We start from the raw sequence: 70,405 nt of genomic DNA on the forward strand, positions 1-70,405 counted from the left end.
CTGTGTGGTCCTTGAACCACTCCCCCTGGTGGCCCAGAGACCCTCCCTCACGCTGCTCCCACTGTTTTGTGTCTCTAAAATTGGGTAAATCCGTTATCTGTGGTCCCAAACTCATTTTCACATGCAGTACAGAGCTGCATGGTGTATTTATTTATTTTTTTAAATGCCCTTTTAAAAGCACGAGAAAACCTTTGACAGCTCTGGGGGGCCAGTGGGTAAGAAGATGCACTCGAGAAAGAGGGGCAGTTTGCTGTGTGATTTACAGCCTCTGAAAACGCACTGGATGGTCAGTTAGGAGTCAGTTCTATATAGACAGCAATGAGTTGTTTGAGATGTAAGTTTTGAGTCCCTTAAGTTACATTTTAAACTTTTCCTTCTTTCTGTAAAAATTGAAGATTAGTTGTAACCACCATAATTTGGACCCTGCCAATTAACTTTTTGTAACTTTTTTATTGTGATTTGGGTTATCCACTTAACATTCATATATACTGTGTCAGACTACAATCCTCACAGATGTAACAGCACTCTCCCCATTTCCTCCCAGTGTTTCCCACTTCCATTCATCCTTCCCTCCATCCCTACCTGCCTTTTAGGCAGTGCTGGTCTTTTGCTTTTGTGTGGTTGATTGTTATAAAAGTGAGCACCTCCCTGGTGGTCCTGTTCACTCAGGTTGTAGGTTTTGTTAGGTGCTGTGGGGTCAAGTATGACTCACAGCGACCCTATGAACAACAGATCTGGAACCCTGTCCTAGCCTGTGCCATCCTCCTCATCTCTGACAGGAATGGGCCCACGGCTGCAGTCACTGTGTCAATCCATCTCTTTGACGGTCTTTGTCTCTTTCACCAACCCTCCATCTTTCCAAGCATGATATCCCTTTCCTAACAGTATGTCCAAAGTACGTGAGACAAAGTTTCATCATCTTTGCCTCCAAGGAACACTCTGACTGCACTTTCTCCACAACTCAAAGGCACTGATTCTTCTGTCATCCTTATTCATTGTCCAGCGCTCAGAAAAGACCATGGTCTGGATCAGTGCAGCTTAGTCTTTAAACTAACATTACTGTTCTGTCGCATTTTGGAGAGGTCCTTGATGGCAGACTTTCCTGCCTATTGTTTGGCTACAGGTCGAGCCAAAGGATTGAGCTCAGTTCCAGACTTGAAGGGTGACTAAAGGACATAGTCTCAAGGGTTCCACCAGTCTCTATCAGATCTGGAAGGCTGCTGTTTATTGTTAATTCTGTCCCATGTTTTCTTCCCACTCTAACAGGGGCTTTCTATTGTGATCCTGGTGAGAGCTGTCAGCAGTGACAGCCAGGCACTATCTAGTTCCTCTGATCTCATGGAGGCTGGGCTATTAGTTCTTTGTTCTTTCATGTATCTTTGCTTTTTTCATTCGTCTTTGCCTTGGAATTAGTGTGTGATTTAAAGAAAGCTTTCCAGAGGCCTTGGGAATGCCAAACACTTCCATGAAAGGACTTGATGTGTCCCTGGAAGTCTTTCTATAAATCCAGGTTGTTACACAAAGCCTTCTGTGCTGGGCAAGACAGAGGCGCTAATCAAGCAGGGTCCTATTACCGTGACCACTCAAAAGCCTGTTGACTTTCTATTCATCTGCTGGGCCCGCCTGTCTGTCAGCCCTCCCACACACTTAGGCACTGATGCGTCTGTCTGTCTGTCCACCTACCTGACTATCTGCTTTCCTTCAGGATGCCTTCCATGCCTTCCACTCAGACCTCAATTTTGTGCGCAAGTTCCTGCAGCCTCTGCTGATTGGTGAGCTGGCCCCGGATGAGCCCAGCCTGGATGGACTTCAGAATGTGAGTAGGGCCCTGCTGGGGCCAGGCCCCAAGGGGTTGGGAGTGTAGGCGCCCCAAGGAGCCGCTCTGTGGAATCTGCTGGTGTAGGTAGCTCTGGAACCACACCCTCCAGGGAACTAGATCTGGTGTGGCAGACACTTGGGGGGGGGTCCCCTTGGTATACACCTCTCTATTCTGAGCCCAGCCCGGGGTCCCCTCCACAAGGAGAATTTGATGAGCTTGTCTCCATGTTCTTGCTGCTCTGGGCTCTCTGCTTCTCTCGTCCTTGGCATGCTTTAGGGCAGATGACCCAGCTCCACATCCAAGTCCTCATTTCACACCAGGGCCCTGACCCCTGTCCTGCTCTGGTTCTTTAGACCAGGCACTGGGAGAGGCAACCAAACTGTGGGGATCAGTGGGGACAGCTTGCACAACTGACCGCCACTCTGCCCACACAGGCACAGCTGGTGGAGGACTTCCGAGCCCTGCGCCAGACCGCTGAGGACATGAAGCTGTTCGAGGCCAATCCTACCTTCTTCCTGCTTCTGCTGGGCCACATTCTCACCATGGAGGTGCTAGCCTGGCTTCTGGTCTACCTCCTGGGCCCCGGCTGGGTGTCCAGCACCCTTGCCGCCCTCATCCTGGCCCTATCGCAGGTGACCCCACCATGGCGCTGCAGCCTACCTCTTACACACTGCCCAACAGCCATGGGGTGCCCTACATACTGAATGGGTGGATGGCAGCCTGAAGGATGAGCGAGCTTATGTGCCAACTGTTAGATCTGCCCCGTGAATGAATGAATGAATGAATGAGCAAGGCTACAACCGGGGGTCCCCATGAATGAATGCTTGAACTAACAAGGCAGCAGCCGGAGGGCCCATCAGGCCCAGCTGGTGTCACCACACTTTGCTTTATCCCACTCTGTAGACACGGAGCATCCTGCAGATTGAAGGCCTGTGCAACGCGACGGCCAGCAAGTCTGCTGGTGTCATTTTCCCAGCGGCCTGTGCTCCCTCTGTGTCTGTGTTACATTCTGGTCATTCTCAACTTTTCCCTCATGTTAGTGGACACTGTTGTTGTTGTTGTTTTTATTGTTACTGTTATTGCTTGGTGCCGCTGGGTCAAATATGACCCACAATGACCCTGTGGACAACAGATCAGAACCCTGTCGCATCCTGTGCTGTCCTCATCAATTCTGACACACTCAGGCCCATTGCGGCAGTCACTGTGTCTGTCCACCCATGTGGTCGAGGCGTTCTCTCTCTCTTTTGCTGACTCTCCACCTTTCCAAGCACAGTGTCCTTCAAGGAGCAGCCTCTCCGAACAATATGCCTGAATGAAGTATGTGAGGCGATGCTTTATCGTCTCTGCCTCCAAGGAGCACTCGGGCTGCACCTTCTCCAAGACACATTGTTCTTTCAGCAGTCTGTGGGGTATTCAGTGCTCTGCTCCTGATGCAGTAGTCTACCAAGTAAACAAAACCAAACAAAACCACAATAATAACAAAACCTGCTGCCTTTGCCTCAGTTCCTCCTCACGGCCACTCCTCCCGGGGTTCCCAAGGCTGTGAATCTTTAGGGAGGAGATTGTCTGTCTTTCCCCTGGTGGATCTGAACCATCAGCCTTTTGGTTAACAGCCCAGCATGTAATTAACTACCCCACCAGGGCTCTTCCATAAAGCACTGTCTGGTGTTCACATAACTTTGCTAGGCACTGGGAGACTGACAGCTTGGTGTGACTGGCTTTATCGCAACACTGGCTTTGCTGTGGTGGTTGGAACCCAGCCCCAGTCGTTATGTCTGAGGCAGCCTGTGTCCGTGGGTCAGGATGCGTGTTCCGTGAGCCTGAAGAACACGGCTGGCCTCAGGCTCCTCCATGGGCTCCAGCCCCGTCCAGCCATGCTGGCTGGGAGCTGTCCCGCTGCTGACCCTGCCTCCCTCCCCAGGCTCAGAGCTGGTGCCTGCAGCACGACCTGGGCCACGCCTCCGTCTTCCAGAAGTCCCGCTGGAACCACCTGGCCCAGCAGTTTGTGATGGGGCAACTGAAGGTGAGGGGGAGGCGGGCAAAAGGCCGGGGGTGGGGCCTACACCCTAATTGTTGGGGAGTCAATGAGGACCCTCCCACGGAACCTCCCACCTCCACAGGGTTTCTCTGCCCACTGGTGGAACTTCCGCCACTTCCAGCACCACGCCAAGCCCAACATCTTCCACAAAGACCCAGATGTGACCGTGGCGCCCATCTTTCTCCTGGGAGAGTCGTCCATTGAGGTGATGGGACCTACAGTTGAGAGGGGACCACAGTGACCAAGGCCCCTCCCGTCACAATCCTTGCTCCAGTTCTTCCCCCACTCCACCTGCTGGGGAAGACGGACCTGTCTACTAGGGTCTAGAGTGGCCTCTTACAGGGATGCTTGCTGGTAGTGCATTCTGGTGGTGCGCCACTAACAGGAAGGTCAGCAGTTAGAATCCACCAGGCGCCTTGAGAAGAACGGGCAGTCTCTTCCCTTAAAGAATTACAGGAGGGTCGTTATGAGTCAGAATTGACTTGACACCAGTGGATTTTGGTTGTAGAGTTGCCTTTTAAAGCACTTGACTGCTGACGAAAAGGTGGCTGGTTCAAGCCCACCAGCCCTCTTCAGGAGAAAGCCGAGGCAGGCTGCGCATGCGCAAAGTCTAGGAAGCCCTCCAGGCAGCTGTACCCCATCCTGCAGGGCTGCCGGGAGCTGGGACAAACAAGACAGTAACGGGTTTTAGAGTCGTCTGCTGACCTCTGGCCCCAGGAAGCGGGTGACCTTGCCTGGGAGGGGTAGGGTATGGAGAGCCGCCCTCCCCAGCTGTCCCTGTCTCCACAGTACGGCAGGAAGAAACGCAGATACCTGCCCTACAACCTGCAGCACCTGTACTTCTTCCTGAGTGAGTGTCCACGTGTTCTGCTGGCCAGGACGCAGACCCTGTCGGGCACTCTGCTCTGGCCGCCCAGCCTGTTGTTTCAATATCCTGTCCCTTTGCCCTGCTACCCACTGCCTGGCGTTCCTGCCAGGTGCAACCACAGCCTTGCCCAGACAGTCCCCAGACACACCCACGATCCCTGCCCACCTTCCCAGCGGGGCGATCCAAAGACCTAGAAGGTTCCAAGGAGGAGTTATGGTGGGAACCCCAACCGATCACCCTGGGCTGCTGCAGAAGGCACGTGGGAAGTGATAGGGTAGGGGCGTTTCTGGAGGCCTGAAACAGCGAGGTGAAGAGTGAGACCAGATCTCCCTGTTGGCCAAGCCCAACACCAAAGTCCGGGGAGGGACAGAACCCCACTCCTCGCAGCCCACCGCCCACCGGCCGGGTGCTGAGCCTAACTCCTGAGTGCTCTGGTGTCCGTCCCTAGTTGGCCCGCCGCTGCTCACCCTGGTGAACTTCGAGGTGGAAAACCTGGCGTACATGCTGGTGTGCCTGCGCTGGACGGTGAGTGCACTGCCCAGCCTGGCTGCCGCTGTGCAGAGGAGGGGCTTCGAGGAGGCCGCGCCTGTTGGGGACGCAGAGGGTTGTGCGTGGGTGGGTGCTGGTGTGTGCGCATGCGCATGTTCGGATGCAGAAGGGGGGCGAGTGTGCATGTGTGACAGTGGTGTGTGCAAGCGTGTGCAGGAGGCGAATAGGTGCACACAGCCGTAAGATCCATGTGCAAGTGCCGTGGGAGGGTGCACACAGTGGTGACATGTGCGTGTTCACGCGGGTGGTGGGCGAGTGTGCATGTGTACAAGTGAGTGTGCGTGTATGACAGTGGTGTGTGCAAGTCGTGTATGTGCAGTGGGAGAGTGCACACAATAGAAATGAGTGTGTGACGTCGTGGTATGTGTGTGTTTGCAGGGAGAGTAGGATTTGCACGTGTGTGCAGTGGGAGAGTATGAGCACATGATGTGGTCTGTCTGGGTTTGGGGGTGGGGTGGGGGGCGGCGTGCTTATGTGTAACAGTGTGTACGTGAATTTGTGTGTGCAGTGGAAGAGTGTGCACACATGACGCTGGGTGTGTGTGTGCGTATGTGTAGGGGGTGGGACAGTATACATGCAAAAGGTGAGGCTGGGCTTTATCCCCATGGGCAAGGCCGTGCTTGCAAAGGAATCAGTGGTATAGGATTCCTTGGATAGGAATCTGCTGGACTGGCTCTACTAGGCATTTATTATGCCCCCCTCAACTGGGCTCGGGATCCTGGGAGACCAGTGACCTCTTCACATGGTCAGCTCTGTGCCCACCTCCAGGGCTCACAGACCCTGGCCGCCTCCAGGCCACAGAGTAATGCCTCCACCCTCCCCGGCAGGACTTGCTCTGGGCTGCCAGCTTCTACTTGCGCTTCTTCTTGTCCTACACCCCCTTCTACGGTGTCCCTGGAGTGCTGTTCTTCTTTGCTGCTGTCAGGTAGGGGCCAGCTAGGGGGTAGCAAGGAGCTGGAGGTCGCACACTGCCAGCATCATCACCCTGACCATACCCTCCCTCGGAGCCCCCATTTCCCCGTCTGCAGAATGAGCACAGCAGTACTGGGCTGTGGAGGAAGAGAATGGACACAAGAGTGACTGGAGCCCAGGGTCAGCGGGTCTGGGGAGGCAACCAGGCTCGCAGGAAGCCCTGCCATGTCCACTCTCGTGAGCAGGACCAGTGTGCCCTCAGCTTCACGGTGCCCACACTCCTTCAGCGGCTTTAAATCCTTGCGAGGGAGGGGTTAGTGCTGTCCCATTGTACAGATGAGGAAACTGAGGCCCAGGTCCGGGTGACAGCCTGCTCTCCGGCTCCTGCTCACGGTGCCTAAGTGGTGAGCCGGCTGCAGGGCAGTGTCACGCCTCCCCCCACAGGGTCCTGGAGAGTCACTGGTTCGTGTGGATCACACAGATGAACCACATCCCCAAGGAGATCGGCGGGGAGAAGCACCGCGACTGGGCCAGCTCCCAGGTGGGTGGTGGGGGCTTGGCCCGAGTCCACACTGGACGTGGACTGGGGGTCCCAGGCAGAAAGGAGGGAGGGGGGCACGTCCTCCAGGTGTGTGAGGGTGCTCGGGAAGCCAGCCTTCATCACCCGCACCCTGCCCACTCCCGGCAGCTGGCAGCCACCTGCAACGTGGAGCAGTCCTTCTTCAACGACTGGTTCACCGGACACCTCAACTTCCAGATCGAGCATCAGTGAGTGAAGGGGTGAAGGCTGACCCAGAGGGTGAATCAGGAGCCCCACCTTGGCCCTGGGAGGCCAAGATACAAGCCCTGGGCTCCCCAGGGACTCAGGGAGGGGGCGGTGCTGAGTGGGAGGAGCTCCCTCTACAGCCCCCACCTCAGATGTTCGTGTGCACCCCCCAGCCTCTTCCCCACGATGCCGCGGCACAACTACCGCAGGGTGGCCCCGCTGGTCAAGGTCCTGTGCAGGAAGCACGGCCTCACCTATGAGGTGAAACCCATCCTCACCGCCCTGGTGGACATTATCAGGTACGGCGCCTCGGCTCCCTCACCGCCGCATCTGGCCAGCCCCACTCACCTGGCTCTCTGCACCCACACGGGTCCCTCCCGAGGAGTCCTTCCTGAGCAGTCCACGCCGCTGTCCCCAGCCTGCATCTTGCTGTGTCCCCAATGCTATTCCTACAGTGACATTTGGGTGGAGCAGGCAGAGGCCTCAGCCTCCCCGAACTGACACCTGGCCTTGACAACAGTCATAAATGCAGGACAGGAGAGTGAGCGGGGCTGGGCACTGTGGCAAAACCAGAAAGGAGAGGGATCCAGAGAGTCAAGACAGGGGTGCAGTGTTTATTCGGGGGTGGTGGGCAGCATTGAGAAGGAGACCAAGACTTGGAGAAGGAGATTGGCCGTGGAAGGTCAAGGGAGAAGGCAGAGGGAACAACCAGTGCAAAGGCCCTGGGGCAGACCTGTCCTGGCGTAACACTAAGGGCGAGGTGAGGCAAGGCGGCTGGTCTCCATGAAGACTTTGGTTTTGGCTCTGAATAAGATGGGGAGTCACTTTAGGCTCTGAGTGGGAAGAGGGCCCAGCCTGGCTGAGACTCTGGAAAGATCTCTGGCTATGATGATACGCTGGCCGAGGCAAGAGACACCACAGAACGCAGAGCGGAGGCTCCTGCAGTGACCCAACAAGGCCAGGTGGTGGCCTCGGATGTGGGCAGCTGAGGTGGGACCCCGAGTATCCTGGCTGGTCCCCACATTTGGGCTGTCTGCACCTCGGTGCCTTTGCATCAGCTGTCCTGTTTACTCGGATGCCCTTCCTTCTGGGCATCCACTGCTCCGTCTACGGGATCCTTCCCAGCCCGGCCACATGGGCCCCACCACTCTGCCAGCCCCATGGCGTGCCTGGTGCAGGGTTTGAGCCCAGTTCCCGAGGGGCACGGTTCCCCCTTAGGGGTCTGTAGTTGCAGCACCCGGCCAGAGCTTGTGTTGTGGAAAGGAAGGTGTCAGGTAGAGTCAGGTGAAGGAGAGACCGGCCGTGTCTGACCCCCCACTCTCCCCTACCTCCTCAGCCCCCTCTGGTCTAAATTCCACCTCACCTGCCACTGTTCGAGTCCTGATCCTCCTCTCCTAGCCCAGCCCCCTGTCCCATCCAGCTGCCTGCCCTAGGAGAAAGGAGATTCATGAGGGAATGAGCGTACTTCCACACCCCCACTATCTGGGGAGTCCCTGACCTCACTGCCTCCTGCTTTCCAGGTCCCTGAAGAAGTCTGGTGACATATGGTTGGAAGCCTATCTCCACCAGTGACAGCAGCTCCTGGGCAGACGCAGTGAGGGCTCAGGGCACCAGTGACCACCGAGCTGGCTCCAAGCAGGACTGACCCCCAGTCTGGGCCTGCCTGTCCTCAAGGGCCTCCACTCCCACTTGACCTGCTGCTGCCGTGCACCCGGGCCCAGGGCTGCAAACACCTCAAGACTGTTTGTGACCCTCCCACAGTGGAGTTTGGGCTCAAGGGTGACACAGGAAGCGACCACAGCAGGCTTTCCTAGATAGAACAGGGACTTGGACAAAACCATTATTTTTATATTAAAATAAAGCCAGGTGTGTTGTGCAGTGGACTGGTCACTCCACGTGGATTTGGGAGTTGGATATCAGCCAACTATCCGGAGTTCAGTTCCAGGGTATGGGGAGGTTTGGGGACAGGATGGCGTGCTCAGGGGGAGGGACCCAGAGCTCAGATTCACTCAGTTTGGTTCTGCTTTTCATCCGGTCGGCAGTGACCAGGCACACTGGCTTAACCTTACTTTGCTCTTCTGTAGAATGGGCTGATGCTGGTCCCCAAGTTGAAGGCCACAGGTAAAGAGACCAGAGCTTGCAAGGGTTTCCCTAGCATGGCAGCAGGGGGTGGGCTGGGGAGGAACAGCAGGGCTATTGTGTTTCCCCCGATGGCACTGGCCCTCCTGCCACCTGCCCATCTCAGTGCCTCAAGGTGCAGGAGCTTGAAGGACATGGGGGGCACTCCCCCCCACCCCAGGCCTGTGCATCCTGCCGGTTGCTGAAGTCAACAGACTGGACCTCCAGGTTGACTGTCTGTATTCCCAGGTCCCTGGAATCTGCCAGCACCCTCCATGGACTTACAGAGGCTGGCCACTGTCCTCAGGCTGGTGGCTGACCACAGCAGACCTCAGGCTCCTCGTCTGGAGAATGGGCCTGGGGGTTTTGGACAGTCTGAGGAGGGCTGAGTCACCTCTTGGGACAGCCCGAGGGTGGGAGAAAGGAGCCACACACCTGGACAAAAGCAGCTCCGTGGAGCTAAAAGGGGTTAGGGGTCACCGAAGACCTTTCTGCAGGGGGAGCTGGGCAGCCACAGTCCTTGACTGGGGGGCTGGGGCTCTGTCCAGGGGCTCAGGGGATACAGATGCTACAGCCTTCCTGTTTAGTCTTTCGGGGCCCACCCTCTATGGGGAGACCCCTGTGCTGCACCTTATTCATTCCCAAGACGGGGTGTTGGAGGCTCTGCTGTCGGGCAGCCCTCCTTCCAGATGTCGGCCTCCTCCCGGGACAGAGCCTGAAGTCCCGGGGAAGCACACAGGTGGACTTGATCTCCTGTCTCGGTTTTCTAGCACTTCTCTATCAAGTGCGGGGCATTGACAAACACGTGTCGTCTCTTAGTTTGTTGTTATGTACCATTTAGTCAGAAGCTGACCTTCCAGTGAAACTTTCAGAGGCAGTTAATCACACAGGAGGAGGTTACCCATCTTTTTTGTCATTGGAGCAACTGGTAGATTCGAACCATGTGCCTTTGGGTTGGCAGCACAGTTCCTTAGCGCTGAGCCATCAGAGTTCATTTTACAGTTTAGTGGAGTAGAAGGCCAAATTCAGGGTGCTGGTTCTAGGAGCTCTGATGACGTCATGTGTTAACTGCTCTGTTGTTAAGCAAAGTGATTTGAACCCACCAGCAGTACATTGGGAGAAAGATGGGCAATCCCGTCCTAGGAGACTTACAGCCTTGGACACCCACCCAGTCCCGAGTCGGTTCCAGCTGTCCTAGTCTGAGGAGGGTCGCCCTGCTAACCAAAGGCGGTGACTGTGGTAGAATCCACCGGCTACTCTTCGGTAGAGAGATGAACAGTCTCCTCCCGCTGCCGTTTCTGGCCTCTGGCAGTTCTTGGAGAGCCGCTCCCGGTCCGCTGACTCCGCGAGGAACCGTGGTTTCCAGGGAGGGCATCCTGTCTGTCATTCTGGAAGAAGGTCCTTGTTTCCTCCAGCATCTGTCACTTCCACATTCCTTTCAGATCTCTATGTGTCCTGACCTCCCCATGTGTGTGCTCCCAGTACTGGGACCTGAGTCCCAAACACCACTTCCTCCCCGCCTGGACTTTCTATGTGATGATGGTGAGACCAGCGGAGCACATCTCAGCTCCCGTCACGGGGAAAGGTGACGTCATGACGTTCCTGCCTCAGCACCATTCAGGTTAGGAGTCCTAGCTCATGGGACAGTTATCCACTGCACTGCGAATCATAGTCTGGCCAGGATGGTACATATTTTGGGGGCTGCAAATCCATACATCACAGCTGGGAAGGTCAAGTCCACATAGAGACACTTAGGAAGAAATGCCTGGAGATCCGCTTCCAGCAAAGCCACCATTGGATTAAGGCTCTGCTCTGATGTACATGAGATCACTGAGTAGGAATCTGCTCACAGGTGATAGGTTTTGGGGTTTGGGAGTGTCTTAAATTGACTGCTAATAAACTGCTCACTTGGCAATTTGCACTCAGCCAACAATCCCACTAATGACCCATCCACTGTCATTGGGTCGATTCCAACTCAGAACTGAATCTCCGTTGGTTTTCCAAGTTCTTTATGGGAAAGACGGTCCATGTTTCTCCCCTGGAGCAGCTGGTGAACTCGAACTGCCGACCTCACACTTAGAGCACCACACCATGCTCCTTACCGTGGACCGTGGGTCTGGCAATCTCTTATTAAGATGACAGACAAGAACCCAGACACCAGGGTTGCATTGAGTCAGAAGAAATTAGTTTTTCAGCACAGCACTCTGGTGTCACAGCGTGGTCAGTACTGGGCTGCAAGTGGAAAGCTTGCTGGTTTGAACCCACGAGCCACCCTGCAGAAGGAAGATGAGGCAGGCTGCTCCGGGAAAAGCGACGGCTTTGGACAAGCTGCAGGCATTTCTACTGTGTACTGCTGAGTCGCTGAGCGTTGGGATTGCTGGGGGCTTGGTGCAGTTCACAGAACAAAACAGCAGGAGTGGTCACCACACAGCTGCTGGCACTTGGGCACTCACCTCTACACGGGGCAGGGGTGACTGGCCCCTGGGTTCTTGTACTTCTTCTCTGGGATTCCTGTTCCAGGAAGTTCTTCCTGATCCCACGGGTCCTCCTCTGCATCCACTCCCCCCCTCAGCAAGTGGCCAGGACCTCCGAGGGACCCAGCACGCTGGCCTCTCACACTGCTGGAGGCCGATGCCAGCCCAGGCCTATCTGGAACCCTCAGTGTGTGTTTTCCAAACAGGGGGACAAGTTGGGTGCTGGGCTCTCTTTCTACATCCTGACCACAAGTCCTTGGCCAGGTGCAGCAGCTCTGAAATCCATTTCTTGTCCAAACTTCTGACATCAATCTTTCAGATAACATCACAGCCATGTCAGCTCAAAAGTAAAAGTCCAGGTTGTTCACTATTTGCTTAACATGTGATGGTACAACGCGAAAAACATAACGGCACCTCCCTGGCTTTCAATGATGACAATCGATCTATGATGTTCTCAAGGTCATTTTCTCTAGTTTCTTCTCTTTCTACGGTCTACACTCAGCACATCAAGATAACATGGCCTGCCTTGACACATGGAGGAGCCCAAAGACAAAAATGTTACTTTTGACTTGTGAAGAAGCTCTGAGAGGGTGGTAGGAACAGTGATGGTCAATGGGTACTGGTCAGTGGCACCGCTGCAAGTGGTGCCCAGGGCCCATGCCACTCCTTAGACACCGCCTCCTGCCTGGAGTGAACAGCGTGTGGCCTCCTCAGTTCCCATTATCCCCCAGGTGCAGGGTGGACACTCTGAGCCCCTTTCCAGCTCAGGGCCTGGTTCAAAGGGACTCTGAGTGAGGGTTCTTGAGAACTAACCCTTGTCAGGTCTAGAGTGTATGGCCCCAGGGCACCCCATATAGTAGCCACTCCAGGCTGGCCATAGGAAGGTGTTGGACTTCTCCGGTGGCAGAGTAGTGCCAGGTACCACCCAGCCCTCCCCGCAGCCAGACGGACCAACAACCTGCCCTGCTTCTGCCAGGACTCCAGCTGTTCATGCAAGTCCTTCCCTGTGAGGGTGGTGGAAGATGAGAGACTCTGGATGGAATATGCAGGTCCAGGCATGTGCACACGGACACACACAAACACAGTCCAGCACCCTAGGCCTCAAATCCAGTGACATCACTTGTTTGCTCAGAGACTTGGGCCAAGCTCTTGGCCCTCCGTGGGCCCCCATTTCCTCCTGGATGTTCCTTGAAAGGTATTTTCTGGTGGCCTAGTGGCAGGAAACTGCACTGCAATCCCAGAGGTACGCGGTTCAAATCCACCAGATGCTCTGCTGAAGAAGGAGGAACAATCGCCTCCTGTACCAGTCAGATCCAATTTGACGGTACACACATAAAAAGAATAATAAAAATTAAAAAAATTAAAAAAAGAAAGGTATTTTTCTGCCTCCTTGTATCCAGAATAGTTCCTTCTGCCAAGAGTCCGTACTTCCTGTTCCCTCCTGTCAAAGTCCACTGACTCCGGTGGCCACATCAACATGCCCAAGCCAGGAAGGACCCCAGAAGACAACTCTTCAAACCCTCCTGGCAAATCAGCACAGTTTGGACTCCCTGTGCTGGCCAGGAGGAGCATATAGGGAGCTATGGCATAGAGAACCCCTGGGGGAGGGGGTTTAAGCAGCAGTCCCAACCCTGCCAGAACACTGAGCCTGCAGCACCTACCAGGGACCCAGGAACGCCTGGTGTGGGGTCATGCTCCAGGCTGCCCCTGGTGGTGGCCGAGGGCAGTGCTGGGTCTATGATGGAATGCTCATGTGTAAGACACAGCATTCCCAGCTAATGCACCTTCTCCACCCATCCGTCAGTGGAAGGTGCTTGCTGCTGAGACACTAAACAGATTTAAGCACAGCTTGCAGATTAAGAAAGACTAGGAAGAAAGGCCTGGCGGTCTACTTTTTAAAACCAGCCCATGAAGCCCTGTGGATCACAGTGGTCTGACACACAGCTGGTCACGCGGAGGTTCAGGACTGGGCAGCATGGTCAGCCACAATCACAACCGACAAGGAAGAACCCTTGAGGGCTTATCCCAGAGCAGCCCACTCTTGGTCCCTCGGTGTTGCCTGTAATCTCATCCCTTGTGTTCTCACTGTTCCCCCAGGCTCGTGTCCAGAGGGCAGGTCACCACTCTCTCCTCTGGAGCTAACCTCTCCCTTCACCATCTGTAAAAAGACAGCTGCCATGGAATCAGCTCTACCCACGGCGCCCCCACGTGTCAGAGTGAAAAGCGTCCTCCACAGAGTTCCCCACAATGGTGTCCTCTTCTGGTGGTAGTTGGCAGATCTTTCTTCCAAGGAGCCTATGGGTGGTCTTGAACTGCCAACCTTTCAGCTAGCAGCCCAGTGTACTATCAATCTGAAGGTCTCCTCCTTCCTATTCCGCCACAGAGCAAAGTCTTAGGGAGCCTCGGCCAGGTTTGTGAAGACTGAGGGAAAGATCTGTGTGGAGACACTAAGGAACCATCTGCGTCTGCACGAGTCCCAGGCCTTGACCTTGAGGGAGAAAGGAGAGCTGCTGAGGAAAGCCGCCACTGGTTCGGCCATGTGTTTCTCCAACCAGCCGGCATGTACTGAGCCTGCCACGGGCCAGTGGGCAGAGGTTGAGGACAGATGGCCAGCTCCTGCTGGGGTTGTTGGAGGTCGTGGGTGAGGGACCAGGCGCAGGCACCTTTGTGACAGGAAAAAGAATAGTGAAGGGTCTGTGTGGTATACTTCCACCCCAACCACACCCCAATCTCCTGGAATGCTCCGCACCTCTATCTCACCAACCCTTGCAGACACTTGCTCTTGAACCAGCATGATGTCCTTTTCCAAGGCCTGACCTCTCCTGACAACAGGCCTAAAGTATGTGAGACTCAATGAATGTCACTCTTCTTTGCTTCAGGAGTATAGTCAATACTCTTCCCCATCGACACAGTTCAAAGGCATCGATACTTCTTTGATCTTCTTTATTCACTGCCAACTTTCACACGCATATGAAGCAGCTAAAAATATCATGGTTTAGGCCAGGCCCATCTTTCACTCAAAGTGACGTCAGTGCTCTTCAGCACTTTCAAGATGCGCTCAGCGTTGGCTTTGCCTAATGCGGGGAGTTGTTTGCTTTCTTGGCTGCTGTGTCCACAGTTATCGATTGTGAATCCAAAGCAAATGAAATCCCTGTCAGCTTCAATCTTTTCTCTACTTATCCTGATGTTGCCTATCGATCCAGTTGTAAGGATTTTTGTTTTCTCGATGATTGGAAAATAGACCTCGTTGTCCTAAAGAATTGTGCTTAGAGTGGCAGTGGACAACAGCGGTCGTCTGTACATTCCGGTAAGATTGACTTTTAAGATCCAGTCAGAAGCCGATGTGGCAACTTTGAACTTCAGTCAACAGGGCATGTTTCTCAGAATAATCGAGCATTAGTGGACAAAAGTGCAGCGTGTTGTGCAAAAATAAATGAATATTTAAAAAAATGTGAACTGAGCATAATGTCCTCCAGGGTCATCCATTTTAAATAATATTTCATGAGTGAAATATCTCAGTCACAAAAGAACAAATATTATGCACATCCAAAAAATCCAACAGGATAAAAAGGGAAGCCACAGACTTGGAAAAAGTATTTGGTAATGACATGTCCGATAAGGGAGTTATATCTAGAATTTATAAAATACTCAAGCACCACAACAAGATAAACAACTCAAGTGGAAAATGTCCACAGGATATGAACAGACACTTTACCAGAGAAGACATTCAGATGGCCAACAAACACATGAAGAAATGATCAAAATCCCTAGCTCTAAGAGAGTTGCAAATCAAAACAACCATGAGATATCATCTCACTCGTCAGAATAGCAAAATTTAACAGAACAGCAAGGAACAAATGCTGGCGAGATTGTGGAGAAACTGGAACCCTTAGTCACTGTTGGTGGGAGTGTAAAATGGTGCAACCACTGTGGAAGACAGTATGACGCTTTCTCAAAAAGTTACAGAGATACCATTTGACCTGGCAATTCCACTACTGGGACTATTCCCCAAAGAGACCATAACTGCCACCCAAGCAGATATATGCTTTGTTCACAATAGCAAGGAATTGGAAACAACCTGCATGCCCACCAACAAATGAATGGATAGAGAAGCTCTAGTATATTACTGCAATATTATTCAAAGTGGGTAACCCTGAAGGACATTATGTTGAGTGAAATATCTCAGTCACACAGGGAAAAATACTGCATAGTGCCACTGTTGTAAAACAGGACTGACATTGGGTTTGGGGGGAGACTGAGAAAGATGGGATAAATAATGTATACTGCACTGAAACAGATGAAGGAGAGAACTGTTTAAAAGGGATGTGTGATTAGGTATTTTTGTCATGACAGGAGTCCAGAATGAAGGCTGCATTGTGGAGTGGACTTGGGGGGAGGGATTATATTAACAGTGAAAGAATTTTTCTTTTACTTTTCAAAGAGAAGAATGAACTGGAAGGGAGGGGTGGACAGGGAGAAAAGTGTAACAATGAATGAATGGAAATCCAAAACCTCTGTAAATTCTCATTAAAATTAATAATAATAATAATATTTTAAGTGAACTGGGGGAGGGGGAAGGGAAGGCGAGGGGTGAAATGTGCAACAATGAATGAATGAAAGTCTAACTTCTCTGTAAATGTTTGTTAAAATCACACTTAAAATTTTATTTTAAAAAAGTAAAAATAAAAAAAGTGCAGTGCATGCGGAATCTCAAAGACAGAAGGCAGGAAGGGAAAGAAGGGATGAGTGGAAAGGAGGCGCTGAGGGAGTAAGTGGGGAGAGTGCTGTTACAATGAGGGGATTGAAACTATTATCAGGAGACCATGTGCATAGACTGTCCAATGGATAACTGACTTGTTCTGCAAACATTCACCCAAACCACACCCACAGAGCACTCAAGGCTCAGTCCAGGTTGGCCCAACTCTAGCTGAAGGGCAAGTGTTTCCTTGTGTGGCCTCCGTATTCTCCGAGATGGTGGCTTTGCACCCTACTGGGTCCACAGTGGCCAACTGTGTCTCAGCCATCAGACCAGGGACCATGTCTGGGGAAAAGGAGAGAAGGCCAGGCAGCTGAGGCGTCTTGATGGCCTGTGTGTTATGTGTGGGCTAGTCCAGGCCCAGGCCAGCTGGCTGCCCTCTCTGTCCCTGCTTACCTACAGATCCTCCCTCCTCCCAATGGGCCATGCTTCCTCAGGGTCTCGCTGCCCTCCCTCTCCTGCCAGCCCCATGCCATGGACACAGATCCTTTTATCTAAACCAGAGAAGGCTTATCTCCTCCAGCGCCTCTGGGAGCAACCTGATGCCTGGCCAGTGGGGAGGGTGGGCTGGCAGGAGGAGGAAGCTTCAGGTTTGCCCTGGTCCTGAGGCCCCTCCTCTCTCTGATCTCCACCTCTCACCTGTGGGTGGAGGTGGCAGAGCCAAAGCCAGAATAGCTCAAGATCTTGCACATCTGAGGGTCAGGAAGTGATGGGGTGGGGACTGGAAGCCCGCTGGTTTTGGAGTCTTAGGGGAAAGTTCCAACTATACACCAGAGCAGGGGGGCAGGGGTGACGGGTAGTGCAGTGCAGAGTTCCTTTGTGGCCTTTTGACTTGATTCTTTGGCAAAACAGCTTATTTCCCTCCTAAACCCTGAAAATGCTAAAAAAAACGTTATCCTAGTTTTCTACCTCAGTGGGCTATTAGTTTGTCCAGATTAATTGGCATTTCCAGGGTAAGATGTGAACAAGGACAGTGTGACACTGTCTGTCTGGCCCTGGGCTGCAACCTGCCCTGTGATTGGTAGGCACCTGGCAGGGACTGGTGAGGACTATGCAAATACAGAAGGGGCCAGTCCTTGGAGAAGGACATCATACTTGGAAGATTGGGAGGTCAGCACAGGAGAGGAAGACCCTGGAGGAGATGGACTGACAGTGACTGTGGCAACGGGATCAGGCATGTCAGAGATGGTGGATTGGCTCAGGATAGGGTGAGATTCAGAGCCATTGTTCACAGGGTCACTATGAGTCATAATTGACTTGATGGCACAGAACAATGCAAATGAAGTGGGTTACAGCCTGCTAAGCAATTGTCTGGTCCCCCTGAGAGGATTGGCTGGTGCATGGTCCTGGTGGGAAGGCTTGGCCTTGAAATTGACAAGCATTTGTAGATCCACCCATACAGTTTCACAGAGGGGTGCAGATCGAAAGCAGAAACAAAGGCAAGGGACACGGTCAAGGGTACAGCATTGACGACAGAGAGGGTCCCGGGCAGCAGAGCTGCTGGTAACATATGGCAGAGGATACTGTCTCCAGAGGGCTGAGAAAGGGAGACCTTGTCTCTTCACTGGCATCCCCTGCTGATCCCGATCTTTTTTTTTTCTATATTTTATTAATTTTCATAAACATTTACAGAGATTTTGGGTTTCCATTCATTCATTGTTGCACTATTCTCTCTACCCTCCTCCCAGTTTGCTCTTGTCCAAATGCCACAGTGCTTGTCAAAGCCAGTTCTGATCTTGAGTTGCACTGTTCCTTTATTCATTGTTCTTTTTATTTATTATGGATGTCCAGTGACAAATGTGCTACAAACCAAAACATCAATGGTTCAAATCCATCTGCTGCTCTGAGGGAGAAACATGGGCAGACTGATCGCATCTGTAAATTCTGTCCTGGAAACGGGATGAAGGTACATTATGAGTCAGAATTGGACTCAACAGCACCGTGTTTGGTTTTTATTTATAACTTTCTATTGTGACTTGAATGAATGTTAAAAGGGCTGCTTGGTTCTCCATTCATACATATTTTACGACATTGATTATAATCCTCCCATTTCTTCCCTGTGATTCTCATTTCCATCCATCCTATCTCATCTCATCACCTAAGCTGTAACCCTGGGTAGACGCTGCCCTCTTCCTCTTGTAAGGTTGACAGTTCTAAGGAGTTAGTATCTCCCCTGTGTTACTTTGTTGTTTATTGCCTTCAGTTGAGCATGGCTCACAGCGACCCTCCCTACGTACAAAAGCCTGAAGCTCCTCCACAACTATAGACATTTATCAAAGTGCAGTTTCCAGAGGCTTGTTGTTCCAGAGGATACCACTCCTGCTTCCACACCTGTCGTAGTATGTAACTGGTACCCTTCAGTCACCTGCAATATACAGCAAGCTCTGAACCCTTTCCTGTCCTGAGCCAGTCTCATTAATTCCAACACACCAAGCCCCCCCCCCCCTTGCCCCAGTTACTGTATCAGTCCATCTCATCCAGGGTCTTCCTCTCCTGCTGTCTGTCCACTGTTCTGTTCATGACCTTCTCCAAGGACCAATCTTTCCTGGCCGCATGCCTCAAGTGAGGCAAAGCTTCAAAATCCTAGCCTCCAAGGAGAGACTTGGTGTCACCCTCTCCAAGACAGACCTGTTTTGACGGTCCATTGTACGTTCAAGACCCTTCTCCAGCACCACAGCTCAAAGGCCTCTGAGATTCTTCTGTCATCCTTATAGACCTGTCTATTGTTTGGCTTCAAGTTGTGTCACAGGGGTTAGAGTTCTAGGCTCAAGGGCTGAGAAAGGGTGTAAATTCTGTTCCTTAATAAACCACTTCCTAAGTTAGGGTCAAGGACTGCAGCCTTCAGTATGGACTGAGGCTCAATGTCAAGAAGACAAAGATTCTCACCACTGGACCAATTGGCAGCGTCAGGATGGATGGTGAAGAGATTGAGATTGTTCACAGCTTCAGTTTGCTCGGCTCCACAGTCAACACTCTTGGTACCAGCAGTCAGGAAATTAAAAGGCATGCAGGACCAGCTCAGGTAGCAGGACTGGACTGTGTCCTCCAGCACTGAGGAGCTCTGAAGCGTCCGCAAGGAGCTGAGACTCCAGCCCTGAAGTGCTCCAGGATGAGTGTCCTTGGAGGTCTCAGGCCAGCCCCTTTCCCGGGCTAATTATCAGAGAGCAAGGATCTCACACAAGGCACCAGGGAGTCAGTTCCTAACTCCTGTAACCACAGGGGCACCCGAGTCACACGCAGTTCTGAACTGAGTACAAGGAGCTGGGGCAGCAGAAGGGGCACTCATATCCACTCTGGGTTCCCAGCCTGCTGGTCAGGGGCTTGGTCAGGGGGGGAGCCCTGGGTACCAGCTACAGTATACGCTCTATGACCTCGCTGCCGCACCAGGAAGGTGGGTGGGCTTTGTGTACAGAGTTGGATAGATGGTCAGAGGGAGTGTGGGGTCAGTTCCTTTGGGCGAAGGTCAACTCAGGGTCCACTCTCATCATGCATCACTACCATGAGTCAGTGACCCTGGGCTGGGGTGACACCAGCCTCTCCCCACTGGCAGGATGGCATGAGCTATTGTATGGACACATGGACAGGGTGGGCGGGGCTGCCCATTGTCACACTTCTCTGATCAGGAGATGGTGAGCGTAATCTGGAAGATGTGAGTGAGGCTGTGGTTCAGGTGCTGGAAGGACTTCAGTTGTGTTGGGGGTGATGGGGAGACATGAGAAAGGAGGCCATCAGGAAAGGAGGGTCTGTGGAAATCCTTCCTTGCTGGCCCCTGGAAGGCAGCCCTGGCAGGTAGGCAGTCATTCTAGGTGTGCACCGGCTGTTGAGGGGCCGTTGGAGGAAGGTGGCTGGCCCACGGACACACAGATTGCAGCCCGGAGTGGATTTCAGGGTGGGGGGAGACCTTAGAGACAGAGGCAGCAGGAGGCCTGGGCACAATGCCCACAGAGGAGGGAGAGGCTGTCGTCAGTGTGGGCCTGGCCTGCGGGGACCAGACACCCAGTGGACTGTACAAAAAACCACAAGGGAGAGAGAATAAAATTGCCTTTTTTATTTTCAAAAAATTATAGGGGTGGTGAAGCCATATGACAAACTGTAAAGTCAGTCCCTACAGATCTACCGACCTGGGGGCGTGTGAGCAGCTACAGGGCCTGTGTTACCAAGGCAACCGAAAAGCCTGCCAGTGTAGAGGCGGGTACCCCAAAGAGGCCTGCACTCGTGCTTGCCCGCTTCCCCCTTCCCTGATTCTAGACATTCGTTAGTGGGTTAATTTGCTCAGGGAGCGGCAGGGTCCCCATGGCCTCATCATCTTGTGTGCTCCCTCAGCTCCCTGTCCACCACTTGCGTGTCCACTGGCCCCCAGGGTGCAGGACTGAGGTCTGGGGGAGCCTGCTGGGGGCAGATTGTCAGGAAGCCCAGCCCCCTTAGCCATCTCCCCATCAGAGGGCGTCCTGTAGCCCCAGGATACAATAAAGACAGGAGTGCGACAGAGATGGGGACATATGAGGCACTGAAATGAGGGGCTGAGAGGATACCCCCGGGGTCCAGTACCCTCTGGCAGCCTGCAGGGCTAAGCTCTGCTGGCCATGGGGTCCTGGGTTGGTGGGGTGCCCCTGCAGGGAGCGTTTAGAGAAGGTGTGGTTTAATGGCACCAGGTCTGCCTCTGTTCAGCAGGTGAAGGCAACGTCAGGGCCCAGGACCTCTGAGGGCAAGTGGAGTCTGCAGTGAGGCCCTGGGGCTGACACTAGCCCGGGGTGGGGATGGGGGTGGGGGGTGTATGCCTGATGTTTCTAGATGCCCCAGGGGACCTGAGCAGGGCACAAGTCATACCCCACACAAAGCGCAGGGCAGATGTGGAGTATGGCCTGGGGTGCATAAGCCATCTTCTGCCCCAGACCCCAGATGAGCCAAGGGGAGAGGGGGACTGGAGGACAGTGCCTGGGCTGCGGGAGGCCCAGGCTGCGTGGGTGGGGTCTGGCCCCTCCAGTTTTAGGGGTAAATTGCAGGCAGTGTAGAGATACCCTCATGTCCCGCTCTTTGCTCCTAGAAGGGCTGGGGAGCTGTGGGGAGAGGGTCCTGGCTGACAGGGTGGTCTCAGGAAGCAGTAGGGAGGCAGATGAAGGGAGAGAGAAAACCAAAACTATGTGTGTCCCAGCCTCAGGGGCACCCCTCCAACATAAACCCACCCCTCCCCTGGGTTGCCACTCCGCCTAACACCACCCTGCAGCTGCCCTCAGTTCACGGCTTCATTTGTGGAGATAGGCGTCCAGCCAGAGCTGCCCGGACTTCTTCAGGGAGCTGTGGAGAGAGGGGTGGGGTCAGGAGCATGGTCATGAGGGGTGCTGAGTCTGCCCTGGGGTCTGCAAGAACCCCCAAGCACTCCAGGGAGGATCCCCACTCAACCCTGCTCCCAGAGAATTTTTGTGCCAAGAGGGCAGGCTTCTGATGTGGCCCCACCAGTAAGTGTCACTGGGTCCCCCACTGACCCATCCCCTAGCCCCAGAGGGGCCAGCCTGCCTCCAGCAGTCTCAGGCAGCCCCTTACCCCACAATGTCGATCAGCGCCCTGAGTAGTGGCTTCTCTTGGTACTCAATGTTGTACTTGTTACACATGGACTTCACCAGGGGTGCGATCTTGTGCAAGTTGTGCCGAGGCATGGTGGGGAAGAGGCTGGGAAGGGCGACAGGGAGCATGAGGGGAAGACCAGGAGGGGGGCCACGGGCCACACCGCTCCCACCTCCCGGCTAAGACAGGCTTTCCCAAAATGTCAAGGCTTTCCCCCCAAAAAGAAACAGATGTTCTAAATGAGTTAAGGGGGCAGGTTGAGAGGGGGACAGGAGGCCAGAGGAATGGGAAGTGACAAGTGGTGAGACAAGGATGAGGGACAGCAGAGCTGGCGGCTGCCCCTCAGCGACATGTCCAGTAAGGTGCCTAGCCAGTCTCAGTTCCCCCCCCCGCCCCAGTGATGTGGGTCATCTACTCCCTGCCCCATCAGCTCCCGCTGAGATGCCCATGGAAGCCTTTCTATAAACCACAAAGGGGGGGGGGTATGGTTATCTGTATTCCCAGGACCCGGGAACCTGCCCAACCCTGGGTCAAGGCAGCAGCATTGACCCTCCTGCTTCTGGGGGGCTGGCTACTGTCAGAGTCGGGGTGTGGGCAGGGACAGGCAGGCACACTCACTGGTGCTCGATCTGGAAGTTGAGGTGACCGCTGAACCAGTCATTGAAGAAGGACTGCTCCACGTTGCAGGTGGCTGCCAGCTGTGGGGGTGAGGGGCACAGAGAAGACCATCACTCGAAGGAGCCTGGCCCCAGGTCTGGCAGTGCATGGAGGGTGGGGTACCCTCTGTGCCAGCCCTTCAGAGGGAACCTAATTTTCTTAGCTCTGTGGCTACTTAGTGGGCGAGCATGGGCAGCCCTGGCCTACCAGGGCCATGATTCTGGGGGCCGAGTACATGACAGGGTGACCACTTTGACGCCCTCACCTGGCTGCTGAACCAGTCTTGGTAGGGCTCGCGGTCAATCTCCATGACAATGTGATTCATCTGCGTGACCCACACGAACCAGTGGCTCTCCAGGAACCTGGAAGAGAAGGTAGCTCAGCCTCCAGCACAGGGGCAGGAGGGGGCAGCCCCACTGAAGTCCTGCCAGCCCTCTGGGGAGCCCCAGATTAACCATCCAAGCTGAGGTACCTGATGAAGTTGAGGAAGAGGATAGATCCTAGAAAGCCAAAGTGAGGGGTGTAGGTGAAGAAGTAACGAACGTAGTAGCTGATGGCCCAGGCCAAGTCCTGCAGGGAGAGACAGGGTTAAGGTGCAGGCCTGCCCAAGGCTCCTTGCACAGGCCACATGCCTGATATGACACACACACACACACACACATACACTCCTGCCAGGCCATGGTGCCTCTGGGAAGTTGGGTCCCAGGTTCTAAGAGCTTGTCACCTTTGTAAACACTGCCCACCCTTCATGGGGCCTGCATGGCGGGATCTGTTTCCAGGGAAATGCTAAGTGTTTATCAGCAGGAAGGGGGCAGTGTGCTCTGCAGGGGGAGAGGGCAGTGATAACGGTCAGATGTCAGTGGAGAGAAGTGCAGGCCAGGCCTTTCCACAATCCAGAATATTGACGCAATCCCTCCTCAAAGCTGGCCTCCAGTCTTGTCCGTACTTGTCAGCTCTGTCCTCTCCTGGACAATCACTCCTAGACTTCTGGCCAAGGCTAGAGGACTTGAATTCAAGGCCCCCCCCTACCAACCATTGATACTGCTGCCTGTTTTCCCATGTCCGACAGCCCTCCTGTCCCCTCCACTCCTCGTTCTGCCCCTCACGGGGGACCTTCCAGGGTCCTGAGCTTGGGTGTCTTCCTGGGTAAGCCCGCCCCACTGTCCCTCTGTCCACTGCAGCCTCATAGCCCATCTCTGTCCACCTCCTCTCTGACCCCAAGTCCACCTGTTTCAGCTGCACCACAGCCACCCAGTGGACTCTCAAACCATGGCAACTGGAGCCAGTTCCTAACCCCAGATCTTCCCCCTGGCTAAGCCACCACACCCAGGAGCCAAGGAGTGGAGCAGCCTCTGGCCCCAGTCTGGGGCCGTTCCCCCTCAATTCATCATCCCCAGACAGTGATCTTATGACCATTCCCCATCTGTATGACCTGGGATGGACATGTGCTATAAGTCATAATGATTCCAATCCCTCCTCCAGACCTTTCTAGAGCACAGCTCGGGCTACCTGGCTGCCATCTTTATAGCCATGACAGGCCATAAGAGAGGAGACCAAGAGAGAGGAGACCACGAAGAGAGAAGGAAAACCCCAAGGAGAGACCCCTAAGAGGAGACAGGAGACCCCAGAGTGGTGGGAGGAAACGGCTTCAAAGTCAAAGCAGACTTTCAGGATGGAGCAGCCAGTGGTCAGAATGGTCGAGATGAGACAGGGAACAAGTTCGTGAAGAGGGCCTGGGAGGCATCCCTTGGGGTGGCCGCTGGCCATTGCAGGGCCATGGAAATGGCTGGAGTTCACTAGCAAGGGTTTCTTGACCTCATGCTATTGGCATCTTGGGTCTCATGGGACTGCTGACAGTCAAGACACTGGTTTGACTCCACCAGCTGTTCCTGGAAGATGCTGAGGTTTCTAGTCTGTGAGTCAGAATCAAGTTGACAGTGGTGGCTTTTGGGTGGTTAGTGGTTCTTAGCGTTCAATGTCAAGGTCCCAGTCAAACACCAAGGTCTATGCTCTGAACTGACTCGACAGCACTGGGGGCTGTTCCAGCGAGGTGCGGCCCTTCCCCTGTCCTGCTCCTCACCCACCAGAGCCTCCAGTCCGCTCACGCTCTTTCTCTCCTTCCCATAGAGTCATCCACGCATAGCTGACTCACAAACCTTCAGAGGCTGCACTGCACCGGAAGACCGCCTCTCTGAACTGCATACCTTTGGGTTGACAGTGTTGTACCCACAAGGCCACCTCGCTACCTACAGTCCTTATAGAAATTCCCAAGTGTCCTTGAAGGGCAGGACTTCCCTGCTGAGAACCACTGCCCAGGGCCTCACTGCTCCTGGCACCTCGATTCACCGTGACCAGTCAGAACATCACAGGGCGAGATCTAACGATCAAGGGAGGGCTTACTCTCGGCTCCAGCACCAGAACCAGTTCACAACCTGCCTCGGGGCACCATAAAACCACGGGTCTCTGCCAAACGCTTAGGTTTAAGACCTTTTTTGCAAGTCGATTCCCAGGTGTTTCTTCTAAGGCATCCATCCATCCATCCATCCCAGGGTGGGTTGGAACTACCACCCTCACTGTTAGCAGTCTTTGTACCCGTCAGGGAGTTCTGAGCAACCCAGTGAGCTGTACTTTCAACAGCAGAGGCCTGGGCTGGAGGCCTGAGCCCTCACTCAGCAGTGGCGAGGGCAGGGCTGCGGGCCCCCGCTATCAGAGGTCACCGGAGTGGCCCTCTCGGGTTTCTCCGGCTCTGCCATCACAGCCCTCCTGCATCACCATCTGACATGCTTTTCCTGCTGTCTGTTTACGGCTTTGTTCCTGGTGGAACAAAGTGCAGTGAGAACGATTAAACATCCACGTCAAGCAACCTCTGGTGCAAAAGCGGATTAAAATACCCCAGGGCTTTATCCGCAGACCTGGCACTGGAGGACTCTGGGTCCTGTTCCAACAGGAATATTTCGGGACCCCGGAGACCCCTGCGGGACAGCACTGACCACAGCAGCCAGGGTTTGGGTTGAAGGCCCAGGCGCTCAGCTGGTCCAAGCCCCCTCCTTCTCTACAGCCCTTCTGACCACAGGAGTCAAGCCGGCTTAAACACCCTGCTCTAGCTGGAATAGCCACCACTCCAGAAACAGCAGTCCTGGAGAACTGCTCATGTTCTGAACAGGACATTCCTGAGTGAGGGCAAATGCGCTTTCCCGGACAGGCCTGGCAGAGGGAGAGCTACGCTTGCTCCCCAATCAGCCCCAATACCCTCCAGGTACATCTTTGCCTGTAATTTCAGTGTCAACATCAGACAAAAATGCTTTGAAGCCTTTACAACCTTGAGACAAACACATTGTTAGATGCTATCAAGTCATTTTTTTGGTCACAGAGCAGAAGTGCCTTGTGTAAGATGAAGGCTGGAATCTTTACGAGAAAAGCCCATCAAGATAGACTTAAAAGAAAAGGCCAGCCAGACCTGCTGGACCAGCTAGGTGACTGTCCACTCACCTGCCCCCTCCTGTGCCCCTGTCACAGGAACTGCCAGGCCAGGCTCTGCCTGTGCCCAGCGGAGCTGAGCTTATCGGTCAGGGCACAATCAGTTCTTGCCCAGACCCTGCTGACATGACTCCACATGCCAGGCAGGACACACTGTACCCAGGGAGCAGCCCCAGGCCGGCCTCTCTCCTCTCTGCAAGCAGAACCAGAGGCTCCTCTGACCTGTCTCCTCAGACAGTGCTGCTCCCAGGGTCTCAGGGGCCAGCAAGAAGGGGGTTGGGGATGACTGCACTATCACGCTGCTTTTGAGAACCTTCTCAGGGCTCTGCAACGGCAGTGGCTGCCCGGAGGGTTGCAGTGTGTTGGCGGGTATTTTTAGGGCTCTTCTGCTGAGACCTCCCTGGCTCCTGGAAGTTTTGGAGGGAGTCTTTTCCTAGGTATGACGAGGCAGCTGGTCCTGGGGACACAGGGACCCCTGCAGCCCCAACCCCGCTCCCCGCCACCCCGACCCCGTCACTTACCACCCAGTCTCTGCGGACAATCATGGTCATGATGATCTGGTACTGGAAGTACATGGGGATGAGCAGAGGTGGTCCAACTGTGGGGAGGGAAGAGGGCTTAGTGGTGGTCCCCCGCCTGCTCACAGAGGGTCACCATGAGGTCCTCCCCATCACCAAATGGTGGACAGACAGCGCCCACCACACAGGGATCCCTGAAGGGGATCTGGAGCAAGCTTTGGAAGACTGAGCCTTGGTGTTCCCCATCTGTAAAATGGGCTTAGAAGGGCTGGACAGGCTGGATGCCCACAGCTCCTTCTCTAACAAGGTTCAGCGCTTGGCAGAGACCTCGCTGTGGGCGAGCTCAGCGGTGGGGGGGCGCTGTGGGCGAGCTCAGCGGTGGGGGGGCGCTGTGGGCGAGCTCAGTGGAGGGGGTCGCTGTGGGCAAGCTCAGCGAGGGGGGGCGCTGGGCAGCACTCACTCAGAAAGAAGTACTCGTGCTGGTGGTTGTAGGGCATGTGCTTGATCTTCTTCATGCCATACTGAGGAGAGAGCAGAGATGTGAGTGCCCGGCACCCCACTTCCTCCCACATGCCAGCATGGCATCTGCCCCTTCCTGTCAGCCTGGTCCTGCCAAGCCTGGGGCATCACCATCTGGGCTCCAGGTAGCTGCTGCTAACAGCTGGGGATGTTGCCTCAGTGAGTGCCCAGCCCCAAGCTGCGTCCTGTCTACCTCTATCTGCATAAGCCTCAGGCAGCTGCTTGAAAGACAGGCTCAGAGCTGGTTACTGCCCAAGGCTACTCAAAAAGCGGGCCGGGAATCCCAGAGGAATCCAGATGTTCTGCTGGAGACAGAGGGGCAATCTCCCGTACTAGTTAGATTCAATTTGACAGTACACACACAAAATAATTCATTTTTTTTTAAAGCAGGCCAGGGTGGGATCGAAACCCCAGAGTGGACTCAGGTCCTTTTGTAAGAGTCTGCCAAATGAGTGGGTATGGAATGAATGCACCATAGGAGACACTCTCGGGCCGGGGCACATGGGGTGGGACTAGGTCTGAGGTGTCTCCATCCCTCAGGAATAGACAAGGCTCCTGGAATGCCCTGAGTCACCCTGCTGGGTCCTGGGTACCTACTGGGACCACCTTGGCCAGGAGAAGCAAAATGAGGGTCTGGAGAATTTTTGGGTGCCAGTTGGTAACTTTTTGAGTACTCCCACCTCCCCAGATGGGCACGATACATGGAGGTGGCCAGCAGGAGGCACCAGCCTATCTTCTTGGACGTATGCCTGGTGTCTGAGGTGTCCCTAGGGCACCTGTCCCCTCTCTCTCAAGCTGCAGCGACTGAGGGCCAGGCTGGGGCTTAGAGACCCTCCTTGAACAAAGCTGCTCAGGCACCTCCAGAGATGAGCTTAGTGGTCTTTGGTCCCGTGGTCTGGGGCCAAAAGTGGAGGCCCACTGGACTTCGAAGGCCAGGTCCACGTGGACAGGCCAGATACGGCACCAGCAGACCTGAGTTCAAACCAACCTGCTCCTCCATCAGGGCCGATCCCCCAAGTGAGTGCGTCGCTGAACCTCCCACCTGACACCCAGTGTTCCTGCTTTGGACAGGAGCCAGAGACAACACTGGGTCACTGCCAAGGCTGTTGCGACTCGGTGCCAGGCCAGGCCCTCCCTCCCCAGGGGTTCTTGTGGTCCTGAGGTGAGAGGGGTTAGAGAAATTTCCGCTGTCATCTAGGTCCCAATATCCGAGTTCTGGGGCCACCAGAACCAGAGTCCAGAGAGGGTTGGGTGGATAGTCCAGAGCGTCCCGAGGCCCTGCCTCCTGGCGTGAGGGGCATGTTCCTGGCACACCTGCCAGGCTCCACCAGAAGGGATCACTTTCCTGTTTGGCCCTCTGGGATTGTGCGGGGACCTTTGCTTATGCCCAAGAGGCATGTGGTTGGCACCAAAACTATCATGAAGGCCGGGGCTGAGGCTGACGCTGGAAGCCTCTAGGGGACCTCTGACCAGTGCCCAGAGGGGGCGGGGGCAGAGCAGTAGGGCCTAACAATGGGGCTTGTTGTAATTTTTGGGTGTCAGCGCGTGGACTTTCGACTCAGGAGCCCCACGTGGTGCTGCAGAGCTGCCCCTGGGGTGTTCTGGGTGGAATCAGGAGCAGCTGAGGGACTGGGGGCTCACTGTGGCCCAACTCCAACGATAGAATGGACACAGGCTCACAGGGAACAGGGACAGTGTGTCCCCAAGACAAGGCTGATAGTGGGGACTCAGGCGGGGGCAGTGGGGGAGGCAAGCTTCCTGGCTTCCTCCAGTGGTCAGCCTCTCCAGACCACGAGGCCAGGCTTAGGGGCTGGGTGAGGGGCAGGAGAAGAGGACCTTTCAACTCTGGAATATTTTTTTATGAAAGGAAACTTTCAAGTATCTGTTTGATGAAGCAGTGTGGACTGCCCACTGTTTTGTACTGCACTGCTTCTCACACACAAAGGCACAGCCATCAAGAAGGATGAGGCTAATCTCGTCTTCTCATGGGAAGGGTCTCACAGTTGGTGAGGTGGAAGCCTACAGAACAGATTATAATCTTTGTTTCCTTCTTAAAAACAAACCTACACGTTTAGCAGTGCATAGAAAATCTCTAGAAGCATATAGAAATCAGCTGTCATGTGATTCTGACGTAAGGTGTCCCTATGTGCTCCACAGGGCTTTCAATGCTGATTTTTTTTTGAGACGCACAGCTCAGGCACTTCCATGATACCTGGGGCGGGGGGAGGTTCAAACCCACAAGTGGTAAAGAGCAATGATGTCATCTTAAAGGCTAAGGTGTGCCTGAGTCAAGTCATGCATTTGAGAGTTGGACAGTGAATAAGGATGACAGAAGAATGAATGTGGTGTTGGAGTAGTGAATATTCCATGGACTGCCGAAAGAACCAACAAGCCTATCTTGGAGGAAGTGCAAACAGGGTGCTCCTTTTATGCAAGGATGGTCTTTGAACTTGTTGTCAGGAGGGGCAAATCTTTGGAAAAAGACATCATGCTGGGAAAGGTTAAGACAGACTAGGAAGAAAGGCCTGGCAATTTACCTGTAAAAATCAACCAATGATTGTCACAGCCTGATGCATCACTAATCGCGGGGAAGGGGTAGGAAGGGACAACATTTCATCCCACTGGGTACAACAAGGTCACCAGGAGTCAGGGGCAAAGAACCAACAACTGGGAAAGCACAAGCTGGAGCTGCGTCTCCCAGCCCACAGGGGGGAGGAAGCACGTGGCACTTCCACGCGGAGGCACATCCATTATTGATGAGTGAGGCCATTCCGTATAAATTCCAGCCTGAATTATTCAGGGCGTCCAGGAAGGTTTCTGGGGTGCATCAGACATGCACGTGTCTGGCTGATTCCTCCCCCACCCCCCATGCAGGTAAACGCCTGCCATGCCCGCGTCGCTGCCCCGCTCCTCCTACCTCGACGGGCTGCTTTGTTCCCAGGACAAACACATGCAGCATGTTCACATCCGGGTCCTTGTGGAAGATGTTGGGTTTGGCGTGATGCTGAAAGTGGCGATGGTTCCACCAGTTGGCTGAGGCTCCCTGTCGGGGAGAGGGCAGGAGGTGAGCAGTGCGTTCTGATGGGGACTCGAGCCACGGCCGCTGCCTCAGGACCAACTCCAGCCCACAGCTGGAGGTTCCATGATCCTCCAGTCAAGCCCAGAGGAGCTGGCCAGTCTGTGGCCAGGACAACAGAATGCCTTCAAGCCTTAGCCTCATCTGTCCCACAAGTAGAATAATAAGAAGGACTATGACTGGACCTCAGGGAGTGGTCAGCAGGGTGGGTGTGGTCCAGAGCAGTCCCTTCCATGCCCACTCCTCTCCTACACCACTGCTGTACCAGGATGGTGAGGTGTGCTCCCTCCCACATGACCCGGCAATTCCACTCCTAGATGCGGCCTCCAGACGGGAACACCCAGCCACACGGCGGCTTGTTCACTGCGGCACCACATGCAACCGCCAAGGAGAAGCAACCCAAATGCCTACCATCGGATTCACAGATAAATGTGGCACATGTACGTGTTGTGTTTTGTGCCACCGAGCCAGAATCTACCCACAACCAACTCTCCAGTGGGTTTTCAGAGGCTGTAAACCACACCGGAGGAGCTGAGGTGAGAACAGCCACCGGACTTGAACCGTCTCACTTTGGGTTGTCAGCACAACTCCCTACCCACCAGCACACCAGACCCCTGTCTGTGGTTTACCTTTTAAGCCAAACAGTAAATGGGTCTACAGGGTGATCAATGACACCAGGGAGGTACTCAGTCCACACAACAGTTCTGCATACAAGATCAAAAGGGCAGCATGTGCCCAGGGAGAAAGCTCAGGCTGGTCCAGAAGGACCAGGTGGCTAACCCAAAGTTGACGTCTTCTCTTGCTGTACCAAAGCACCAGCAGCGCTGAGAGAGAAGATGGACGATCGCCTCCCTGGTAATTCTCAGAAACTCAGAGGGTCCGACTTGATGGCAGTGAGCGAGCGAGAGCTCAGAAGGCAGGAAGGGAGGGGATGGATATCAATGGAAACAAGGCTCACCGGGAAGAAGTGGGAAGATGTAGCTATGAGTGTTCTAATCAGTGTCGTAAAACAAAATGTGCACAAACAGCTGAATGGAAAATTAACTTACTCCATAAACTTATTCAGACCACAGCTGAAAAAGAAAATTAAGACACTAAAGAGCAGTTTGGTTTGGAAGCAGGAGTGGCACCCACTTCCTAAAGCACATGCCTCTGGAAACTATGAACTTGGAAAAATGATAGTTATGGAAAGGCACTAGGTCTTTTCATAGAATCGCTATGAGTCACGCTTAACAAACAACAGAGATAGCAAAGGGGGAAGGATAAAAGGTAAATAAAAGGAACAAAGCAGGTTTGTATCTGAATTGCGTGGCACACACAGGCACAGAGCATGGACACCTGCTCAGATAATTTAAATTTTTTGTGCGTCTACCATCGAATCGGATCTGACTGGTACAGGAGGCGATTGCCCCTCCTCCTCTAACAGAGCATCCTTTTGCCACTAGGAAACCAGAACTCCCTAGATAATTCTTGAAAACATTATGCAACATTTGTATAAAATGTCTGTTGTATACCATTTAGTCGGAACTGACCCACCACTGACCCTCTGGCAGGATTTCAGAGGCAGTTTATTCACCCTGGAGGATACAGCTCACCCCTCTCCAGTGGACCAGCTGGTGGACTTGAACTGTGTGCCTTCAGGACTGCAGTGCAGTTTCTCACCACTAGGCCACCAGAGCTCCCTCTGAAATGTCTAGTATAGAGAAGCCGACTGGTGGTCATTAGGGCTGCAGAGGGTGTGAGGTCAAGGTCTGATGGCTAAGGAATGTGAAGTCTGATTTGTGAGTAATAAAGACATCCTGGACTGTGACTATGGTGATGGCTGCACAAATGTGAACACAGGCAATGCTACTGATTTGACCACTTTAAAGATGGTGCGGTATGTGAATTGCATCTTCACAAAGCTATGGAAAGAATGAAGCCCTAAAGGCTCATTATGATGTTGGCCAGAGGCAGCGGGGACAGCCAGACCCCTTATCAGGAGGGTTGCCTTGGCTGCTGAAACATTCAACATTAACCGATGTGGCATTCTTGAGCGGTGCAAGACAGCTCACATTCTCAGCTGCTAAGGGAAAAGCTGGTGGTTCCAGGCCCCCTAGAGGTGCCTCGGAAAAAGGGCCTGGCAATCTCTGACCAGAAAAATCAGCCCTGACAACTTTAAAGCGTAGCTCTGCCCTGGTACACACAGGAGTCACTGTGAATTAGGCCAGTAGGACGGTGGCTGGTGTGAGCCAAGAAGCACGACAGGAGTACTCACTCCCAGGCTCCAGATTGTTGTCTGCCAGCTCAAACTTTTGACAAACGTTGCTGACGTGTGTCCCTGAGCAAAGTGAGATGGGAGGGGACAGGCTTTTCCGATGCTTTAATCTCAAAACTCGACAGTGAACAGCCGTTGAACAGACAGGAGTCTGGCCGTCTACCAAACAACTCGTTTCCAAAAACAATCCTTTTACATGGCCTCTGCTAACATCCCCGCAGGGCACTAACAGCCACCAAGAGCTACAAGCAGCAATGACTCAGGCCCTGCGAGCCGGTAGGACGAGGGGAACACTCAGCTTCTAGCCAAAGGGGACAAACTTGCTGGGAAGAACCAAAAGGCTTTGGCACCAAAAGGCTGTGGGCCAAGACCGACTGAAAATAAGTACGACACACCACACAACAAGATAAAGGTAAATAATCCAATTGAAAAATGGGCACAGGATATGAAAAAACACTTCAAAGAACACATTCAGATGGCTAACAAGCACATGAAGAAATGTTCAAAATCCGTAGCTCTAGAGATGCAAATCAAAACAGATACCATCTCAGTCCAGTCAGAACAGCAAAATTTAACAGAACAGCAAGCAACAAATGCTGGCGAGGTTGTGGAGAAACTGGAATCCTTATTCACTGTTGGTGCAAGTGTAAAATGGTGCAACCACTGTGGAAGCTGGTGTAGCGCTTTCTCAAAAAGTTGCAAATATACTATTTGACCCAGCAATTCCACTACTGGGAATATACTTTGAAGAGACCATAACTGACATCCAAGCAGATATATGCACACCCATGTTTGTTGCAGCTTTGTTCACAATAGCAAGGAGCTGGCAACAACCTAAGTGCCCATCAACTCATGCAATATTATTCAAAATGGGTGAGCCTGGAGGACATTATGCTGAGTGGAATATCCGTCACAAAAGGACAAATATTGTATGGTGCCACGGTTGTAAAACAGGACTGACTTCAGGACTCGGGGGAGACTGAGAAAGATGGGTTCAATAATGTATACTGCATTGAAACAGATGAGGGAGAAGACAGTTTAAAAGGGATGTGATTAGGTATATGTCATGACGGGAGTCCAGAGCGAAGGCTGCATAGTGGAGCGGACCTGGGGGGGAGGGATTGTATGAAAGAACTCTTACTTTTCCAAGAGGGGAGTGTACTGGGGGAGAGGATTGGGCAGGGGAAAATGTGCAACAATGAAGGGAAATTCAAAGTCTGATTTAGTAGCAATAACTGACAGATAAATTGTGAAAACTCAATGTGATGTGCTCGGTAAACTTTTACTCAAATCACAGTAAACAGCTAAGAGGGAAGTGGGGAAGAAAGAAGCAAAAGACCTAGAAACCTGAGAATTTTAAGAGTTATAAATCAAAAGAGGAATTACACTGGGAAAGTTTCTCAGGGACCTTTCCAGAGCAACGATGGTCGTCTAGAGACTAAGGCGCACCTGATACAAGCCATGGTCTTTGCAATTACTTCCTGTGCATCAGAGAGTTGGACAATGAAGAAAAAGGATAGAAAAAGAATTGCTGCCTTTGAGTTGTGGTGCTGGAGAAGAGTATTGAACATACCATGAACCGCCTAGAGAACAGGTCTGACCTAGAGAGGGTAAAACCAAGCTGCTCCTTGAAGGCAAGAATTAAGGACCTCATGCTTGGAAAGGTGGCAGGACAGCACAAGAGAGGAAGACCCCAGATGAGATCGATCGACACAGTAATGGAGGTAGATTTGTCAGAGATAATGAGACAGGCCCAGGATAGGACAGAGTTCAGGACTACTGTGCATAGGGTCACAGTGAGTCACAAGTGACTTTTCCAACACTCAGCGGCAGGGTTGCCTTAGGGCAGTGTGTTGATGTTAAAGGTGTTGAAATCACTTGTAACAAGAGAGCAAGGATGATGGTACATGTGGCAGCAGGAATGCAGCCCGTGTCACCGAATTAGGCCGGTGGCAGTGCACTGAACACACTGCTGTGGGTGTTCCAGCACAAGAGCGTGACTGAGCTGCACTGCTGAAGGTTCTGGAATTCCCAGCCTAAGTCCCAGACACGAGGCTGTGAAAAGCCCAGCGGATCTTCACATCCAGATGCAGATTCTAGGCAGCCTCTGGGTAAGCATTTCAATGTGATGCCCCATGAGTAAAGGCTTACAGAAGCTTTTGACTGCTGACAGTAGTATCTGCAGGCGAGGTCTGGTGGCCTAGTGGCAAGAAGCTGTACTGTAATCCTAGAAGTACATGGTTCAAATCCACCAGATGCTTTGCTGGAGGAGGAAAAATCTCCTGTACCAGTCAGATCTGATTTGACGGTACACACACACACACACAATAAAAAAATAGTATCTGCAAACGAGGACCCCCTGGAAGAAATGTCCCCTCAGGAGAGACATCACAAAAGGCTGGCTCAGGGACCCAGCACCAAGGACACAGTTGCCAAAGGCTGGCATCCCTGACCTCCTTGCCCCTGGACCCAACTGCTGTGTCCTGTTATTCTGGAATTCCGATTTCACAAGCAGACGCTGCACAGACATCAGCCCTCTATCTCGGCTTTGTCTTCCTACCAGAGCTCCTGAGCCACCCAGGGCCTGAGGGCCAGCGGGCAGCAGAGGTCCCGCCGGCCACTGCCCGGGGTCTGAGCAGGACACAACCCCGTCTTTGTTAAACTGTGGGGCAGAGAACATGGGTTGGGAGTGAAATGTTACTTTCTACTACTGAAGGGAGTTTCATCCGGCAAAAAGGAGCATAAACTGAAACAAAGCTCTACTATGTGGTCCGCTCGGAAATCCTGGAGAGGAAATCAGGTTCTCAGACCGCGGCGGGCTCAGGGCCAGCCCAGCGGCCCACTGTGAATGGAGGGCTGGCTCGGGGGAGGCCGGACCACAGACGGGCAGGCTGACCGAGGGCTCCTGTGGTCCACAGGACACCCTGATCAAGTCCCCTGCCGGGTCCTGGAGGAATTGGGGGGTGGTCTGTGGTGTCAAGTCAATTCTGACACATGGTGACCTCACATGTGCAGAGTACAATGGTTCCATGGGCTTAAAAAACACTGTTAGCCTTGTCCTCAGAGGCACCTCCAAGGGGAAAAACCAGCCCCACCCACAGGCCTCCTGTGACTCAGGGGGACCCTCCATGCCAGATTCCAGGCTGTTAATCGTCACAGGAGGAGACAGCTTGATCTAGTCCCCAAAGAGCAGCTGGTGGATTTGAACCAATGACCTTCAGGTTAGCAGCACAACATGCATCTAGATACTCTAAGCCATCAAGGCTCCTGAGAGGGACCTCCGGATGACTTCAAAGCGCCAACCTCTGGGCTGGGGGTGGAGCACCTCACAGGACCCTATAGAGTCTGCTGTGGTGGTTAAACGCCACTGAGGAGGCTCTGAGTCTCAGCCACTCCCCGGATAATGGAAGGAAGCGCTGTTCGGTACACACCATCTGCACAATCGTGCCTGTGTCTGAGCCCATCTTTCACCCCGCTTTTCTCAGGAAGCCACTAGATGCCATTAGAGGAGCGGTGGGGGCAGGAAATACAGTGGCAAAGTGTTATTTCCAAAAAGCCTATTGCATCAGCACAAGGTCCACGGACAGCAAGCCTCGTTGGCCTTTCCTAAAGCTCTGGTTGGTGAGACTCAGGCAAGCCCAGCTTCTAAGCTTCTGTCTGCTGCCTCTGTCTCTAGATCCTGGTGTCATTTAATGACCTGGACCTGCAAAGCTTTACCTAATAACAGTACCTACTTTCTTGACCCCACCTACAGCCCAAATCAGTGGAGACAGCTTTGGTATAGGATTCACATAAAGAATGTGGTAAGCATGATATTTTAGACAAGGACACTTCAGATGTGTTATTAGATTCGTGTCAACTAGTTGCATGTTATATTCATAGTCTTTTTTGAATCATTGCCTTTTTGTTGAAAAACAAATGGCCTCGAGCCTGTATAGGTACATTGCTGTTTTTGTGACAAGAAGAAAAAAATTGCATTCTCTTCCGAGGTGCCTTGAATAGGATCTGAACTGGTCAGCAGACCAGCACTTAACTGCTACCTAGGGCTGCTAACTGCAAGGTTGTCAGTTCAAACCCATGGGGGAAAGACGAGCCTTGTGTGTCCTTTAAAGATTGGCAGTATCAAAAACCCAGTGGAGGGTCCCCATCAGTCAGGATGAGCTCAGGGGTGGACATCAATTCAAACACGACTGCTCTCCTACTGATCCAAGACTAAAAGGGGTTGAATAGCTAAGCCTCAGACTCTTGTGTTGTTAGTTGTAGTCAGTCTCTGACTCACAGTGACCCCACACACAACAGATGGAAACACTGCCCAGCCCTCAGGCCTCACAACCCATCGGGAATCAAACCACTGTGAGCCATGAGGTTCTCAATGTTTGACTTTCAGCAAAAGAGTGCCAGGCCTGTCTTTCTAGTCCATCCTACTGTGTTAGCTCTGCTGAAACTTAGTCAACATCACAGCAACAAGCAAACCTCTCCTAAGGCACCTTCCATGAGGTGCACATGCTGGGACTTGCGTCTCCTGCACGGAAGGCAAGAATTCCACCACTGAGCTATAGCAATGCTGTTTCAGCCTATAGATCTCGACAATAACGATAAACAGACACAGAGGAGGCCAGATTCAGCTTTGTGGCCCAGCTGGAGCCATGTCCTGTGTTCCTGAGGGCCTGTCCAACTGCACAGCTCACCCAGCACGAAGCAGGCCTCATAGGCAGACCCTGCAGCCTGAGGTACAGGCCCGATAACAGTCCCTGTCTCAGAGACCCAGCTTCCACCCAACAGGATGCCCAGCTCTGCCAGCATTTACCTTCATGTGGCCGATCGTGAACTTGTGGACGACGTGGTTCCACCAGGACTTCTTGTAGACAGAGAGGTGGCCGTAGTCATGTTGCAGCCACCCAGCCTGAGCCTGGGGAGAGAGGGCCACCGATCCCATCACCAACTGCCACAACACACGCCAGCTCCCTGCAAGGCGGCGTGCAGCGGGCTGTGGGCCCCAGGGCAGGTGGGGGTACCCCACCCCACCTCACCTGAGCGGTAGCAAGGACAAAGGCGGCGAGGATGGTCGAAATCCAGCCGTTGCCGAAGTAAGAGATGATGAACCAGCCGGCGACCTCCAGCACGATGATGTGGGCCAAGACCAGGAGGAAGAACAGGTGACTGCTCTCGAACAGCTTCATGTCCTCAGCGGTCTTCCTCAGGGCCCGGAAGTCCTCGATGATCGGAGACTGGTCGGCAAGAGGCCAGAGAAGGGCATCAAGGGGTGAGAAGCTTGGCCACCGCCTGGTGACCACAGCATCACCAACAGCTGCCATCTGCTACCTGCTTTGTGCCTACTGTGTGCCTGGCACAGCCCTGGGGACCCTGCTCATTTGCCCATGTTATTGTTAAGTGCCGTCGAGTCACAGGCAACTCAGTGACCCTATGAGTGAAAGTTCGACACTGGCGTGACTTTCATCGTTTCTCCAGGTTCATGGGGTTTCTGGAGGCAAGCTTTTACGGAAGTGGAGGTCACTCCTGCTTCCAAGCTTGTTTTAATCGGGGAGCTCCAAACACTGTCCACCATGGGTAACCATTATCACATTTGACAAGTCAGTGTCAGTGTTCAGCTTCACACTGATCACAAGTTACCTCTGTATGGCAAGTGGACATGCCAGGGCTATATGACTTTTGACTTGGTAGCAAATAGCTCAGAAAGAAAGTTTGCCCTTTCTACCTACTCCACTGCCGCCCACCGACACCCCATCACCCACCAAGTCCGTCATTGTTAGGTACACCAAGGAGTCACCTCGAATCCGGGGGTGTAGGACAGAACCAGGCCCGCCTGAACCTCGCCCTCTGTGCTCACCCATGTTGTCACCCAGTTAACCCATCTCCAGGGGCTGAGGTGAGTGACTCAAATAGTCCAGCCTGAAACCCCTGGCCCAGAAAGCACAAAAGGACTTGGTGGCCACTGGGCACATGGAGTTAGGGCTCACGGGTCTGGAGAAAGGGCAAGTCGCTGGGAGGGAGAAGTTGGCCGAGAGGAAAAGGCAGGCCATGGGATAGGAGGTGGGGGAATAAGAACCCTGGAACAAGTGGGGGCTGGGAGAGGGCAGCTCTGGGGGTTCATGGGCCTAGAGGGCTGCAGTTCTGGGAGGCTGGGTGATGGGCAATGAGCAGCTGCCTTTGTGACGAGTTGACCAGAAGGGACGGGATGGGAACCAGAGGGGGGGAACCTGGACTGGGACCAGGAGGACTGAAGGGGGTGATGGAGCATGGCTGGAAGGTGGGCCAGGCCTGGAGTGTGCTCTGAATGTGGGGTGAAGACCACAGTGGAGGAGGAGCAAAGACCTGACATGAGGGAACGGGGGAGGGGGCAGGGATAGGAGCCTGAGCATGGGTGGACCCAGTGCCCCTTCTCGGAACAGCTCCTCTGAACACTCCCTCAGGGGCCCCACTATCTGCTGTCTTCATGTCTGTCTTCTAGATTGTCGCACCCCAGACCTGTGGCTGGCACCTTTGTGGAAAGAAGGGAGAGGGGAAGTGCAGCCCCTGGCCCCACACGACAAACCGACAAACCGTTTGCTCCTCTATCCCCAGCCCCCGACTCACATTCTTGCCACGGTCCTGGCTGGGCTCATCCGGGGCCAGCTCCCCAATCAGCAGGGGCTTCATGAACTTGCGCACGAAGTTCAGGTCGGGGTGGAAGGCGATGAAGGCATCCTGGGGAGGAGAGGGAAAGGAGATGAGGCTGGGATCTCACCTCTGCTCTCTCTGCATCAACTAGTGGGCATCCTTCCATCTGGTCCAAGCACCCCTCTGGCCTGATCTGTGCCCATCTCCAGCTTTGACAGGGCACAGCCTTTGGACAAGTGTGGAAAAGGGGGCTTCTGGGACACACCCCCACAAGTATGAGGTGGGGCCAGTGCTGGATGCTCCAACAGGGCGTGAACCCATAACCTTGTGCAGGGCAGCAACCCACCCACAGCCAGCCAGTTGATTCTGCCTCATAGAAGGCCTCTGCGAGGTGCCTGAGGTTGTCAATCTTTTAAAGAGATGCCCCATCTCCTTTCTCCCTCGGAGTGACTGGTGGACTCGAACTGTTGACCTTTCAGTTAGCAGTCCACCATAAGGAAAAGGGGATGGCGTATTCTCTTAGCTACTTCCTATGGAAAAGGGACGCTGTAGGTTTCAGGGTGAAGATCTTATTAACCCTCCAAGACTGGCCCCATCTATGCTTCTTATACTAGTGATCTCACAACATAGCTATAAGCTGTAAATCACACAGCAGAAGGACTGTCTTTTCTCCCACAGAGCAGAGGGTGACTTCGAACCACCTGCGTTTGGGTTGGCAGCACAACTCCTTACTCAAAAGGCCAAGAGAACTCCCTGTTTACACAGCCTCCAAAAACCTGCTGGAAGGTCAGCTATGAGTCAGTTCCGACTGATGGTCATGAGTTTGAAGACCTTTAATGGTCCTTTTGTAGTCATGGCTTAGAGTTGGCATGATTCATTTGACACATCCATCACTTCTTGATCGTGTTTTAGCGGTGCATAGCAAGTGTGAGGATGGCACAGGATAGGACAGGGTTCAGATCTGTTGTTCATAGGGTTGCTCTGAGTCGAACTCTCGACTGTACCTACCAACAACAATACTCCATTGAGTGGGTGTACCACCGAGTTGCTGACTCACAGCACCCCCTAGGGGCCGCAGAACGAAACCTGCCGGAACCTGATCTCAATTACTCCCACCTCAGGGAAATTGACAAGATTTAAAGGTTACCTTTTGGGAAAGGTTACACATTCGGTAAAGCAGTCTTTTACACCAACCCTCAGCCATTGAATGATTCTGATTCGTACTGACTCTCCATCAGGTTTCTGAGGCTGCGACTTTTTTGGGTTTTAGGCTGCAATTTTATTGGAGATCAGCCATCTTTCTCCCCATGAAGTGCCCAGAAGATTCTATGTAATGTAATATATAATATGTAATGTACTATGTCACTAGATGTCTTTTAGGTAAACTTAACTTTCCCCTCAAAGCCCCCATGTGTGTCAGAGTAGAACTTCACTGAATTTTCCAAGGATGATTTTTCAGAAGTGAGTTGTCATGACTTCCAACATGCCTCTTGGTGGACTTGACCCTCTAGCCTTTAGATTGACCAGCAGCTGAGGCCAGTCACCATCTCCACCACATAAGGACGCAAAGGCGTCAAAAGACACATCTTAGGAGGCACAGAGGGGGGAAAAAATTATATTGCACATATGTAAAGGAACAAATTTAAGAAACCAAACCCAGTCCTGATTCGTGGTAGCCTTCCCCTGGGGCTCCACAGCTGCAAACGAAACAGCTTTCTCCCCAGTGGATTTGAACTGCTGACCTCTTGGTTAGCAGCCTAACATGCACCCCACTATGCTGGCAGAGTTCCTTATATATAAAGGCGACAGCAAGTGCGCCAAGTGTTAAGATTAGTGGATAAAGGATGGAGATACATATTTTCTTAACTATTCTGTATGTCTGGAAAACTAGGAGTGGGGGAGGAATGTGAGAGAAAATGCAACACCGCCAGCAAATCTTTTCGCTGCCACCTGACTCCATCTCCAAAGCATCTCCCTGCGTAATTGCCAGTCTTCTCCTGTCTCCTAAACACAACTCTGGCGCCACGTCTTTGTACTATTTGTGTCCAAAACAGGTTTACAAAACAGCACTTTGTGCTGAGGAAAACTGGGCTCAAGACCGGTTTTATTTCATGTATGTTCCTGTAGTGAAGTGAAAGGGCAGGAGTCCCGGGCGAGCACAAACAGTAAAGCACTCAACTACTAGCAGAAAAGGTGGTAGTTCGAGCCCAGCCAGGAACACCACACTGAAAACCCTACAGGCCTTCGACTCTACGAACACGAACAGCAGGATGCAGAGCAAGTATATGAGCAGGGGCCTGGGCAGTCCAGGAGGCTCTGCGAGACTGGGGACATCATCCCCTCTTCAGGCCTCACCTCATCCTCAAGTGTGGTCCCTCCCCGTTAGAAAGCCTGGGCAGAAAGCTAGCAGAGGCTTCCCGGGAAAAGCCCATCTATTGGTTCTCCCCGCATCGGACGACTGTGTTTGAACAATGAGTCAGAAGTCCTTGGTAAGGCAGCTGTTTCCTAAGGAACCACTGCTTGGCCAGATAACAAAGGGACTACCCTTCCCTTTATCAGTGAAAGTCAAGGGCATGCATCTCAGACCCATCCGCAACCTGCCAGCTCCCACTTCCAAGATCCTGCCTGGGCCTCGAGGAGCAGACAAGACAGGCTCCTGCCCTCGGCCGTGCCCAGAGGGCACGCTGAACCTGTAGCCCTGGAACGCAGGAACAGGAGGGTAACATTCACGCCAACACATAGCAGCCCTGCCAGGCGGAGGGCCCGCTGCCATCGACGGACTGTGGGTGTCCTGTCCCTGGAGAAGAACATCAAGCCGGGGACAGTGGAGGGTCAGCAAAGGAGAGGAAGACCCTCAACGAGATGGATGCACACAGAGGGTCTCCAGCAAACAGAGGTGGTGAAGACGGCGTAGGATCGGGCCGGGTTCCATTCGGCTGTACATCCTACTGTGCGGTGCACCTGTGAGTTTGCAGTGATCCAACAGCATCCCACAACTACACTATCGTATGCACAAAGACTTCGAACTTCACATTCGCGTTAACCTTCCCGTTAAACCAAAGCACCACTAGGAGAAAGAGTTTTAACTCCCCTCTCCTGAGCCTCCCTTCCCTCCCACCCCACCCCCCGTTTGCTTCTTCGGCAATGTTAGTTTAAAAGTGAGACCCCTGCAAGAAATCCAGAAACGGTAGAAAGAGGAATTAACCTGTTTTTTCTTAAAGGGAAACTATGCAAAACTTGTGAACATACAGTATGTCATCTGTCATCCTTAGAATGATAGGAAGAGCGGATCAACACATCTCGGACAAGATCCCTATCCAGGCACCCCAGAAAAAGATTACTGGACACGCCTGCATGTGCACAGTCTGCAATTCACGTCCTTCCCCTATAAAACTTCCCTTCAATCTCCCAGAAGGAAGGTAGATTTGGGGAGTTCATCTCCTGTGCTGTTGTTTGCCATAAAAAATGACTCCTAGCTGACCCTCCAGCAGATTTTTCAGAGGCAGTGAATCCCACTGGAGGAGACTGCCCATCCTTCGCCTGTGGAGCAGCCTGTGGACGTAAACCGCATGCCTTTGGGATTGCAGCACAGCGTCTTACCACCAGGTCACCAGAGCGCCCTGGATATTGTTGGGTGACTAACTCCTAGCGACCTGTGCACAACAGAGGGCCAGCTCTGCCTTCTTCTGATGTCTGCCTGACACGCTCACCATCGCTGGTGCCCATTAGCCAAGGTTGCAGTCCCTCTGTCAGCCCATCTCGTGCAGCGTCTTCCCTTCCTCCAATGACCTTATTTTCCAAGCACGACATCCCTACCCAAAAAGTGACCCTCCCTGACAACCTGCCCAAAGCACGTGAGACAAAGTCTCACCAGCCGTGCCTCAGGGCATCCAGGCTGTACTTGTTTGATCTATTGGGTGTCCATAGTATATTCAATCTTCTCGAAGACTGCAATTCAGAGGCATCGAATCTACTTCAGTCTCCCTTACTGTCCGACTTTCACATACGCATGAAACAACTGAAAACGTTTTGGCTCAGGGTACCTTAATATCTAAGTGGCATTGCGTGCCTGAGGTCAGAAACAGAATATTGTTTTTGTTACCACACAGAAGCCGCAACATCCGCCTCCACAGGTGAATCTGAAGCCCAGGAGGGTGGGGACCTGGTGCAGGTGGCACAGCAGGGAGCAAGGAGAGTGCCACTTGAGCCCAACGGCTGCCTTTTCCCACAAGCCTCTGCTGACCCATTTGTTGACTGTGGGAGAAGGGGCAAGTCACAGACTGTTCTAGAACACACCAAGCTCATTCTCACCCCAGCAGCTCTGCCTCTCATGTATGAGGCCAGAACATTCAGGTCTGAGTCTAACGTCACCTCAAAGAGCTGCTATCAAGCAGACCCGAGTCACAGGCTATGAAACAAGGTCCAGGCCTGTGCCGTCCCCATGATCGGATTGTTGGGGTCCTTGGATGGCTGTTTCCACTCTGGAAGCAGGTCTCCCGGCTTCTCTTCCTAGTCCTCTTGAGCTTGGAAGTGCCAAGACAATCTGTTTAGCATCAACAAATGAACAAAAATCCCAAACTCCTGCCTACAAGAGAGCTCTGGTGCCCTCCTGGTAAGAAGCTGTGTTGCAATCCTGAAGGCACACGGTTCGGATCCACCAGCTGCTCTGCAGGAGAAGGCTGGGCAATGTCTTCTCGTGTGGATTTACCCCCTCTGAAAACCACCGGAGGGTCAGCTATGGGTCAATTCTGACTGGACAGCACACCACAATAGTAATGACTGCTGATTCAGACCCCTAGCATCCTCCACTGGGCTCCCAAGGCTGTAAATTCTTCATAGGAGATGACTGCCCATCATTGTCCCTCAGAGGTACTGGATTTGAACCACTGACCTTTCAGCTAGCAGTGCTATAACCAGCAAACCTCTACCCACCAACAGACGGGTGGAGACTGCACAGAGGCATCGGACAGGAACCCTGGCTTTCTCTGTATTATCGTCTTAGCAGTTATGATCAAAATTATTATTCCTGACTTCTTTCACGCCTGTGTCCCCCACTAGCATTTAAACTTCCCAGGGGAGGATGGCACACAGGATAGGTCAGGGGTCAGAACTACCGTTCATAGGGTCACTTCTGGTTGTCTTCAACTCGACGGCACCTAACAGGAACAACACGGGGCGAGCCATGTTCATCTTGCTCACTGCAGGGTCCCCGGGGTCTACAAAGGTGCCCAAAAAGCAGGCAGAGTGGACGAAGGAGCCTGGGTTCACTCTGCAGCCGTGTCTAGAGTCTCCTGCCATTCTCAATGACTCGCCTATGCTTCTCTGCCTTCTCTACCTATTCAGACTTAGGGTGCTATGAATTGAGATCACACAGGTCAGTTACTGAGCTCACTAAGGCTCTGCACACAGCACCCCACAAATCTTCACCCAACTGTCAGGTGGACCGCATTGAGTTATTGTTCCCCCAAGCAAACTCACCCCCTTGCTGTTGAATTGACTTCCACTCACTGAGATCTACAGAACAGAGGGTACAGGACAAAGTTCCCAAAGCTGAAGATCTCTGTGGAAGCAATTTGTCACATCTTTCCCCAGAGGAGCTGGTGGCGGGTTTGAACCACCAGCCTTTCTAGCTCCTCGATGTTGTTAGGTGCAAGTCAACTTTGACTCACAGCGACCCTTTGTGACAGGGTTGAACGGCTCTGTCAGATTTTCCAGGTTGCAACTATTATGATGCCAGAACACAGCTTTCCTTCGGAAGTGCTACTGGGTGGGTTCAAACCACCAACCTTCACTCCAGCAGATCATATTGCTGAGATGGGAGAGCAGAGAAGCCGAGAGCAGCAGAGCCTGGAGAGGAGTCAGACGTGTCTGCCTCCCGTGTGAGCTCTCCAGGGACTCAGTGACCTTAAGTGACTCGCTCTCCTGGCACGAGGAGAGCTAAGAGGTGGCAGGTGCACGCTGTCGGCTGCGGAAGAATCCACCAATGCCTCGCAGCACCGAGCCAAGCCAAACGTTGTCCTTGGAACAAGAATCGGAAGCAGGCTCCATCCCTGTCTGACAGGGAGTGCAGCCAAGGGCTTTTCAGGAAGCCAGTGGAGACTCCTCCAGTGAGGGCGGGGAGGAGTGAGAGAATCTGTCTTGATGGGCAGACCCTCCTTGAGAGAGGATGGGCAATCTCTTCCTGTGTGATTTACTGACTAAAATCCCTCTGGAGAGTCAGGTAGCAGTTGGCGTCAACTCAATACAAAACATATGAATGTGCTTCGTGTTGTTGCTGTTATGTGGGTCGAGCCATCTGCACCTCATTGGGACCCTACATACAACAGCTCTTAAGCCTGCCCTGTACTAAACCAGTCTCACTGGCTCTGACACACCTAATCCCATCGCCCCAGTTACAGTGTCAATCTATTTCATCTGGGGCCTTCATCTTCAGTGCTCTCCCTCCTCCCTTCTGGCCATGTCCTTCTCCAAGGACTGGTCCCTCCTGGACACGTGCCCAAAGTATGTGAGGCAGAGCTTCAAAATCCTAGCCTCCAAGGAGAAACTTGGTTTCACCCTCTCCAAGATTTGTTCTGGCAGTCCATGTTTAGTAAGTACTCTTCTCCAGCACCACAACTCAAGGCATCAACTCTATCATTTTCAGTCATTGTCCAGACCTCTTCAAGTAATTGCGAAGACCATGACCTGGATCAGGTGCACCTTAGTCTCTAGACTGACATCATTGCTCCTCAGTACTTTGGAGACGTATGTGACAGCAGACTGACCTCCCCAGTGCAATTTGTCTTTTGATTTCCTGACTGCTGGTACCCGAGAATGCTGATTGTCCAGCTGAGGAAGCTATAATTTTTAACAACCTCAAATCTCTTCTCCATCTATCATGGTGCTGCTAATTGGCCCAGTGGTGAGAATCTTCTTGATGTTGACCTTCAATCGATATTGACAGCCCTTGGCCTTCTGCAGCCAGGGCTTCAGCTCGTCCTCAGTTTCAACAAGCGCAGTTGTGTCATCAGCAAAATGTAGGCTGTTGATGAGTTTTCCTCCAATCCTGATGCCACACTCTTCCTCATCAAGCCCAGCTTCCTGGATGATCTGTTCTGCATACAGATTGAAAAGTCCTGGAGACTGGAGGCATACACTGACGCACTCCTTTCCTGATGTTCAACCATGCAGTTCTGGGGACTGCCTCCTGGCCCAGGTATAGGCTTCATTTCTGTGATTTGAGTTGTGACATTTTAGCAACCTCACCATAACAAAAAAGTCAAAGTCATTGCCTGGAGTGGGGACTCCAGGCTGACCCTCCAGCAGGCTTCTGAAGTTATAGAGCACGTGGGAGAGACCATTTTTTCCTCCCTAGGAGCTGCTGGAGAATGTGAACCAGAGAGGTGTGGCCTTTGGGTCAGCCAACAACTCCCTTCAGACTAGAAAAGGGCCATGTTTCAGCTTCTGTCTTCTCTTTAGAGACAGGAAAACCTCCTGTCCCCAGAATCACACCCCTGCCCCTGCCCAGAACACCACCCCACTCTGGTCAGGATATTACTACACCATGATCGGCTGATGACAGTGTGCTGATGTGTGCGTGTATCCGTATGGACATGAACTCTTTTATCTGCTAATTTCGCATGACCCGCAAACACCGTCAGGCCCCCCAGCTCAGAGCCCAGGGGGAAAGCTCAGCAGGAAACCTAGACAAAGGTCTCCGGATCTTAGTCCCAGACTGTTCCTCTCCAAGTCCCCTTCCCAAACTTAGACTCTACCCCCTTCCTCAAAAAGAATCCCACTGCCAGAGTCAATTCTGTTCCACAACAGTCTCACTTTTGGGTTTCCAAGGCTGTTAAAGTAGCTTTCCTCTGGAAACCCTATGAACCTGGAGCAAGGATGAAAGTCACGCAAATGTCAAGGACTTCTGACGGCACTTAACAACAAGGCTGTTATGTCCTTAAGAGGGAGATTGTCCACCTTCTTTCCTCAGAGTGGCCGGTGGATTCTAACAGCAGCCTGAATCCAGCCGCACAATCTCCTCGGTGTGATTTACAGCCTCAGAAACCCAGTGGAGGGCCAGCTAGAAGTCACTTCCAACTCAAGGACAATGAGTGAGAGTCTTAAGACTAAAGATGGCATTGTTATGTGCCATCGACTCGCGACTCATAGCAACCGTCACTACAATAGCTCTGAATCCTGCTCTATCCTGAGCCAACCTTATTGTCTCTGATACACCTACTACCCCCACTACCCCAGTCACTGAGTCAATCTCATCGAGGGTCTTCCTCTCCTGCGCTGTCGTTCCACCCTTCCAAGCATGATGTCCCTCTCCAAGGACTGGGCCCTTCTCGCAACATGCCCAAAGTATGTCAGATAGAGCTTCAGAATCCTTTCCTCTGAGGAGCCTGGTTTCACCCTCTCTGGGATGAATCTGTTCTCCTAGCAGTTCATGAGATATTCACTCTTCTCCAGCACCACAGCTCAAAGGCATCAATTCTCCTATAATCCCTCGTCATTGATGACAAGCCTTTTATTCCAAATTCCTCTTGGCTTACTTTACAGACTAAATTCATTGATGTGAAGTGGATTCTGACTCAAAGAAGTCCCTAGTGTGTCCAAATAGAATGCAGCTCCAGAGTATTCTCAAAGGCCGATCTTTCAGAAGTGGATCTCCAGACCTTTCACCTGTGGCACCTCTGGGGAGACACAAACTGCCAACCTTCTAGTGAGCACCCTCATCCTTTACCTGAAAAGACTACCTTGCCTCTATTGAGCACTTACAGTTCGAGAAGTGCTTTATAAAATCACACAGCCACACAATCTGATGGCCAGAAGGAGGGGGTAAGAACATGGAAAAGATCTGGTGGGGACCTGAAAAGATGAGTTAATGGTGGCATAATTCAATGGGGATTAATTTTAAAAACCAAAATGTATGGGTGAGCTCTGGTGGCCTAGTGGCAAGAAGATGCACTGTAATCCCAGAGGTGCGTGGTTCGAATCCACCAGATGCTCTGCTGAGGAAGGAGGGATAATCTCCTGTACCAGATAGATCTGACAGTACACACACACCAAACCCCAAATTGTATGAAGGGGAGAAGCAATTGGGAAGGCTCTGGACAAAAAAGACAAGATAATGATGGACAAGGTCCAATGGTGACTAATTGCATGAGAATGCTTGCTGAAACAATGTGAATGAATAGTGTGAAACACAATGTATATGAACTTTGTAAGCAAACCAATTTTTAAAAAAGTAAAAACAAACACCCCAACTCCCAAAATCACAATGTATGGGAATGAATGGATGAAACAATGTGAATAAAGGAAAGTGCGAAACACAATGCAGGTAAATTTTGTATGCAAATAGATATAAAACAAAAATTTTACAAAGAAAATTTAAGACCGAAAAGAAGTACTTGGTATAGATACAAGTGTTTGTGGCTGAGGAGGAAAGTAGTTCAGCAAAGGAGGAGTCCTGGTAGTGCAGTGGTTAAGTACTCTGTGGTTAACCAAAGGTTCAAGTTAACCAACTAGTCCACGTCAGAAAGAGGGTGTCAGACTTGAAAGGCTCCAGGAAGCTCCACTCTGTTCTGTAGGGCTGCTAGGATTGGAATTGCTTTGATAGCAGTGCGTCTTTTTAGAGTGACGGCTGAGCCCCAGGGATCAATCTTGCGCCTTTAATTTCAGGGTTCCAGGCGTTCTATTCTGCCTCTTTCCCTTCTGGGAACAGAGTACCTTGAACCTAAGACGCCAGATCTACAGCCAGTAAGATCTCAGAGAGCACAGAAAACACAGGTACCCTGAGCGCCTGGAGGGATGGGGCAGGGCCCTGACTTTACAGGAAACAAAGGTAGCTTCAGGCCAACACTGGGGGAGGAAAAGAATCTGATGTTCTATCACTTAACTGAGGCTGGAAGCTTCTATCACGTTCCTAGAAAATCCTAAACAAGCCAGTAAGTACAAGGCCAACACCTTGGAAGGGTGGAAAGTCCCCCCCTCCAACGACTTAAAGAGAGCTTTTTACTGGGAATTTCACCTCACGTACTTTGGGCATGGTATCAGGAGAGGCTAGTCTCCGGAGCAAGACAGCATGCTTAGGAAAGCAGAGGGTCGGTCAGTGAAAAACAAGGAAGACTTCCTGAGATGGATGGCTGTAGCCAGCGGCTGAGAGGATGGACTTGGGCACAGCAGTCAGAGACTGTGAGAGCTGTGCAGGCCCCGCAAAGGTCCTCTGTTGTACACGTGGTACTTATGAGTTGGGGAGCTGTCTTGAAAACACCAAACACCACCACCCTTATCCGGCTTCCTCCTTGGGTGGCCACCAGTAAACAAACACACTCAGCTGTTGGTAACAAGTACCAGCCCACCCAATAGTGCCTCCAAAGGTTTGGGGATCTGCTTTGGAAAAAAGCCACTGACATATTCTGCAACTCTTCAACACCATGTCTCAGAATCAAAGCAATGGAAACTGGCCGTCTCTGCTTAATGTCCTTACAGACCCATTAGCTGTCTAGTCAAACCTTACACACAACAGAAACACTGCCCAATCCTGTGCTCCCTCCGCCACCTGTATGAGGATACTGATTGGCCCCTGTGTTAGTCCATCTCGTTGATGGGTTTCCTCTGTTCCCCAGATAAGTTCCGTGGGAAGGCTATTCAAGGACAGTACCTGGGAGGTGAAGTAATGATCCCCCTCCACTGAACCCCATGACTGGAGGGACAAGTACAATCGGGCAGCAGGAGAAGGCGGGAGGCGCTGTAGGAGATCTGACTGACCATCTTCCCCAGCTCAAACAAGCCTGGGCCCTGCTCACCAGGCACGGAGCCAGACAGAGCTGCCATCAGAGCGGCCTCCTCCGGCCTCCCTGACTAGGCCGACCTGGACGAGACGGGTCCACCACGGGGGAGCAGTGAAGAGTCCCACCCATCCACAGGGGCCTTTCAGACTCAACAGCCAAGAGGTCAGCACCTTAAAGCTCTCTCTAGGTGGAGTGATCTTAGTTTAGGACTTGTCGCCCTCCCTTTAGCCTTTCTGCCCGTTCGTTTTGGCCCAAGTTTTCTCCGGCCATGGCATCGATGACACGCCAGCCCCTTGCTTCCCTGTCCTTTACGCCCACAACCATGCGAGCCCTAACACCATACACGACTCTCAGGCTGGGAGTCGGGGGCCGCCCTGCGTCATGGCTGAGCCACACGGTTAAAGATGGGCAGCCGGGCTCGGGGAGGCGCCGCGGCCCATCCCGCGGAGGAAAGGGCGTTCCGGCGGGATTTACAGACGCAGACAGAGGGGATTGCCTGCCAGTAACTTCATGTGCGGCGGCGACCTGTTGCCAAGCCGGCCTTGTGCAGCTAAATTCACCAGCACTTTCGCTCTCTCCGACTGGCTTTGGCAAACCAAACCCCTGCTCTTGCTCGTTCCTTAAGTCCCTGGGCGCGTGGGAACAAGAGCTCTCCGGCACTTTCTTCCCCAGGCAGCCATGGTGGGCCTTCCGAGACAAGGCTTTACCAGCAGCGAGCCCCGCCTTCTGCGGGATGCGCCCCCCTTCTGCGCCGCTGGGCTGGCGGGAGCGCATGGAGGGCGGGGGGTGCAGGCGCGAGTTCCCACACCTGGCGGCCGCCCCCGAGGCTCCAGGCCGGCCCATGGGGCCCAGGAGCGGCCATCTTTCGCTTAGGGGGCGGGGGGCAGGGGGCGTCCAAACTCTAAGGTCCGAGCGCCCCTTTTGGGAAGTCCCCAGCCCCGAAGACACCGGCGGAAGGCGCGGACGTGGGTCGCAGCGTGCGCGCCAGCTCCAGCATGGCTCCCCATCGTTCGGATCTACACCGAGGCACTGCCTCCCGGGATCCAAAACGGAACTCCTCACCCCAAGTTGACCCAGAAACCCCCGGGGAGGATTCGCGGCGGGGAACGCGGGCAACAGCCACTGTTTCCTTCCCTCCAGGGCACTCGGGCACCAGTCCGCGCCGGAGCTCTGCCTGGCGCCCTGGGAAGCACCTCGGGGTACCCGGCTCCCGCCGGTGGCGGGGAATTCCTTACCGTAGCATCTTCCCCGGCGTAGTGCGAGATGACCCGCTTGCCTCCCGGGTGGCGCTTGCACCATGTGGAGATATCGTAGACCTTACGCTCAATGACAAACCACATGTCATTGCTCTGGTTGTGCTTCTGAATCTCCTCCCATCTGAAGGTGGGTACGGTGGCCTCGCGCTCGGGGCCCCCGTCACCTTGGTTGCCCCCCTTCCCCATGGTGCCAGCAGAGTGGGATGTCCTGTGCGCCGCGGCCTCCTCACACCAGCTGATTACCCACGGGCCCCAGATTGTGGATACAGCCCCCGCTCGCTTTCGGCTTTTGTCTGCTGCTACTCCGCCCCCGACCGCGCCCCCTCCCCCCTGGCCGGCCCTCTGAAGGTTCCCAGACCTCCCCCCCCCACCCACTCCGGCCAGATCCCTCGCTTCCCAGTGCCCCCAAGCAGTCCCCTCCTCCGCCCCTCCCACGACCCGCCCCACTGGACTTTTGCCTCCAGTAGGACTCCGGTGGCGCTTAGGCGTCCCCCCTCCCGGGGCTCCGCATCCTCCCGCGTTCCCCGCCACCTAGGTTTCCACAGTGATCAGCAGAGCGTCTGCACCAATCCGGGCGCGTCGCCCCGCCTGCCATTGGCCCAGGAGGATCTTTCGAAGGCCAGCGGGCTGGAGCTGCGGGTTCCCGGCTTCCCCTCCCGCCGGCCTGCCCGCATGGAGTCGGCCCTGCAGCGAGGGCGGCTACGTGTCCCGCCGCCTCCCTCCCTCCCTCCCCCGCCGCAGCCCTGGCTGTCGTGGAGTCCCCCACACACACCCCGGGAGGCCAGCGCGCGCGGCCGGCTGGGCAGTGCGCGCTCCGAACGCGTGCGCGCGCGGCCCGCGCTCCCGGGCTTGCACCTGATGCCAGGACAAAGAGGGCCCGGGCTCGCGGCCAGGGCGGCGTGGAGTCTCAGGGCCCAGCTCCGCGGCCGGGCGCTGGCTGGGCTGGGTAACGCCCGCCGCGGGCGCACGGCCAGGGAACTCCAATCTCCCCACGTTATCTGCGCGTTGCACATTATCTAGCAGCCTCCTGTAGCCTCTGTGGAGAAACAAGCGCCGCTGGGCTGCTTTGAACACTATAACCAGCCCAAACTGGCCGAACAACTGCCCTGCTTCCTTGCGCTGGTCAGGAGGGGAGAAGGGAGTATAAACGCAAAGAATGGGCGTCGCATAGCTCTTTCCTCCTCTCCCGCGGTCTGGACTCAGGGGCCAGCATGGAAGAAATGCAGGACCAGACACAATAATGGCACAACGTGTGCAAATTCAAAGAACTAAAGATGGGAATGCCAGGGAGACAGAACTGCAGGCTTTCTGGGTGTGCGCCAGTCAGACCTCCAGGCCTCGTTGGGTGGGGAACCTCCAGAAGCAAAGGGTCCTCCTGAGTCCCGGAGCCATCATATTTAGGTGTGGAGTTTCAACAATGGCTCAAACATGTCAAAGACCATGGAGATTACACAGGACTGGTCTGAGTGGGCCACTTAGTCAGGGGAGACCAGACAACAATTCAACAAGGACCATTTGAGAGAGCTTCACAGGTCTCCGTTCTCAGCCCAAGCCAGCAAGAGAAACCGGACCCACGTTGCTAAAATTTAAAGATAAAGTCATATCGAAGCCTGGTCTGCAAGTGGGTCCCCTTGGGTTATCACACTGCTCTTTATTGGAGCCAGAGGGAAGGACCAACTAGAACCTGCCGTGGGGGCAATGGGTTGACTGGCTGTTTTGTTTGGGGTGTGATCAGGGTTAAATTTACAGTGGCACTTGTCATCCTCACAGTCATCACCTCCCTCTCTCCTCCTTACGTCCCATCTGTCCCCAGTCTGACTCTCAGCTTCCCTAGGACTGTGCCAACTCTCTGTATGAAGAGAGCATGACTCTGGCTCTGAGGTATGGATGTAAGTTGATGTTCAAACAAAAGGGCCAGGGTGTAGAATGGAATTCAGATGGCTCCTTTTATCTTAAAAGGTGAGTTAGGACAGCAGGAATAATGATCATCGAAACTTTTACAAGGTGCAGAGCTCAGAAGAAGGAACAGTATTGAAAGGGAGACGGCCCTGAGAATGGCCCACAGAGGAATTTTGTGGGCTGAGGAAAGAGTTCATGGAAAGCTCCTTGTCATGGGTTGGATGGTGTCCGCCTAAAAAAAAAATTTAAAAAAAAATACATGTATGTAACAATAGAGTGTGGAAGCTGTGTAATGGTCTGATAAACCAAAGAGTTGTAAAAGGATTAAGGGTGGAATGCAATACCCTTAACCAACACAGCCCTGAAACCAATGTGAGAGGAATTTTCCTAGTCTTTGGCCTATTGTTGTTGTTGTTAGGTGTCATCTAGTCCATGAACAAAAGATATGAGCCCTGTTCCATCCTGTGTCATCTACTGACACACAAGAGCCCATTGCAGCAGTGACTGTCAATCTACCTGGTTGAGGGTCTTCCTCTTCTTCGCCAGCCCTCCACTCTTCCCAGCATTATATCCTTCTCCAAGGAATTGTACCTCTTAGCCACATACCCAAAGTATGTGAGGCAAAGTCTCATCATTCTTGCCTCTAAAGAGCACTCCAGCTGCACCCTTTCCAAGGCATATTTGTTCTCTTAGTAGTTTATAAGATGTTCAGTACTTTTCTCCAACACCACAGCTCAAAGGTGTCAATTCTTTTCTGTTATCCTTATTCATTGTCCAGCTCTCAGATGCATAGCAAGTAATTGGAATGACTATGACTTGAATCAGATGCACCTTAGTCCTCAAACTGACATTGTTACTCTTCAATAATTTGGAGAAGTCCCTAACTGCAGATTATCCCAGTGCAATGTGTCTCCTTATTTCCTGACTGCTGGTGCCAAGGGTGTTAGTTGTGGATCCAAGCAAGATGACACTGTTGACAGTTTCAATCTCCTCTTCATCCATTATGCCTGTTGGTCCTGTGGTAAGAATCTTTGTTTCTTAACATTGAGATGCAATCCATACTGAAAGCTGTATTCCTTGACCTTCTATAACAAATGCTTTAAGTCCTCCTCACTTTCAGCAAGCAAAGCTGTGTCATCTGCATAACACAGGTTATTGATAATTCTCCCTTCAGTCTTGATGGCACACTCGTCATAGAATCCAGCTTCTTGGATGATTTGCTCAGCATACAGATTGAATACCTATATGCAATCAGCTGTGGCTTGGAAGCCTCTTGTTTAAGCAGTCAGGACCTGGTGGGTGGACATTTGTATTTAAAAATCAGTTGTGTCCAAGGGCCACATTGTGTTTGGAGAGAACATCGTTCTGTCAGTTTGCTGTACTGGGATAAATTGGGGATGCTGTGAAACTGAAATCTGTGCCATTGGTGTGTCAGATGTCAAATATGTGTCTTTGGCCTAACAATATTTATTTCATAAGAAATAAAAGGGGAAGAAAGCACATGAAAGAGGGGACCGCAGTACCACCAAAAATGAACCACCTGGCGTAAAGTGTGTCTATCTGGGCCCCATCCCTGTGCTGCAAAGCCCTTTAACACAACGGAAGATCAAGACATATGGAGGTCTCCAAGGAAAGTTCTTCCTGGAGTCAGTAAGTACACCAAATATGGACCTCTAGCTTGCAAGAGAATATATTTCTGTTTGTTAAAAGCATCCACTGGGCAAGAAGCTGCACTGCAATCCCTGAGGTCCACAGTTCAAATCCACCAGATGCTCTGCTGGAAAAGGAGGAACAATCTCCTCCTGTACCAGTCAGATCTGATTTGACGGAACACACACAAATAATAATAATTTTAAAAAATTTTTTAAAAAAGCATCCACTGATGATATCACTATTATGGCTGCACTGTTGTTTGTTATTGTTGTTGCTACGTGCTGTTTTGTCAACTAGGACACCTAGCTCTATGAGCCTATGACCAATAGCTCAGAACCCTGCCCTATCTTTTTTTTTAATTCCATTCATTCATTATTGCACTTTCCCCCCTGCCCAACCTTCCCCCTAGTTTGCTCTTCTCTTTAAAAAGTAAAAAAAAAAAAATAAAAAATTCTTTCATTATTATACAATCCCTCCCCCACCAAGTCCACTCCACTATGCAGTCTTCATTCTGGACTCCGGTCATGACAATAGTACCTAATCATCTATCCCTTTTAAACAGTTCTCTCCCTCATGTATTTCAATGCAGTATATGTAATTTATCCCATCTTTCTCAGTCTCCCTCTAACCCTGATGTCTGTCCCATTTTACAACAGTGGCACTATGCAGTACTTGTTCCTTTGTAACTAAGATATTTCACTCAGCATAGTGTCTTCCAGGGTCATCCATTTTGAATAATATTTCATGAGTTCTTTGTTTTTCACTGCAGCATAGTATTCCATTGTGTGAATATACCACAGCTTCTCTATCCATTTGTTTATTGATGGGCACTTGGGTTGTTTCAAACTCTTTGCTATTGCAAACAAAGCCACAATAAATATGGGTGTGCGTATATCTGCTTGGATGGCAGTTATGGTCTCTTTGTGGTATATTCCCAGTAATGGAATTGCTGGGTCAAATGGTATCTATTTGCAACTTTTTGAGAAAGCGCCATACTGCCTTCCACAGTAGTTGCACCATTTTACACTCCCACCAACAGTGAATAAGGGTTCCAGTTTCTCCACAACCTCACCAGCGTTCGTTGTTTGCTGTTCTGCTAAATTTTGCTCTTCTTACTGGGGTGAGATGATATCTCACGGTTGTTTTGGCCCTGCCCTATCTTGAGCCAATTGCACGGTCTCTGGCACACCTGCCCCCATTAGGTCTATTAACTATGATTCACAGCGCCTGTGAAGAACAGATCTGCACTTGGCCTTATCCCCTGCCATCCTCACCATCTCTGTTACCCTCGTGCCCATCATGACAGTCACTGCGTCCACCCATCTTGTTGTTGGGTCATTCTTTCTTCCTCTGACTCTCTACCTTTCCCAGCATGATAGCTTTTTCCAGGGCTGATTCCTCCTACTAAGATGCCCAAAATATGTGGTGGGACACTTCACCATCCTCCGTCTTAAGGAGCACTGTGGTTGCACTTCCTCCAATAAAGATCTGTTTGTTCTTTAACTAATCCATAGTAGCCCTCAGTAAGTACATGAGGGAAGCCGAATATCAAATTTAGTAATAGTAGACCAAATGCTGTATCAGGAAATGAGGGAGGCTTAATACAAGCTGAAAGTCACCTTGTGACACTAATGTGTTCCCTAAGAGTCAAAATTGTTCTTAATTTGTATCAGTTGAATCCCTCCCTCCTGAGATTAGCATAAAGAGGCACTTGGCTTTATCTGTAAAAGAATTCACCATTATCCTTTGTTTTTGTTTTGTACTTCCTTATGATTTTACTTTGTTTACCTTCCTTATGATTCTAATACTCAGAGAAGCATGGCTTGGGGCCTTCAGTCCTGGGAACTGTTGGCCCCCTGTTTTTCACACTCTCTGTTCTATATCATTCCTGGTAGTCTGTCTCATTATTAATAATTATAAAAATATCTTTTAGGTCTGCAACATTCTGGCACCCAAACTGTGGGACAAGGTGGTGGCTTTTCCTTTGGATAATGTGGTGGTTTCTCTTTCTTTCACTTTTTCAAGCAGACACCAGGAACCGAAAGGGAATTCGCTCAGGGTCATGAGAGAATCTTCACTCCTTGGAAGTTAAGGATAGAATTAGAAAAAATTTCATGAGGATTCTCTTACCCCTTAAAGGGCAAATTTAAGGGAAGAAAAATATTTCGTGGGGACTATACCCCACCCTCTGAAAACGTATTAAAAATTCAGAGGTAGAATTGATAAAAAAGAATCATGGGGAACAGCCCATCTTCTGAAGCTCAATATATTACATTAATTAAAGAATTAAGAGCTCAGGGGTAAAAGTAATTTTTGCAGTTGTTTCAGTATGTATAGTGACATTACGGGATAAAGCCAGTAGGTAGAGCGTAGTCAAATTTTAAAACTTGGTATAATGTTATGAGAGATTTACCAATAGCACATAAGGAACAAATTCCTATTGAATTTTAGCCAGTATGGACTTTAATAAAAATAGTACCTGTTTGTGTTGATTGTTTTGTTTGTTTAAGTTTGCTGTTGTTGTTTGTTGTCTTATTAGGTTTAATGTTGTCTTATTAGGTTTATTAGGTTTGAGCTCATACAATTTGATAATTTCAGTGAAATACGAAAAGTAAGAGAATGAAGCTAACTTAAGAGAAAAATCTTGATTTGGAAGATGAAGTAAGCAAAGAATAAGTTATAAAGATCGATAAATAGGCGAGCTCTTGTGGCCTAGTGGCAAGAAGGTATACTGCAATCCCAGAGGTGCATGGAGGTGCATGGTTCAAATCCACCAGATGCTCTGCTGGAGAAGGAGGAACAATCTCCTCCTGTACCAGTCAGATCTGATCTGACAGTACACACACACACACACACACACACACACAAAATCATAAAATTTTTTAAAAAATCGATAAATAAATTTAAAAGCTGCAGCTGAAAAATTTTAATATGGATAAAAATCTCTGAATTAGTGAAAACTTTTTAAAGATAGACTGCATTTGAAAGATGGCTAGTTTTTGTTTATTTTTGGTAGTTCAGAATGCCCACAATAAAGACACAACCAGTCTTTCACAGCTGCATAGATAGATGAGCTAGAAGTTTAGAAGCAGATAAAAGAGAAAATGCAACTTAGTTCTCAGAGTAGATATAAAGAGAAAAGTTATATCCTCTATTGACTACCTGTAAAATCCAAAAGGTTAGACTTTCATAAGTGCTAAGAAACAAAGCTGTTTTAAAAAGAAGTTTAAATTTGTCCCAAACTTAATGTTATAATTGTGGAAATTAGGACATTTGAAAAGAGACTGTCAGAAAGAAAGAAGGGAGAGCAAAAAAATCCAGGCTTTCAGGGCTTTGTAGAAAATGTGGAAAAGGACATCACTGGACTATCTTTATTTGATAAGGTGTTAAGATTAATAATTATTAATAATCATAAAAATACTTGACTCTCGGTCTGCAACAAGTACAGAGGAAGCTGTGGTCTGTAGAGGCTTGTGACGCTAATCCAAAGGCCAAAGCCCTCTGTCACTTCCAATCTACAAACAGCTCCTTGGGAGAAAGAGAGGCAAGCTCCTCTAATTTGATTTACAGCCTTGGCAATCCGTGGGAGAGTCCACTTTGAAATGGTTCCAACACAATGGCAATGAGTTTGAGGGAAAATTAAGACAATCCAGAAGCCCAAAAAGACGGTATGTTTGGGGCAGGTGAGAAATGTGGAGAGCAGAGTGTGATTCCAGCAGAAGCCAGCCTAGCACAACGGCGGGCCCTGTGTGGCAGTGGTGTTGGTCACATCAGGTCTGACTCAAGCCACCCCATGTGTGCCAGCACAGAACAGTGCATGGTAGGCGTTCCTGGCTAGAATCTTAACAGAAGCAGATCGCCATGCCTTTTCTTCTTCTGTAGAGCCTTTGAGTGGGTTAGAACCACCAGTCTCAGAACATGGAGTCCATCCTGTAAAAGGCTGATGAAGATGAATGAGTAAACAGATGGTGTTGAATGGCTCAGATGAGGCCAGCAGCAGGCAGGGTTCAAGGAAGACTTTGTCCCAGAGGAGGCAGGAAGCCTTGGGGGTGCATGCAGCAGGAACACGCTGTTGTCAGATCCACAGGTGAGAACCACAGGGCCTGGGGCCTGGAGGAGGCGAAGAGAAAGCACCCAGCCACATCACACGCTCCGGGCCGCTCCATGCCCTCAGCTGCCCTCCTGCTCCTCTATTATTTATCGCTGTCACTACTTGAATGAACTAGGAGAAAAAAAACACAAAAAACTACAGTATCCAGCAGGCCTTGGGTGTCTTCTGGAAAAAGGGGTGATTTCAAAGACAAATGAAGTTCCCACAACTTCCTCCTGTTGCACCTAACGGTCTTCCCGCGCCCCCTCCCCCCCCCAAAAAAAACAGCACCAAAGACCTCAACCTCCTACAGACCCTGCCAGGGCTTCCTTGTGATCACTGACCTTAATCGGGGACAAAAGAGGCCAGCCTAGGTGGCTTGGAGCCCAGGGCCTCGGCGCCAGCCAAGTGAGGGAAAGGCCAGGCTGACTGAAGAAATGGTTTGGGGAAAATAGGGATGAAATCCAGGCTACCAAACCCAGTTCCCACCAAATGCATGAGAAGGGCTTCTCAGGGTGTGCTTACAAGGAGGCTCTGGGTTCCCCAGGCCGACTGATGGAGCCATGGAAAGGAAGGGGTTAAGAAATTGAAGGGAACATAAAAGGCTCCAGAGGGTGATGCAATCAGAAATGGAGTCAGATAGTGATGCGGGGCACCTAACAGGTCAAGGACCAGCTGGCAGAAGCCAAGTGCCCCATCCTTACCTTCCTTTGCTTCCAGTCTCTTCCTTTGTTTGGTTGGCAAGTATGGACAAGCTGTCTCAGTGACATAAAAGAAACCTTTAAAAGAAGTTCCTGGCCCAGCCCATGACCCCTGACTTCCATGTACTGTTGAATTTAGGTAACAAACAGTTAAGCCCTATTCCATCCACGCTCTGTCTCCCGTTTACTTCTCAGAGTGCCACTGCTTTCTCTTCTGTTCACAGCAATGACGATAACACTTCATTGTGTGCAAAGGACTTCCGAAGAGGGTAAAAATCCTTGGCACACTGGTACAGAGCATGGTTGTTGTGTGCTGTCAAGTCGCTTGCAACTCATAGTGAACTATGTACCACAGCTCTGAACCCTGCTCTATCCTGAGCTCACCTTATTGTCTCTGACACACCTACTCCCATTACCCCATATACTAAGTCACTCCGTCTCATCGAGAGCCTTCCTCTCTTGTGCTGTTCCTCTATCCTCCCAAGCATATTGTCCCTCTCCAAGGACTGGTCTCTCCTTGCAACATGCCCCAAATATGTCAGACGGAGCTTCAGAATCCTTACCTCCAAGGAGCAGTCTGGTTTTACTCTCTCCAGGATGAACCTGTTTCTTCTCTTAGCAGTCTATGGTATATTCAATATTCTTCTCCAGCTCCACAGCTCAAAGGCATCAATTCTTCTATCATCTCTTGTCATTGCCCAACCTTCTGATGCACAGCAAGTGAAGACCAGGGCCTGAATCAGGCACATTGTTGCTCTTCAGTACTCTGGAGGGATTCCTCCCCCCTCCCCCAAATTGGCATATCTGTTTATTTGTTTGTGAAAATGTCCTTAATTGGTTTGATACAGTAAACACATTTTAACTCTGATTGCTATGGGAAAAAGACCAGGAGATAATCTGATTTGCAATGAACTTTATATTGTTCAACTGCATTTAGGCAACATGCTATATGAAAAAAATTACTAACTGAACTGTAGCTACTAAATACTGAAAAAAGCTAACAGTTTATTAGAATTTATTTTATTTAACAATCTAAGAAGTTTGCAGCCATCAGCAGTTCCAGTGCAATTTCAGGTGCAATTGGGAATTTGGGAATCTCAGTGGAGGTGTTCAGGCAGCGAACCTTATGGGTAAAATATATGCAAACTTTTGATAGCATGTGTGAACTCTAAAATTTACCTCATTGCTTTCCTTTTCAACAAACTGACCTGGGCCACTCCACATGGCTTTTATTGTTACTGATGTGAGTGCATGTTCTCATAAATTCATGGCCATCAGAAGATATCAATTTGACATACATGGCATCTGGGCCTTCACAGCCACCATAAGTTTTCTCCTCTCCATCCATTGTGTTCTTCGAAATTCTACTTTATAGGGGAGCTCTGGTGGCCTAGTGGCAAGAAGCTGCACTGTAATCCCAGAGGAACACGGTTCGAATCCACCAGACGCTCTGCCGGAGAAGGAGGCGCAATATCCTCCTGTACCAGTCAGATCTGATTTGATGGTACACACACACACAAAATAAAAACAAACAAACAAACAAACAAAACAACGAAATTCTACTTTGTTTCCACAGGGACTTTAGTAGCTTTCTGGGGAAACAGGACGCCGTGAGCCTCTCTCTGGCTTCCCTGGAGAGAGTCCTTATAGCAGAATTTCACAATGCAGTTCATCTTTTGATTTTCTGGCTGCTGGTACCAAGAGTGTTGATTGTAGAGCCAAGCAAACTGAAGCTGTCAACAATCTCAATCTCTTCACCATCTATCAGATGCTGCCAATTGACCCAGTGATAAGAATCTTTGTTTTCTTTATGTTGAGATTCAATCCATATTGAAGACTACAGTCCTTGGCCTTCTGCAGCAAATACCTCAGGTGCTCCTCAGTTTCAGCAAACAAGATTGTATCATCTGCATAATGCAGGTTATTGACGAGTCTTCCTCCAATCCTGATGTCACATTCCCCCTTATAGAGTCCAGTGTCCAGGATGATCTATCTCACATATAGAATGAAAAGGTATGGAATATAAGATACATCCCTGGTGTATACCTTTCCGAATTTTGAATCATGAAGTGTTTCCTTGCTCTATTCTGACAACTGCCTCCTAGTCCAAGTATAGGTTTCACATAAGCATAATCAGGTGTTTTGGGATTCCCATTCTTCTCAGAGTCAGCCACAGTTTGCTGTAATCTACAGTTAAATGCCTCAGAGTCAATGAAACACAGACATTCCTCTGGTACTCTCTGCTTTCAGCCAAAATCCATCTAATATTAGCTTTAATATCCCTGGAACCACGGCCTCTTCTAAACCCAGTCTACACATCTGGCAGTTCTCGGTTGATGTGCTGTTCCAGCTGTTTTTTGATAATTTTCAGCAGAATCTTGCTTGCGTGTGATATTAATGATACTGTTTGATAATTTCTGCACTTTGACGGGTACCTTTTTTGGGAATGGGAACAAATAAGGATCTCTTCCAGAGTCGGCCAGGTGGTTGTCCTCCAGATTTCTTGGCACAACTTGGTGAGCACATTCATGGCAGCAACTGTTTGTTGAAATATGTCAATTGGTATGCCATAAATTCCTGGGGCCTTGTTTTTTGCCAATTTCTTCAGAGCAGCTTGAACTTCTTCCTTCATCACCACATGAAATTCTTCCATGTCCACCAATTCCTTTTGGTATAGTGCCTCTGTATACTCCTTCCATCTTCTTTTAATGCTTCCCAGATCATTTAATATTCTGCCCAAAGCATCCTTAAGTATTGCAACTCAAGGGTTATTCTTCAATTTCTTCAGCTTAAGAAATGCCAAGCGAGTTCGGCCCTTTCAAAAAAGAATGGCTTGCTTTCTTCCTTCTCATAATCCCCTTTCTCTCAACAACGTGGAAGGCAGAGATTATTACGTCTTCATTATGGACTTGAAGCATTTACTACAGAAGATCAAAGACTATAGACTTCAATATGGATTGCATCTCAATGTCAAGAAGGCAGAAAATCTCACCACTGGACCAATAGGCAGCATCATTATAGATGGTGAAAAGATCAAGATTGTCAGTGACTTCATCTTACTTGTATTTACAGTCCATACACTTGGTACCAGTAGTCAGGAGATCAGGAAATGTATTGCACTGGAAAAGTCTGCAGTCAGAGAACTTTCTAAATTTCCAAGGAACAATGATGTCAGTTTGAGGATTAAGGTGCATCTGATTCAGGCTGTTGTCTTTCTGGTCACTTTCTATGCACCTGAGCACTGGACAATGAATCAGAATGACAGAATTGATGCCTTTGAACTGTGGTGTTGGAGAAGAATGTGAGGCTTCATCTGACATACTTTGGACATGTTGTAAGGAGGGAGAGGTCCTTGGAGAGGGACATCATGCTTGGGAAGGTGGAGGGACAGTGCAGGAGGGGAAGACCCTCTATGAGGTGGATTGATTCAGTGGCTGGGGTAATCGGGATGGGTGTGTCAGAGGCAGTGCGATTGGCACAGGACAGAGCAGAGTTTAGGGCTGTTGTACGTAGGGTCACTATGAGTCGCAAGCCACTCGACGGCACATAACAACAGCAACCAAAAGAACAAACAAATATGTCTTGGAGAAAGTACAGCCAAGGGTGCTCCTTGGAGGCAAAGATAGTGGAACCTGGTCTCATATATTTGAGTATGTCGTCAGGAAGCCCAAAGTATGTGAGGTGAAGCTGTGACACTTGTCCATGTGGGACACAGACTAAGAGCCCAAGGTCAGAAGAAAGGCCTGCCTGCAGACCCAGTCAAGAAGCTGTTCTAACTTAAGAACTGTATCATGAATCATTCCTGATACTGAATTGTAGCCTTTTACTTCCCTAAGAAACACCATAATTGTATGGTCTGTGAGTTCTGGGAGGTCATTGCAACAAATGCTCGAACCATGTGGAGGAACAGAGAGTTCCGTAGAGGGTGGCTTACAAGGTTGGAGAGAACAGGCATTTCTGACTTCCTCCTCTGAGCTATCAGCTTTGGGCCAATGCTAACACGTTTGTCTCCTCCCCTTCAGGAAGACAGAGGAGGTCGGACAAGCCCAACAACCTCAGTGAGATCCTTACACATTCCAGTTACTACTGATCTAGGTGAATAAGTCTCTGAAAGTGAAAGGACATCCTAGAAGAAGGATGTCTTAAACAACAATTGCTGGCAAGGTTGTGGAGAAACTGGGACCCTTATTCATTGTTGGTGGAAGTGTAAAATGGTGCAACCACTGTGGAAGGCTGTATGGCACTTTCTCAAAAAGTTGCAAATAGAAATATCATTTGATCCAGCAATTCCACTACTGGGAATTTACCCTGAAGAAACAATAACTGTCATCCAAGCAGATATATGCACACCCCTGTTTATCGCGGCTTTGTTCACAATAGCAAAGAGTTGGAAACAACCTAAGTGCCCATCAACAAACAAATGGACAGAGAAGCTCTGGTATATTTACACAATGGAATACTACGCCGCATTGAAAAACAAGGAACTCATAAAATATTACACAAAATGGGTGACCTTGGAGGACATTATGCTGAGTGAAATATCTCAGTCACAAATAGACAAATACAGCATAATGCCGCTGTTATAAAAGAGGACTGACATAGGGGTTGAGGGGAGAGTGAGAAAGATGGGATAAAGTATACTGCATTGAAACAGATGAGGGAGAGAACTGTTTTATGATTAGGTATTATTGTCATGACAGAAGTCCACAGACAAAGGTAGCACAGTGGAGTGGACTTGGGGGGAGGGATTGAATAACAATGAAAGAAGGTTTTGTTGTTTCTGGGTTTGTTTGTTTTTTTACTTTTCAAAGAGAAAAGCGAATGGGGGGAGGAGTGTGCAGGGAGGAAAGTGCAACAATGAATGAATGGCAATCCAACATCTCTGTAAACTTTCATTAAAATCTATTTTTTAAAAAAGAAGAAGGATGTCTTACTGCAAAAGGCTGCCCCTCGTTAATCTAAAGATGGAAAGAGGAACGTGGACTGGTGAAGAGTGGGCTACATCCTAAACTGGCCGAACCTTGAGACTAGAGGAGGACAGCGGACGCACTGCGTGTGGAAAAGGACGTCTGCGTTCATTTTCCTGCTGCTGTTGGTTGCCCTGAGTCAGTTCTGCCTCCTGACAAGCCGTTGTGTTCAGGAAATAACTGTACTTCCTTGAGTTTTCAAGGCTGTACTCTTTTGGAAGCAGGTCACCTGGCCTCTCCTCCCAGTCACCTGTGAGCAGGTTTGAGCAGCTTAATATTTATGGGACTTTAAAAAAAAAAAAAAGCTGAAAAAAAAGTTTAGAATGATTTAGTGATGTACACTCTAGAGGATTCAGGGAATCCATACCTGCTGGATTTGCCTAATCCTTAATCTTACATCTGATGTTTTGTCTTGTCAACTCACATGACCCCTAGGCACACCAGCTCTGAACCCTGCTCTATCCTGTGCCAATCTTTTTGTTGTTGTTGTTTATTTGATTTGGTCTATTACTGTACTAAAGAAACAACAGTTGGACCCATCTCCTAAAGAGAAATCAGATAGAAAGTCCCCGAAAGATGGAAGAGGCCTGCAGTGGACTTTGACAGACTCTCTCATTCACTCTTTCCACTCAGTTGATGCATTTTTACTGAGCACCTACAACGTGTGACAGGCACAGTGCTAGGCACAGGGGGGCGGGGGGATTGCAAGCCTCTGTTGTAGGGATGGGGGGGACGTTGTCCAAGAAATCCTCAAACCTGGGAGAAACTGCAGATCATTTCAGAAAGGGGAAGCGCCTTTCCTGGTCAGTCCTGATGGAGCCCAGGGTGGTGATGCCCCCGGGAGACAGGGCCTGTCTCAGTGAGGTTGGGGGCCTGGGGCTGAAGCTGTCTCCCACCCACAGTATGGGGACACCACACACACCCAGGTGGAGAAGATCAACTACTGCGGTCGCTTCCTGCCAGGATTCGAGGTCCCTTTATTCAAGGACCCCCTACTTGCCAAGCTGTGAGTACCCTAAGGTAGTGGGAAGCAATACCCTCTGTCACCTGCGGGTCTTCTGGGGAACCCCAAAAGTGCCAAGAATGGCCTGGAGAGAACCCCTGAAGCCTAAGAGTGTAGACTGTGGAATCAGATGGCGTGGGTTCTAATCCCAGCCCCTTCTCTTCAGAGACATTTCACCCTTGACAAATCACTTAACGCCCAAGCGCCTCTCTGTACCTGTGGATGCTGTAAACCACGGCGTGGAGTCAGTGAGCGCATGCGTATCACGTGTGCATTCTGCAGTAATCAACCTTATATGTGTGAGTTAGCATTCTCACTGGGGTGTCAGAAAGGGGAGACCTCAGGGCGTGGCTTTCTTCTCCTGCCTCCAGGCCCAGCTGCAACCTGCAGGTCATCCACCCCGTGGCAGGAAACCAGCCCGACCAGGAAATGCTGTCTGTTATGGAATGGTGAGCGCCTGGCCCGGCTCTGCACATGGACCCGGTCTGGGAACCATGGAGGGACATTGAGGTCGTGGTCTGGGGCTTGGCTGAGCTCTGTTGGCTCCCAAAGTCATGGAGAGGTCCCCCTCATTGGAAAGTGAGGAGGCATGGCAGGGGTGTCCTAGCCCACAGGGCTGGGCTCAAAGGAGACAATCTCCCCCAACAGCAGCGCCCTTATCCAAAGCCAAAACATGCACCCCTTTGCCAAGGAACCTCCTTGTCTCTGCCAGAGAATTGTGCTCTTTGCTGAAGAAAAGTTGTCAGAATAAAGGATCAAACCTGAGTGTCTGGGAGAGGAATGGGACTTCCTGTCTGCTCCCTCGGGATGGATTCTGGAAGGTGGAAACAGGTGCAGGGAGGCGGGGCAGGGCTGGCGCTCAGCCCGCGTGTGAGTGTGCCCTCCTCCTCGGGGCAGGTGCCTGAAGAAACTCCAGTCCCACCGGTTCTGGTCTGTGGACAACACGCAGGTGCACATGGAATACAGCTGGCTGTGCTCCATCGTGGTGGCCAGTGACCAGGAGTCAATCAAGATGCCCATCAACGAGCCGGCTCCGGGCAAAAGAAGTCCCAGATCCAGGTGTGATGGCCTGAAGACCAATGGATCTGACCAGGCATGGGGACGCTACCCTCCAGTCCTCCTGTGCCAACCTTCCTGTCTCTGACACACATACCCCCATTGCGCCAGTCACGGAGTCAGTCCATCTCTACCAGGGTCTTCCTCTCCTGCACTGTCCCTCCACCCTCCAAGCATGACATCCCTCTCCAAGGACTGATCCTGCCTTGTAATATGTCCAAATTATGTCAGATGAAGCTTCAGAATCCTTGCTTCTAAGGAGCAGCCTGATTTCACCCTCTCAAGGATGAACCTGTTTATTCTCCTAGCAGTCCATGGTATATATCCAATACCCTTCTCCAGCACCACAGCTCAAAGGCATCAATTCTCCTGTCATTCCTAGTCATTGTCCAGCTCTCTGATGCATAGCAAGTAATTGTGATGATCACGGTTTGGATCTGGCACACCTTAGTCTCTAGACTGACATTATTGCTCTTCAGAACTCTGAGAGGTCCCTGACAGCAGACTTCCCCAATCCAATTCCTCTTCTGATTTCCTGATAGTGTTGTTACTGTTTTCAGGTGCCATCAAGTCAACTGTGACTCAACAACCCTATAAACAACAGATCTGAGCCTCGGCTACACTGTGCCATCGTTATGATCTCTGTCATGCTCAAGCCGATTGTGGTAATGACTGTGTCAATCTATCTTGTGGGGGTTTTCCAAAGACCGGCCCCGCCTGACAACATGCCCAAAGTATGTGAGACAAAGTTTCACCATCCGTGTCTGCAAGGAGCACCTTGGCCTGGTCACATTTCCTCCAGGATAGACCTGCTTGTTCTTTTGGCAGTTTATAAGATGTTCTGTGCTCTTCTCAAAAACCACAACTCAGTGTAAATAAAAGATTGTATAAAGTACAATGTATATGAATGAAACATACTGTTAATGGTATTATTATCTGAAAATCAAGAAAAACAAACCAACCACAATTCAAAGGCATTAGTTGTTCTTCTGTCATCCTTGTTCACTTGTCCACTTTTCAGATGCATAAAAAGTAAGTTCTATCAAATATGCCTTGGTCCTTAAACTGACATTGTTGTTCTTCTAATGCTCTGGAGAGGCCCTTGACAGTAGATTTACCCAGTGCAGCATGTCTTTTGATTTCTTGACTGCTGTTACCATGATGTTGATTATGGATCCAAGTAAAAGGAAATCGTTGACACATCCAGTCTTTCCTCTGTCATAATGTTGCCTATTAACCCTGTGGTGAGGATTTTTGTTTTATGTCGAGATGTCATCATCTTCTTCACTTTCTGCAAACAAGGTCGTGTCATCTGCATAACACAAGTTGTTGCTAAGTCTTCCTCCAATCTTGATGCCATGTTCTACTTGAAATAGTACAGCTGCTCAAATGATTTGCTCAGCATATAGACTGACTAGGCATGAGAAAGGATACAGCCCTGACATACACACTTTTTCTGATTTAAAATCATGCAATGGTTCCTTGTTCTGTTCAGATGATAGCTTGTTGGTCTAGATATACGTTCCACACGAGCACAATTAAGTTCTGGAATTCACATTCTTCTCAATGTTAGCCACAGTTTGTTATAATGCAAATAATCAAATGTCTTTGCATAGTCAATGTAACAGAAATAAACATCTTTTTTCTGTTTTCTGCTTTCACCCAAGACTCATCTGATATCAGTAATATTGCCCCTTGTGCCATACATAGCCTCTTGTTTAATTTCTGTAGTTCAACCCAACTTGAATTTCTAGTAGTTCTCAGTCAACATGATTTTCTATCTATTTTTAAATAATCTTCAGCAAGATTTTACTTGCATATGATATTAATAATGTTCAATAATTTCCACATTCTCTTGAATAACTTTTTAAAAAAATTTATTTTATTATTTTTTTGTGTGTGTACCATCAAATCAGATCTGACTGGTACAGGAGATTGCCCCTCCTTCTCCAGAAGAGCATCTGTTGGATTTGAACTGCGTACCTCTGGGATTGCAGTGCAGCATCTTGCCACTAGGCCACCAGAGCTCCCTGAATGTTTGTTTTGTTTTGTTTTTAAATAGGAACAAATATGGATCTCTTCTGGTCAACAGGCAGGCAGCTGAGCTGTCTTCCATATTTGTTGGCAGAGACCGCTGAGCACACCCAGGGCTGCATCTGTTTCCTGAAACACCTCAATCAGCATTCTATCATTTCCTGGGGCCTTAGTTTTTGGCCAATAAGTGCAGTGTAGTTTGGACTTCTTCCTTCAGGGCTATTTCTTCTTGATCATATGCTACTTCCCAAAATGGTTCAGTGTCAACCAATGCTTTTTGGCATGTTGTTGTGGTTGTGTACCATTAAGTCGGAGCTGACCTTCCAGCAGGTTTTCAGAGCCCATTGATCACATGGGAGGAGATTGTCCATCCTTCTCCAGTGGAACAGCTGGTGGCCTTGAACTGCGTCTTTTTAGTCTAGTGTCTCTGTTCCTTCCATCTTTGGTGCTTCCTGTTGTGGGCTTTTTTGCGTCCCATGAGATCCTCCTATATTTTCACAATATGTCTTTCAGGGACCTTGACAAAGTGGACCGCAGGAATGTTGTACTCTGGACCAGAAAACGCCAGAAGGCAAGAACTGCAATCCAATCTCCTGCCTGTCCTCTAGACCACTTTACCTCTCTGAGCCTCAGGCTCTTCATCTGGAGAATAGAGATAATACAACTAGAGTGCTCTTTTTATGTACATATAAAATTTTTATTTTACAATTATTTACTTAGGAAGTTTATATGCCGTGTTTTTCATACCAGATCTTCCCCCTTTCTTTTATCCACCCCTCCCTCCAGCCATCAAATTATGTGACCCTATAATTAACCCCTCCATCCTCACCTCTCTTTTTCCCCCTCCCCTCCTTGGATTCTTCTTGTACACATTCTGCAATAATGGTCTTTCACAGTATTTGTCCTTATGGGACTGAGTTAGTTCGCTTAGCGTAATGCTCTCCAGTCCTTCCCAATTTAGGTAGTAATTTACAAAATCATTGCTCCTGTGTGCTGCATAGTATTCTATTTTGTGAATGTACCATAATATCTCAACCCAATTCATTTTGGTTGTACCATTTGGGCTGTTTCCATGTTCTTGCGATGGTGAAAAACGCTGCTATGAACACTAGTGTACAAATCTCTGTGCCTCAGTTCTCATTTTCTCAGGTTCTATTCCAAGCAGTAGAATAGCTGGATCATACAGAATTTCTATATTTAACTTTATGAGGAAGCGTCAAACTGCCTTCCAGAGTGGTTGTACCATTTTACAATCCCACCAACAATGTATAAGAGTTCCTATCTAGCCACATCCTCTCCAACATTTATTACTTGCTGCCCTGCTAAATTTTGCCACTGCTACTGGGGTAAGAAGGTATCTCGTGTTTTTTATTTGCATCTCTCTTATTGCCAGTGATTTTGAGCATTTCTTCTTGTGTCTCTTGGCCCTCTGAATGTTCTCCTCTGTGAAAAGTCTTCCATGTCTCTTGCCCATTTTGTAATTGGATTATAAATCTTTTTCTTCTGGAGACCCAGAAGTTTTCTATAAGCTTTGCTATAAGACCCTTGTCTGAGATGGTATTGCCAAATGTTTGCTCCTGGTCGTAAGGTTTTCTTTTCATCCTGTTGGAAAAAGTTTTTGATGAGCACAGGGATTTAATCTTTAGAAGGTCTGATTCATCAGTTATATCCTCTTCAGATTGTGCATTTCTGGCTGTATTTGCTAGTCTCTTTAAATCATAGACTTGGCCTTCTAAGCTTGATCCCAGTTTGTCTCTTACGAACTTTATGGTTTTGGGCTTTGCTCCCAACAGCCAGGACTTTGATGTGCTCTCCAGTGTTTGCTTCTTTGCCCTTCTGCCTGAAAAGGAATGTTTCTTGAGCACTCGGTATGCACTGAACACTGTGTTAAATGCTTTAAGTCCATTATCCACTTTATTGGTCCTAACAACGTTGTAAGGCCAGATTCATTGACATTAAGGCTCAGAGAGATTAAGCAGCTTGCCTG

The 70,405-nt window shown here is 50.8% G+C and overlaps 2 protein-coding genes and 1 pseudogene across 2 annotated transcripts in view; 1 reads left to right on the forward strand and 2 right to left on the reverse strand.

Moving 5' to 3' along the window:
* FADS3 (fatty acid desaturase 3) overlaps positions 1–8,603 on the forward strand; it is a 19,754-nt gene extending 11,151 nt beyond the window's left edge. The window contains exons 2-12 of the mRNA XM_006899832.1: positions 1,706–1,816; positions 2,254–2,451; positions 3,741–3,842; positions 3,940–4,062; positions 4,647–4,707; positions 5,174–5,250; positions 6,102–6,199; positions 6,631–6,727; positions 6,875–6,954; positions 7,126–7,251; positions 8,473–8,603. Of these exons, the coding sequence (XP_006899894.1) occupies positions 1,706–1,816; positions 2,254–2,451; positions 3,741–3,842; positions 3,940–4,062; positions 4,647–4,707; positions 5,174–5,250; positions 6,102–6,199; positions 6,631–6,727; positions 6,875–6,954; positions 7,126–7,251; positions 8,473–8,524 (1,125 nt within the window). The 3' untranslated portion in view covers positions 8,525–8,603. The remainder of the gene's footprint in view (positions 1–1,705; positions 1,817–2,253; positions 2,452–3,740; positions 3,843–3,939; positions 4,063–4,646; positions 4,708–5,173; positions 5,251–6,101; positions 6,200–6,630; positions 6,728–6,874; positions 6,955–7,125; positions 7,252–8,472) is intronic.
* A 12,940-nt stretch (positions 8,604–21,543) lies between these two features.
* FADS2 (fatty acid desaturase 2) lies at positions 21,544–51,201 on the reverse strand. The gene is made up of 12 exons (XM_006899833.1): positions 50,995–51,201; positions 38,961–39,071; positions 37,397–37,594; positions 37,174–37,275; positions 29,951–30,076; positions 26,975–27,035; positions 26,518–26,594; positions 22,992–23,089; positions 22,785–22,881; positions 22,481–22,560; positions 21,842–21,967; positions 21,544–21,595 (listed from the first exon to the last, which is right to left on the reverse strand). Exons 1-12 carry the CDS (start codon positions 51,199–51,201, stop codon positions 21,544–21,546), a joined length of 1,335 nt encoding a protein of 444 aa, XP_006899895.1.
* Positions 51,202–60,382: 9,181 nt separating this feature from the next.
* On the reverse strand, positions 60,383–60,706 carry LOC102844851 (annotated as a pseudogene).
* Between the last annotated feature and the right edge of the window lie 9,699 nt (positions 60,707–70,405).

The sequence above is a fragment of the Elephantulus edwardii genome, unplaced genomic scaffold (genome assembly GCF_000299155.1).
Source record: "Elephantulus edwardii isolate Elephantulus edwardi_28Jun2011 unplaced genomic scaffold, EleEdw1.0 scaffold00268, whole genome shotgun sequence".
Lineage (NCBI taxonomy): Eukaryota > Metazoa > Chordata > Mammalia > Macroscelidea > Macroscelididae > Elephantulus > Elephantulus edwardii.

Coding starts and splice junctions, on each gene's coding strand:
- FADS2 (XM_006899833.1), bottom strand. CDS start 51,201: ATGGGGAAGGGGGGCAACCAAGGTGACGGGGGCCCCGAGCGCGAGGCC. Junction 27,036..29,950: donor GAACAAAGCAGCCCGTCGAG/GTAGGAGGAGCG, acceptor CTCTCTCCTCAG/TATGGCATGAAGAAGATCAA. Junction 21,968..22,480: donor AACTTCCAGATCGAGCACCA/GTGAGTGTGCCT, acceptor CGCCCTTCCCAG/CCTCTTCCCCACCATGCCTC.